At 55.7% G+C, this 68402-nt stretch overlaps 5 protein-coding genes across 7 annotated transcripts in view; 2 read left to right on the forward strand and 3 right to left on the reverse strand.

Annotated features, from left to right (window-relative positions):
• Positions 1 to 1576: 1576 nt before the first annotated feature.
• CDK5RAP3 (CDK5 regulatory subunit associated protein 3) lies at positions 1577 to 10947 on the reverse strand. The gene is made up of 14 exons (XM_075561702.1): positions 10825 to 10947; positions 10561 to 10606; positions 8142 to 8273; positions 7769 to 7869; positions 7424 to 7472; positions 6704 to 6882; positions 6456 to 6592; positions 6090 to 6234; positions 5662 to 5772; positions 4981 to 5056; positions 4176 to 4264; positions 2453 to 2658; positions 1986 to 2157; positions 1577 to 1886 (listed from the first exon to the last, which is right to left on the reverse strand). Exons 1-14 carry the CDS (start codon positions 10834 to 10836, stop codon positions 1821 to 1823), a joined length of 1521 nt encoding a protein of 506 aa, XP_075417817.1. The 5' UTR covers positions 10837 to 10947; the 3' UTR covers positions 1577 to 1820.
• A 10608-nt stretch (positions 10948 to 21555) lies between these two features.
• LOC142458720 (ferritin light chain-like) lies at positions 21556 to 22086 on the forward strand. Its single transcript, XM_075559642.1, has one exon. It carries the CDS (start codon positions 21556 to 21558, stop codon positions 22084 to 22086), a length of 531 nt encoding a protein of 176 aa, XP_075415757.1.
• Positions 22087 to 32042: 9956 nt separating this feature from the next.
• PRR15L (proline rich 15 like) lies at positions 32043 to 32345 on the forward strand. The gene has a single exon (XM_075559383.1). The coding sequence runs from the start codon at positions 32043 to 32045 to the stop codon at positions 32343 to 32345; it is 303 nt and encodes a 100-aa protein (XP_075415498.1).
• A 3177-nt stretch (positions 32346 to 35522) lies between these two features.
• Positions 35523 to 41535, reverse strand: PNPO (pyridoxamine 5'-phosphate oxidase). Its single transcript, XM_075561704.1, has 7 exons — positions 41284 to 41535; positions 40256 to 40380; positions 39559 to 39658; positions 38738 to 38791; positions 38204 to 38332; positions 38023 to 38093; positions 35523 to 37806 (listed from the first exon to the last, which is right to left on the reverse strand). The coding sequence occupies exons 1-7, from the start codon at positions 41404 to 41406 to the stop codon at positions 37641 to 37643; spliced, it is 768 nt and encodes a 255-aa protein (XP_075417819.1). The 5' UTR covers positions 41407 to 41535; the 3' UTR covers positions 35523 to 37640.
• Positions 41536 to 49993: 8458 nt separating this feature from the next.
• Positions 49994 to 68402, reverse strand: part of SP2 (Sp2 transcription factor) — a 28101-nt gene continuing 9692 nt past the window's right edge. The window contains exons 2-8 of one of the 3 annotated variants that reach the window (XM_075561705.1): positions 62139 to 62294; positions 59320 to 59396; positions 57677 to 58651; positions 53026 to 53338; positions 51820 to 51994; positions 51461 to 51654; positions 49994 to 51145 (exon numbers count right to left, since the gene is read on the reverse strand). In XM_075561705.1, coding sequence (XP_075417820.1) covers positions 51045 to 51145; positions 51461 to 51654; positions 51820 to 51994; positions 53026 to 53338; positions 57677 to 58651; positions 59320 to 59396; positions 62139 to 62160 — 1857 coding nt within the window. In that variant the 5' untranslated portion in view covers positions 62161 to 62294 and the 3' untranslated portion in view covers positions 49994 to 51044. Of the gene's footprint in view, positions 51146 to 51460; positions 51655 to 51819; positions 51995 to 53025; positions 53339 to 57676; positions 58652 to 59319; positions 59400 to 62138; positions 62295 to 68402 lie in introns of all 3 variants that reach the window. The other 2 variants (XM_075561707.1, XM_075561706.1) reach the window with 2 other exon arrangements.

Raw genomic sequence — 68402 nt, forward strand, 5'->3', positions numbered from 1 at the left:
CAGGCAGGGCTCTACGTACGCACATTAGCTCACTGAGTTGTCTGGAGCTTAGATGCCATCAGGCGGAAACCGGGAAACAGATCTGCCAGGCCAGGAAGGACCCTGCTTTTGTTAGGTGACTGACACAGCCGGGCAGGCATCTCTGGCATCTGAAGAGAGGTCAGGGAGGCCTAGGGGGCAAACGAGGCCAAATGTTTTGAAGAACCACCACCCCTGGCTGGCTGCGGGGTGAAATACTGTGGGGCAACCTTTTGCGTCAGCGTGGGGTCAAGGCAGGCCTTGACTCAGCAGAGAAGCAGGAGTGCAGGCCCCAGAGAACAGTCCCCGAACCCACATCTCTTCCCGCTGGAAGCCTGGAATGGGGCCAACCCCTCCAGGAGTCTGAGCCACTTCCCCTCCGCCTGCTGCCGGGCACTGATGGGAAGGAGGGGCAGCAGGGAGGGCAGGCTGCCGCCTGAAGCCAGCCTGCCTGCCTGCCTGGGTCACGTGGCCCACCCGATTTCTCCCTGAGCTCAGTTCCTAAAGTGATGAGTGGAACAGCTGGGGGAGAGCGAGGGGAAGGGTGGCATGCCTTAGGGGGCTGGCCAAGCTGTGGGAGACGGTGGCTGAACAGGTGGGGCTGAAGGGGGCACACATTGTCCCTGAGGGAAAGGGACCCAGAGGAGCAGCAGCTCCTGGGCCAGCACAGCAACTCACTCAGGCCCGTCCACTCGGGAGCTTTAACTCGACAATGACGTTCAATACTGGGGGTTTTCCTTTCCCTACTCCTAGACCTCATGTTTCAGGCCGCAATTCCCTAAAAGGAGGTGACCAGGCAAGGACTCGGAGAAGCGATGGGCTGACAAGAATTGATAGGAGCGGCTTTGAGCAGTTCATGCTGCCTTATCTCCCTCTCCTTCGGACAGCGTGTGTCCGCCGGAGTCCGCGGGGTCGGTGATTAATAGGGGCCATCACTCACTGTCCGGGACGGCTGAAAGGCAGCGGGGAGGGGGCGGCCCTCCCCAGAACTGAGATAACAAGCAGCAGGAATAATGAGTGGTGTCACTCCACTTTTCATTTTGATGGAAAGTCATTACGGGAGTCAACGCCAGCGACAAAGAGCCATGAATCAACTGCTCTCCTATGAAATTAAAATCGAATTGCCGGCCACCCCCAGCCCCTGCCCTTCCTGGGAAATGGGGGTGGGTAGGTGGCTTGGGAGAGGGGTGCTGCCCTGGGGTGGGCTAGACCCCGTCACGGAGTGGGCGGCTATGGGTCGGAAGTGGACAGGCAGCGAGGGAAGGTGACCACCTTGTTGATCCAGACCCACCCCTCCCCGCCCCCGCCCGGAGATAAGCTGTGATTATGGGGAAAAGGCAGCTTTGCTGGCTCCCAACGAGGCTGGCTGCCCACTAGACGGCCTCCCCTGGGGATGCTGGCCTGAGTGGACCCGTCTAGGCCTGGCTGTGCTGACGACCTTCTGTAGAGACAAGGCCCAAGGCAAGGCGGCAGAGTATGGGAGGAGCCCAGCCGGATCAAGGACCCCACGAAGATACAGCCTCAGCCCCGTGCAGGACAAGTCATGGTCAGTCGTGAAGCCAGCCGCCAACTCTTTATTAAGCCCGACTAGTTTCTGGGTGGTTTCAAGACAGCTTGTCCCAGTGAGTGCTGAGGTGACAGGCTCCACGTCTTCCTCCTGGGGGACAACTGTCCTTTCACATGGCTCTGCACCCTCCAGTCAGCCCCCTCTCTTGCCACGAAGGGTCCCGCCACAGTCGGTCACCCCGAGGAGGCTGGGAAGACTGGTAGGCAAGCAGCAGCAGCAGCGGAAGGAGCGGGCGTTAGAGAGAGGTGCCCATCAGGTTCACAGGGCGGCCGCTGTACCTCTTGGAGATGTCTGCTTCGATCTGAAAGCAGCGCCAAGCGGGTGGGACCGGATGGCTATGGGCCTCCTCCTGCAGAACCCTGGCTCACCCCCACTTGACAGAGCCCCCCGCCCGTCTCACCAGCTTCTGCAGCTCCCTGGTCTTCTGGAGCAGTAGGTCCAGCTTGGGCTCCAGGGCCGCCCGCTCCTGGAGCGCTTCCTGCTGCTTCTGCACCATCAGCTCCTTCTTCAGGGACAGCAGCTGGGACTGCTTCAGCTTCTGCTGGAGCAGCTCTGTCACCCGGTCCACATACCTGTGCGGGGCGCTCAGGTTAGGGCGACCTAAGCACGCCCACCCAATTGCCTCTCAGCCACCACTTCCTTTAAGCCTTGTTTTCTACAGCACACACACCCCGGCTTCCCATCCTGTTTTGAGAAATGACAGTCTGCCTGCATGCATGAAAACACCCTGCCTGAAAGCGAACCCTCCCCTCAGAACGGAGAGAGAGACACGCGGGGCCCCGAGCCAGGGAGAGGGGCACAGGGGAGCCAGAGCTGCTAAAGACGGCGATGTTCCCAGCCGGCCCAATGTGCAGGGGAAAGTCGCACCTGGGCGAGGCTAGGATCATAAACAGGTGCTGCATTCGAAGACTGGTGAGCCGGCCAATCAGATCCTGCAGCACGGACACCATGGAAACCATCTTGTCCTTGGTCTGGCCCTGCAGGATGGCAGGAGCCAGCTGGAACTGGCTCACCGACAGGATGTCCGCCTCCTCGCTCATCTCCGCTGCTCTCTGGGACAGGAAGAGCTCGAGCTGAGGAAGGCAGAGGATGGAGTGCAAACTGAAATGAAGCCGCTCAGGCAGCAGGCATGTCGGGACGGGGGTGTTAGGATCCCGCTCAGGCAGCAGGCATGCCGGGACGGGGGTGTTAGGATCCTGGCTGAGGAGCCGTTGCTTCCTCAGAATCACTGCTCAAACCCCCTCAGCTGCAGAGTGGGAGGAGCTTGGGGTGTCTCTTGCTCCCTGGGTCCTGGCTGAGGCCGTGCAGGTCTGTGGATCAGAGCACCGAGAAAGCAGAGCTTGGCCCCAGGGGAGGTCCCTGGGAAGGTCTTTTCTTTCCATGGGATGAAGTGGGAGACGGGATGAGGAGCCCGGGTTTGAAGAATCTTGGATTAAGGCTGAGAAGAGCTGGACCAGCTGCCGAGCGTGTCTACGTGACTCTGCCATAAAAACGCCACGCCCCTCATCTTCCTCTCCTTGAGGCCGGTGGGACCGCTCTCAGGTGGCTGAGAACTTTCAGGGGACCCTTCCCACCAGCAGATGACTGGGAAGGGAGCTGACCCAAGGGCCGCCCGGCTTCACAACCACGACCCTGCCTAGGCAGCTCAGCGTCTTTGCCACAGGGTGGCCTTTAAACACGAAGCAGAGGGAGGGGCTGCTGCTCCACAGTCCCCATCAGCTCGCCGCAGGTGCTCTGCAATCCGAGCACCTCTCCAGCCTCTGCCCGGGACACACGTAGGGTTTCTGAGACTACCTCTGTGGGCGCAGACAGCCTCCCCTTCCTCCTGAGGAGCCACGGCTGGGTCTGAACCACCAACCCCGAGGTGAGCAGCCCAATGCCAGACTCATTGCGCTGCCAGGGCTCCTTCTGAACTCCTGCTTTCCCACAGCGCCAACCCCACGGGCCTCCTCTCCCCCAGCGGGCAGGGTACACCCGGCCTGGAGGTCGCTCTCCGTAGAGCAGTGGTTCTTAGCCTTTCTAATACAGTTCGTGTGGTGGTGACCCCCAGCCATAAAATTATTTTCCTTGCTACTTCATAACTGTAATTTTGCTACTGTTGTAAATCGTCATATAAATATCTGATATGCAGATGTATTTTTATTGTTACAAATTGAACATAATTAAACATAATTAAAGCACAGTGATTAACCATAAAACATTATGTAATTATATATTCTGAAATATTTGTGTTTTCCGGTAGTCTTAGGTGACTCCTGTGAAAGGGTCGTTGGACCCCCACAGGGGTCCAGACTCACAGGTTGAGAATGGCTGCCTGACCGCAGCCCTTCCCACCTCCTCCCCTGCCTGGGGGCAGTCTGATTTACTGAATGATCCTATGGCCGCCTCCCCAGGAGACCAGAAGCTCCAGGAAGGGAAGGGCTTTGCACTGTTCACAGCTGACCTTGCTGCCCAGGCCAGCCAAGCACCCTAGTAGCTGCCCAATGAGCATCTGTTGGGGGGGAGGGGAGAAGGATGAAGGGGCACCCTCCCTTGCTCCAGAGTGCTGCCAGCCTGGGTGCACTTCAGCCCTACCAGGGGACGGCAGTACCTCCATGAGCTCATCGATGAACTGATTCCGGGTCTCGGGGTACTCGAGGAGAGTCAAGGCGTCCGAGCCCCGGGCGACACCTTCTGGAGCTGCCAGGAAGAGAGGGAGAAGCAGTAAGGCATCGGCTCTCGGGCCAGAGAGGGAAGGCAGACGTCACGTTTGAGGAGCCCTGGTAGCAAAGTGGGTTACACACTGGGCTGCTAAGCACAAGGTCAGCAGTTCAAAGCCACCCACCACGCGAGGCTTTCTCGTCCTGTGGAGAATGGCAGCCTTGGAAACCCAAAGGGGCAGTGCTACCCTGTCCCACAGGGACACCATGGGTCAGAATTGACCAGGTGGCAGGGAGTTTGACTTTCCATTTGGGGGTTTAATAAGGGCTCAGGCCCGCTGCACTAAAGCCACGTCGTATCCAGAGCAAAAGGGGAGGGGTTCCCCCTGGCCTGTCTCAGCTCAGATCAGATCACTGCTGCCAACCCTCAGGACCGCAGGCAGAGAAGGGCCGGGAGTGGGAAGGGTGGCTTTCCCCTCTGCTTGGAGGTGAAGTCTCATCCTGCACTGCCCTCTAGTGGCTCAAATCACCCTGTGCTGGTGAACAGCGGGTTCTGGCCCAGGCAGTGGGGAACCCTGCCCAGAGGGAGGCCCCACATTCGGAGACTTGATGTGCAAAACCTCGCCATGGCCTCCTTTGCTCACATTCCCATCGAAACGTGAAGAAGGCACAGCTCGATGTCCACGAAGCTGCACCTGGGCCCTGCGCTGCGCTTGGCTGACAGTGCCAAGGCTCCGGGTCGTGCACCTCACTCACCCTCCGTCCCGGCCTCCAGCACCGTGATCTCCAGAGCAGCATCGTCGCCCCAGTCGATCCCACCGCTCTCAGCTTCCTGGGTGGAGAGCAAAGAAGTGATGGGAACTTTTTCCCAGCAGAGGGCTTGCTCCGATAAGCCGGAGCCCCTGAGAGGTTCCACGGCTTCGGCTCCAACAGCCTGCGGACCTGCTGAGGCTCTGCTGGCAGTGGCCAAGAGGGAGGCGTGGGCCCACACAAGTATAGGCACCCCCCAGCCACTCTCTGCAGAGCTGTCACTTGCCTAGGGAACTCTGGTGGCATAGTGGTTCTGTGTGGGGCTGCGAGCCGGAAGGCCAGCAGTTCAAAACCACCAGTGTCTCAGTGGGAGAAAACTGAGGCTTTCTGCTTCCATAATGAGTGACAGTCTCAGAAACTCCCGGGGGGCAGTTCTACCACATCCTACAGGGTCGCCATGGGTCAGCAGCGACTGGATGGCGGGAGTGTGTGAGATCACAGGACCCCTGCGGTGCCCCAAACACAGGAGAAAAGAGGTCAACGTTCAGAGATGTCCCTTTTAAAACTCTGGCTACACCTGGTTTTAGAGCTACGAACGAACTTCAAATAACGCCCTTCCAGACACCTGCTTCTCACTGTAGCCGTTACAGAGAGCTCTCAGAGAAATGGCTGCAGGCCAAGCCTCACCTTTGTGTCTGCGTCTAGTGAGATGCCCCAGTCGACACCAGCGGCCTCGGCAGGGATGCCAAAGTCGGTCCCTTTGGGAGTGGCCTCTGCCCCAAAGTCGCCCCAGTCAATCTGCAAGGGAGAAATGTGTTGGTCTGTGTAGGAGGTAGATGGGACGGGGGCAGGGGTAGGGGGCAGTTCTCTGCCTGCTGGGACTGTGTTCAAAGGCAGTGGTCTCCTAGTTCCCCCCAGAAGGGTAGCTGGCTGACCAGAGCTCAGGTGACTGAAGGAAGGTCGCAGAGCTCCGGGAAGGTCACAAAGGATAACAGGGACACAGCCTGCTGGGTCCTGTCACCCAGTCTCTCCCACCCCCTCCCCCCTCTCTCCCTCGGGGAATCGGAATCCAGGAATGGGTGTGTGTTCGGGACTCCCGACAAGGCTCATCTTACCGCATCTTCTTCCACCTGTTCTGGAGGTGCCTCCAGTTGGGGCCGCTCGACCACGGAGGGCTCTGTCCCCGTCCGCCATTCGTACACGGTCGAGTTGCCTCGCGTCTGCACATATCGCAGCATTGGCAGCTCGTGCTCCGTGGGGCTTCATGAAGTCCGTGGGAAAATGGAATGAAAAGTTCATGGGATCTGCACCCCCACACACACACGTTTTTGAAGCCTGCTTGTGTGGTTGAACTTATAGGCGCCCAGAGTTGAAGCGTGTAAAATAAAGCTCAGATGTCCACATGGAGGAAAACCCAGGGGGGAGAGGGGAAAGCAGCTAACCCGCCTCCCCCCACACGTGAGTCACTGCGGGCTCCTCACCTCTCACACACAAAGGCCACGCAGGCCTGGTACAAGTCAATGGCTTCGCCCAGGCTCCGAGTTGCTGCCCCAACGTCCGCCAGCTGACTTGGTAGGTCCTTCACCAGGGCCAGCAGCTCTCTCCGGACATTGTCTCCCTAGAAAGGGTAGGAGGGGCGGGCTGCGAGGAGGGAGGTGGACAGCGGGGTCCGACGGATGGGAGAGGACAGCGGCCAGGCCTCAGCCCGAGGAGGGCCCGCGCCTCTCACCGTGATGCCGTACTGCTTGCAGGAGTGGAAGAACTGCTCCCGCTGCCCGGCGGCCCCCGCCTGGCCCTCCTCCTCCTTGCGGCTGTACTCTTGCTGCAGCTGCTGGCACTTGGCGATCCGTTTCTTCAGCGACGGGATCTCGTAGTTGACGTTCCGCGCCAGAAGGCTTGCAAGCTCCACTGAGGAAGGCCAACCGACCCCAGTCCGCAGGCCGGCCTCAGCACACACAGTTGCCCGCTAGTGGTGCCCCTGGCCTATCCCGGTCACTTCGCGCCTATTCCAGTAACACGCAGGGCCTGGGATGCCTCCACGAGGGGCAAGGGAGGGAAGGATCCCACAGCTCGGAGCACAGCTGCTTCCGCAGCGCCAGAGCTTGGTGCAGGAGCCCTGGTGGAACTGAGGGTTAAGCTGGTGGCTGGGGCGCCATGCTAGTTAGGGTTTCCACTAGTGGGCAACGCGAGTCTGACGACCACCAGGCAGCCCTTCCAGGGGCTGAGAGTGGGCCCAGGAAGACCCACACCTCTTTGGGCGACGGAATGGGGGTGGGGTGCTACACTGCACTGCCTATACGTACGCAGACCTACCTCTCGCCTCTCCCTCCCGCCCTCCCCTCGGCCCTGCGCTCTTGGTAGGCATGAGTGACTCTCCCCAACGGGCAACCTCTGCGCTCCAGCCTGTCTCTGGCTCCCATGAGCCTGGGGCCCGAGCTTCCCTCTTTACCTAGGTAGGTGTTGTCCTTCTCATACAGGGTGACGATCTCCTGCCAGTCCTAAGCCAGGACGGAAACAGGAAGTGAGCCGGAAAGGAACGCAGCACCCCAGCTCAGCCCCTACCAGGAGCCACTCCCAACTGCTCCTCACACCCAAGGACCCTCCTTGCGTCCTTCTGCAGCCCAGGATGCTGGGTCTACTTGTGGCATCAATGGTGTCTGGAGGGGTGTGTGGGCAAGTCTGGGAAACCGTCTCTGTAGGGCATCTCCCACAGGGTCCTCAGAGACCAGCAAGGCTCTGCCCTCGCAGGCTGGCTCTCACCAGCTGCCTCTCCCAGCCCACAGCCCCCACTCGCCTTCATTCGCTGGGAAGAGTATCGGCCGAAAATATTCTTTGTGGAGGCCTCGGTGCCCTTGAGCAGGTCCACAATCCTTAGGCAGTGGAAGTAGTGAATGTCTGGGGCGCAAACGAGAGGGACAGCTTTGAGAATCCGAACGCGAGGGGCCCCGCCTGCTCTGGTCACCATCCGAGGGTCGGTCGTGGGGGACTTGTGTGAACTAGCTGTCCGTTATTAGTAGTAAACTCTGCTAGTGCGGATCGGAAGACACCCCAGTGTGTATACCGCAAAACACCATCTCTGTCAGGCGGCAACCCCGGTGGCAAAGCAACAGGGGAGCAGCTAACACCGAAACCGGGGCTCCAGCAACACAGCCCCAGAGGGCACTCACAGGACCCCGAGAGCAGCCGGGCGATCTCTTCGTTCTCCGGCATGTCCTGGATGGCCGCATTGATCTTCTCGCGGATCGCCAGCACCAGACTCTGCCATTTCAGGTTGCAGTGCCTTCTGTCCACCAGCCAGTCTGCACACCGACAGCCCCATCTCAGCACCCTGCTTCCCAGCGTCCAAATCCGGCACTCATCCACGAGCAGTCGGCTGAGACCGGGGCTGGGAAGCCTGCTTAATGAAGGTGTGAGGGTCATGGGGAGAAAGCCGTGTCCTCCTGTCACGGCTGAGCCTCACAAACCTGCGGAGCCATTTCTTACTTGCCCCAGAGGGCAGGCAGGAGTGTCTAGGGGCTCCGTGGCCATGGGGGGGGGTTGTTTTAAGTGGGGCTCATGAAGATGGTAGGCAAGACCAACCCAAGGGGAAGCTTGAGATCAACGGACTTCAGCAACCCGGATAACTTCCTCCTCGGGTTTGTGTGTGGAGCAACGGCCTTGACACGGGGATTAAAACCTCAAAACCCGCACCTTAAATCGGTCCCGACATGAAAGTGCCACTTTTGACACCAAAGTCTCCATAACATTGTTGCTGCTGTGGGTAATAATTATATCTTTCTTGCTGACAGAGGATGCCTTGCAAGTTTCACTTCCTCAGGGCTGGGATTACCCAAGACAATGGGAAATGCAAGCTGGTTAGGCTAAGCACCGGATGACCAACATCCATCCGTAAAGCCCCTAATGCCTCCAGCGCCCCGAGGACGGGATAGCACCGGTATGGGCTTAACTGTGAAGTGCCACGTGGCACAGGAGAGTATCAGGGTGACTGGTCTCCCAGAGGCGGGGCTCTGGCGTGTGTTTTCAGTAGGTGGTCTGGGAGGACCAAGGAGTCCCGTGGGTGTAGCCGGTAAGCACTTAGCTGCAAATCAAAAGGCTGGCGGGGGTCCAAACCCACCTGCCCACCTGCTTCCGGAGGTTCTAGCTGAGGAAGTCCTCTGGGGGGTCGTTTTACTCTGTCCCACAGGGTCACAACTCAACAGCGCCTACTGGAAGCCTGGGTGGACCGAGAGCCATGCACACAGCTCCTTGGTGGGAGACAGTTAAGTGCTGGGCTTTGGGCCCAATGGTTCTGGGTTCTAATTCTCTAAGTTTCTTGGGTAAGCCTCTCAGCTGCTCTCTGCCTCTGTTTCCCTACATGTAAAACGGAGATAGGAAGATACTGGGTGCACGGTGCAATGCAGGTAGCACGCTTGCCAGTGTGCCTAGCACATGGTGAGGGCTCCAGAAAGCGCAGTGATCCTTGTCATCACTGCCAAGCGCCGAACAGTGCCTGACAGCAACCACCCTCACTGAATGGCGGTTGTGACTGGTCCTTTTCACAGCCAATTGTGAGCCCACGCGGGAGGATGCACCCTCGACGAGCTGGGGACACGTGAAATGACACACACGATGCTTCACTGGCAGTCGGTGCACAGGGCGGACCATAAGGCCACACACCGTGCTGAATTCCAACTGGATCCCTCGGCCCTAGTTCACTTAGTCTGCCCACCAGTCAAAACAGCACAGGGTCTCACCCTAGTGTCAGTTACATATCCTCCCCTGTACTTCCCACGTTTCCAGAAAGAACATTTCCATAGAAACCAGAGGACTAGAAACAAAAGGTAGAGACAGCCAGACCCCATCGTTAGGACGAGATTGGCATCAAATTAATCAAGCCAGTGAACATTTAAAAACGGCAGCAGGTGTGTACACACCGGTAAGTCGAGGAGCATGCCCCCTTCTCTGTACTTTGAGGTGTATCTCAAGATACACCTGGGAGAGGGCCTGCTTGCCCATGGTCTTCCCTTCCACCTGGGCCAGCGGTTCTCAACCTGTGGGTCTCGACCCCTTTGGGAGGGTCACACCATCCTTTCTCAGGCATCGCTCGATTCATAACAGTAGCAAAATGACAGTGATGAAGTAGCAATGAAAATGTTATGGTTGGCGGGGGTCACCACCACATGAGGAACTGTATTACAGGGTCGCGGCATAGGAAGGTGGAGAACCCCTGAGCTGGGCTTATATCCCTGTTGCTCAGAACATCAAGAGGAGACACGAGCTTGTAATGAGAAAGCAGGGAATGTTTTCTTCTGGCATAAGACAGACACTGGGGCCAGCCTGATTTGGATCCCCGCTGTGTGTCTGCCACTTAGATGTCCGTCCAGCAAGCTGTTTACCCTCTCTCTACCGGGGCGACACGGTTTGATGGCACAAGTTTTGCTTCACAGAAATGCAAGGCAAATCCACCTTGGTCCCTTCCCTCCTCCTAGCGAGGCAGATCGGATCACGAGTGCGGGCCTGGCTAGTGGTCAGGACCCCCCAGCTGTTGGTGTGACAGGGGGCAAAGAACCAGGCCTCCCCCCGACAGCGCGGGGGCACCCCTCCTACCGAGCAGCTTGCTGGTCTGGATGTCGATGGGCACGTGCTGATGGTCCTAACGGGAGACAGAGGGGAGAGGGGAGGGGCGTGAGCGCGGCGCGGAGACGCGCCCCTCGCGTACTGGTTTCCGCCCCAACCGCCTCCCTGCGGGCCTGTAACGGTGGGTGGGGAGGAGCCGCCCGCAGCAAGGCCGAGGAAACGGGGGTGGGGGGCGCAGGTTGGACACCGCCTGGGGGGTCCCAGACCAGCCCCGGGTTTACCCAGCCACCGTACCGCCACCTGCATCTCGCTTCCGCTTCCGCTTCCACACGGGACCCCAGTGCGCCCCGCCTCGGCCGCCTACCACCAATCCCGTGCGGACGTGGCCGGAGTCACGCCGCCGCACCAACAGGCCACGTCACCGCTTGCCGCCCAGCCAATCGGGGCGCACGCTCCACCCCTGGCGCAAGCCCCTCCCCTCGGCAAGCGCCAAATGGCTGAGCCCGAGGGGCGGGAGGAAGGGAGACAGCCAATGGGAGGAGGGAGGCGGGCTCAGGACGGAGCCCTGCAGTGGCGGCGCGGCCACGACAGGCGGCGCCCGAGACCTGAGCGCCTCTACCCTCCCGGGCGCGGAGGCGTCTCCGCAGGCTCCAATGAGTCTCCATTAGGGTCCTCCCGCTGGACCCGCGTTTTCCCTCCCCCTCCTGGCCTTGCTTTCCTAGCTACAGTAGTTTGGACACCTCTTGTGTCACTTGTCGCACGTCCGGCAAAGGGTGACGTGTTGAACACGTGCTGTTGGATGTTGAGGACTGAGAAGAAGGAGAGCAGGGAGGCAGCCCAAAGACTAGCAGTTAAACAGGTTTACAGAGGGAGCTGCAGAATAGGAGGTGATGGCGTGGTGGTGGGGATTGTCCAGAGGGAGGATGCTACACAAAGCTACAAGTGAGGTTCAAGCAACAACGCCCAGCCACGACCACCCCGTACTTGTGGGACCACTGCAAAGCCCCTGGTTAGACAGGAGAGCGCAGCAGAGCATTCCACCGAGGGGGGACGACGGGGCTGTCCACTCCTGAAAGAGTTACAGCCTCGGAAACTCGTGGGCGTCCTATCACAAGGAACCATATGGGAACTGGGCTTCCCCTCTGGCAGAGAGGGAGCAGCCACTGGAGGAGTTTAAGGGCTCCAGGCAGAGACTCATGCGGATTTGCATCCGTGCTAGAATGCGCCCATGGCTGCTAGGAGGTAAGTCAGGAGAGAGAGACTGAGAGGAGGTGGTTAGCTAGAGGTCAGGGCCTGGACTGGGCCCACGCCACGGGGAGGCAGAGAAGGGATGGATTTGAGAGACGTTTAGGAGGAAAGCAAAGTGACTTGGCACCTGATAGGTGAGGGCTGGGGTGAGGGAAGGAGACACCAAGAAGCCTCCTGCGGTGGGAGGGCAGAGCGGCCTTGTGGGGTTGCTGGAAAGTATGCAGAAGGCAAGTAGGAGTTAGAGCTCTGGAATCATGGATCCTGGAGAGGCACAGGTGGTGCTGAAGCTGAAGGTGGGAACGAGGTCACCAAGAGGTCTCAGGGACCTGGGCCCTCGTCCCTTCCAGGTCCTCAGTTCCTCCGTCCCTGACGCTCCCGTTGCTTCTCCCTAACCCCAGGCCGGTGGTGTGATGCACCTAGCTTCCTGTCCAGGGAGATACTGGGTCACTTTCAGAACGTCTCTGATAGCTGCCGTCTCCTCTCCTGCCTATTTCTGCCTATGGGTTTAGAGAAAGAAGCCCATTAGGTGTACATAGCTCTTTGTTCTTTACAATATGCTTTAGATATAGTTTCTCGTGATTTGTAAACTAAACGTGTATGTAGGAGTATGGGGGGTGATGTCATACATATGCTTGTTACGGCATCAGAACTCCTTTTATGTTTGTAAGAAGCTTTAGTAGTGAGTCAACAGTGGGCCGCTAACCACAAGGTTCACAGTTCGAAACCACCAGCCGCTCCTCAGGACAAACATGAGACTTTCTACTCCCACAAAGAGTTACAGTCTTGGAAAGTCATAGGGGAAGTTCTGCTCTGTCCTGTAGGGTTGCTATGAGTCAGCATGGACTTGAGGGCAGTGAGTGAGTGAGATGGTGCCGTGGGTCAGCAGTGGGCTGCAAGGTCGACAGTTCCCACCCAGGTGCTGCTCTCCTGGAGAAAGCAAAGGCTGTCTGCTCCCAGCAAAATGCCCAGTCTCAGAAGCCCTGCGTAGATAAGACAAGATCCCTGTGAGATGGGATCGGCTGGATGGGCTGGGTTGTTGTGTTGGTGCCACAAAATGAGCTGACCGTAACTCCGTCTCCCCAGCTTCCCTGAAGAGCGTCCACAAGGCAGCAGAAAGGCCTCTTCGGGGTCCTCTCATGGGAATCGGGCCTCCTCTCAGAGTTCTGACTCAGGCCCCAGGAATGGCTCAGGTTCCTCCGTGATTCAAAAAACCCACACTTGGCTCCAACTCTGTGCTCAGGGCTCCTGGAACAACCCAGAGGCGTGACACAGCCCCACCCCGCAGGTGCTGCATCTCTCCTCCCTAAACTCACAGACTGGGCAGAGCAAGGCAGGGTGGGCCGGGGAGAGAGACCTCTGGCACCTCTTCCCCACCCACAGCAGCCCTGGTGACTCACACGGGGCAGGAGAATGTTCAGGAACAATGCTGCCCAGGCACCAGTTCCAGAGAGCATGAGAGCAGGGACTTGGGGCAGCATTTTTGCATTGCTTGTTCTTTGCCAAGGAGCAGCGTGGCAGAGTGGTTTCCTCTTGGACTGTGATCTGAAAGGTCAGCAGTGTAAAACCACCAGCTGCTCTGGGGGAGAAAGGTGGGACTTTTTGTTCCCGTAGAGTTAGTCTCGGGAACCCACAGGGACAGTTCTGCCCTGTCCTACAGGGTCACTGTGAGTTGGCATCGACTCGATGGTAGGGAGTTTGGCTTTGTTTTTACGCCACCGGTCTTGGAGGGGAAACCCCGAGCCCCAGGCTCCCGTGGGCGCAGACTGGCGTGCCATCTTTGTTTCTGTTAGCTTGCTTATTAAGCGATCACCACGTGCTGGTGTGGAGCTAACTGTTTTTACAAGCCTTATCTAATCTGATCCTTCCAACAACCTTAGAATGTGGATACTATTATTAGGAAGCCAGCGCTTGGCTAGTTAAGTAATTTGTCCGATGTCATGTTGCTGGTAATTGGTGGGTCTGGGAGTCAAACCCAGGCCTGACTCCACGGCCTGCATTCTTAGTCTTTGTTTGTTTTTTACTATTTATGATGATTATTATTGTTCTTTGAACAGTGAGCCATGTTTTCTTCTGTCTCCTCCCTGTTCCATTCACTCTGCTCCCTACAACAGGCCAGCTCGTCCCCAGGCTCCCACTTGCTCCCCGAGGATACCAGACACTTAGGACACCCACCCCTGCAGCTCCCGCCCCTTCCCAAAGTCAATCCTTAGCAACCCTGATAATGGGCCCAGAGAAGGCTCATTGCTTTCTTGAAGCAAGAATAACCACAGAGAGAGGGCTTACCTTTGACTTCCAGAGAAGCCATGTCTTTGTATCCACCTCGGGTATATTATTATGGCAGCCCTGCCTGGTGGCATAACGGTTAGCCATTGGGTTGCTATCCATAAGGTCTGCGGTTCAAAACCACTGAACGCTCTTCAGGGAACGAACTCCGAAACGTACAGGGGCAGTTTTACTTTGTCCGATGGAGGGGCTGTGGGCTGCGATGGACTTGGCAGCAGTGAGTTTGGTTTTGGGTAGGGACACCGACGCCGTCCATCTTGACCCGGGCAGATGCCGTCATCTAAAAGTACGTCTACGGAGGTGGAGATTCATTTTAAGGAAAGAGTTTGTGCGATGACGGGGAGGCTGGCAAGTTCACAATGTGTAGGGCAGGTCAGAAGGCTGGAAACGCACTCCACTCCGGAGTTGGTGATCCAGTTTGGGGGGGAAGAACTTCTCCCAGAAACCTCCGTTTTTTGCTCTTCCTTCATCTTCTTTTTAAATCGTGATGTGGATGAAGCTTGACAGTGAATTAGCTTTCCATTCCACAAATCAGCTCATTCACGCGTTGTTTGCAGTCCCCACGAGGTACCAATAGCCTCCTGCTCAGATCCTCCCTGTGTTCCCCCCTCCTCCATCCTTACCCTTCCCGCCTGTATCCCTGGGGGAGGGCTGCCCTTTCCGTGCTGTGTGGTTGTTTGTTTTAAGGTGTGCTCACCTCCCTGTGCGATTGCACACCTTGTTGTCCTAGCAATTGTTTGACTAACAGTTGAGCCTCGGACGGGGGTGAGTTGACTTCTCCCAGCGTGAAGGGTGTCCACAGGCCAAGGTTCAGTTGGTTTGCACTCAAGGACTGCCACCTGATTGGATGAAGTCCTCCCAGAACACCTTGACAGCGACACTGTGATTTGTGCTTGATTAGAGCACCAGGCTCTAGAGCCTAGCCAAGTGGACACATAAAACTCACTGTCCCCGAGAGGCTGGCCAGAGGAGCGCGTGACGAGCCCTCGAGACTGAGATCAAGGGTTCATGTGTAGCCCTGTAGACCGGTGTCCTCGATCAGTGGGTAACTGGCCCTTGGAAGGCTGTGGGATTACAAAAGGGCCTGGGAATCCATCAGGCATTAGTGGTTTTTTTGGTCGGTGGACAGAAGGGCAACTCTTAGGGGGAGGTAGAGATGTTTCTCGTTTTCTTGTGAACGAGGTGGTGGTTCAGAGAGCAGATCACCGGGCTTCTAGTCCACAGCTCAGGTCGTCCATTGTGATCCTTTCTCTTCCATCCCTGGTGTCTGGTTTCCATCCTTCTTTCTTACCCTCCGTACCTTTTCCTTGGACAAGTGCTGCCCTGTGGGATACAGGAAGATTTCTCCCAGGTTGTCCCCCCAAAATATATGCCACACCTAAGACACTGCTTGCTACACGTGGTAAATGACTGCACACTGGAGGTCACCGAAAGCAGGTCAGAGGTTATTCTCCCTGAGGGTCATCAGCCATCTAGAGCAATCAGACTGTATGTCTGTCCCACCCTAAGTAGGGACCACTCCCTTCTGATAAAGATCATAGATTGTTTCCTTGAAGAAGAGTCTAGAGGCAAGGTGGAGCCCACTCAAGGATGACCAAAGTTAGGCTGTCATCTTGAGTCTAGGATCCACCCATCTTGTCACATGTGTACCCCTAGTCCCTCCCCTTCCTGTTATGTGTCACCCCTAGCTCATCCCCTTCCAGTGACGTGTATGCCTATATAAAGCACCTCCCGGTGACATGTGTGGTTACCTGTAATCATGTCCCTAAGTATATGCAGGCCTTGGTCAGAAATAAAGAGTCGCTCTCTCCTCCGACCTGGCTGCTGGGATCATGGCCGGGCCGGAGGTGAGCATGCTGCCATAGAATGTGTCTGACTCCTTGACTGTACTCTCTTTTCTAGCTCTCTTATTCTCTGTGACCTTACTGTACTCTTTAGATCTTATAACGTACAATTGCTCTTCGAACCCTGTGATACTTGTGAGAGGCTGGCTACTCTAACGCTGCCCTTTTTGATCTGAAAGAGACGCTGGCTGTAGCACGATGTAAATTCAGTTCTGAACCTGAAGGGGGGCTTGAGGCTTCCTCCAGACTCTACCCAACCTGTACATCTGGTCTCCGTTATGATTGGGGGGTTGTTACACATTTTTCTCCCACTCTATCCAGGATCTTCTGTGGGATCCTTTTCAGAGCAGCTGGTAGTGGCAGCTGGGCACCATCTAGTTCTTTGGGTCTCAGGATCGTAGGGTGGGCATGGCTTTCTACAGTGGACATTTGGTGCTACTTCCGGGAGATGGCACCAAGTTAACACCTCTTCTCCTCCTCCCTCTCCCGGCTCTCCGGACAAGACCATGACTTTTCCTAGATGTCTCCAAACTCTACTGGCCCAATTAGCAAGAAATGTACAGTATCTTGTAAGACCTTGAACTACTACCGGCAGCGGTGCTGTTCCCCCCTGAACCCCGTGTTACTCTCCCAACCTGATGAGAATGTGGCTGCTAGTCGGAGATCAGGAGCAGGCTGGAGATCCACATGCAGGCCGGAGATCAGGAGCAGGCTGGAGATCAGGAGCAGGTCGGAGATCCACTTGCAGACTGGAGATCAGCAGCAGGTTGGAGATCCACATGCAGGCCGGAGATCAGGAGCAGGCTGGAGATCAGGAGCAGGCTGGAGATCAGGAGCAGGCTGGAGATCAGGAGCAGAGCTCTGTCCTCCCTGGGCTGTGGATGCCGAGCTAAGTCAGTTTCAGAGGACAGCCTCAGCTGATGGTGACAGAGTGGACAAACTGCCTGCCCTCCCCTCCCAACCCCAAACATCAGAAATACTGCCAGTGTGACCCCAAAGGAAAAGGGAAAAAAAAGAATATGTATGAAAGTAATTGAATATTTTTTTAGGTAAGCAGATTGAAATCTCAAAAGGAAAGGACAACAGCGTGGCGTCCATCTGAGTGCGCGTGAGCGCGAATGGCCGACAGTAAAGGGGCGCGCGCGCATGCGCGACACGAGCAGGGACCACTTCACGCAGCCTGCTCGCTGCAGATTAGCATGCCTGTGCCGTGGGCAGCCTTCTCTAGAAGCGGACGGCCCGTGAGGGGCACGGTGTTTGTGAGGGACTGGCACCTGAGCGAAGAACCTGAAGGAAGTAAGATCGGGCAAAGGCGGAGCCCAGGGGCCGTCAACTTGGTAAGGAGCTGTGGCATGAATACTGCCCCACAGAGTGTCCCTCCAGGCCTGAAATGTCCTCGTGAGGTGACCCTCTGCCACTGAGGCAGACCATGAAGGAGCCGGCAGCTGCAGACCCACGGCTGACCCTCCCATGGCTGGGCAGGAGTTCCTTCCTGGAAGGGGACGGGGCAGCATAGACTGTCATCGACCGTCTGACCATGCGGAGAAGTAGTGCAATTGAGGAGTGTGGGAAACTGAAAGCTGTCCCTCCCCCCACAAGATATCCCTGTCAAATCCCTGGACCTTCTGATCCTTGCCTCATTCGACAAAGAGTCTTTGCAGATGTGGCTAGATTAAGAATCTTGAGATGAGTTGATCTGGATTGTCCAGGCAGGCCCTAAATGCGATTGTAAACAACTTTATCAAAGAAAGGGAGAGTACCCTGGCTCCCACATGGTGGCTGTGGCCTTGGATGCCCCATGCATTCTACCAGGATGCCCACCACCTCATGGGGCTTCAAAGGGGGTCAGCTCCCCATATCGCAAAGAACATGGTTTGAAGGAAAAAAGGAAGAAGAAGAAAGCAGATGAAGATTGGATGTGCAGAAGAAGAAAAGACCGGAATAGATAGTACACGCTGAGGTCTCCTCAAGCAGCATCTGCCCTGCCTGACCTTGCCCCCAGGAGACTCCATTTGACCTTGCCTGCTTATCCCTTCAGTCAGGCTGGGAACCCTCAGAATCCAGTCTCCGGGCCTCCCTGAGCTGGGAGATTTACCTCAGCCTTGTGTGTGGCATGTGCTGAGGAGGCGCCTCCCTCCGGAGCTGCTACGTTCTCAGGGAGCCCAGACTGTGGGGTGCAGCTCAGGCCCAGAAGGCACTAGAAAAGTCTCCAAGCTCTTCCCAGGCCAGATCCTGGGGAAAGCCCGAAGGAGGTTCCCTGAGCCTGAAGGGGTAAGGACAGAGGGGTGGGCCCTTGTTCAGGTAGCTCTTCTTTCTTCCCCGTGCTGGGAGAGAATATCCCGGGGGCCTAGATCTACTCCCTGGCGAAACCCCCAAAGGCCAGCCTGAGTGGGTCCTGCTGCCTGGGCCCCTAGGGGTCACAGGGCAGGCCTGCTCCATTCCCCCAGCAGCTTTATTAGCATGTCCCATGGGACACCATTCCATAGTTCAGTCACAAGGAGGAGAGCTGCACAATGGGCAGGGTCTTCTCCACGGGCACCTTGATGAAGCAGATGGGCAGGCTGAGTTGGAGCATCTGCTTCAGGTGGGTCGGTGCCTGCACAGTATTTGCATAGCCTAAGGTCCTTTCACTCCCTGGGCAGGGAAGGGTCAGGAGACAGACAGAAACAGTAGGTTGGTTCCCTTGGTAGTCCAGTACCCTCCTACCCCCACCCCACTCCTGCTCTGTGCACCCTAAGAAGTCCCGGGGCCAGGTCCTCCGCCGGCCGGAGAGGTCTTTCAACTTGCTCCACTCAACAAGGGCAGGTTTCTGAAAGCTTGCAAACGGGACAGCACCCTTAACCTGGTTGCAGGAAGGCGCACCCAAGGGCGAAAATAATGTTATAAAGCAATAAAAGAAATGCTGTAAAGCAGTGTGTGGGTGATCTGCTCAATTCCCCTCCATGCCCTGCTCCTCCCAGAAATAAGTCCCTGAAAGCCAAGGGTTGGGACTGGCTTCCCCACGTGGATCCTTCCCAGAGAAGTGGCCTGCTGGAGGCGTTGGGCGGGGGAGCAGGTCTGGTAGTGACCCCGGCAGGGCAGGTCACAGTGAGCATCCTGGCAATGCTTATGGGGACAGTTCCTTGCTCCTAAGAGAAAAAGAAACCCCTGTCAGACATCAGTACAGCCTGGATTTCTGAGACAGAAATCTCTGAATAAATACTATAAACCCCTGCCTGTTCCAACTGGGAAACCAGGCCTTCTCTCAGTGCCCACGTATCTCCTTCCGATCTTTCTGATGCCTGCACTGGGACCAGCTCGGGAGCCTCCTGGGCCGACCTCCACTGCGAGCAGGCTGTGCTTGCAGAGAAAGCAGCAGATTCGGACGTTTCCCACTGGATGGGGTGGGGGGGGGGCAAGGAGGGTCTAGCAAAGTAGTATTCTCTGGTTTATATAAACCAAGTTGGGATGATAACATCACAGCAGTCGACAGTTACCGTCAATTAATATGGCCCCCTGGTCATAACTCCCTCCTTATGGGTATAAGTCTGTTCTCTGCATCTCTGGCCACAGTCCACTTGGGGGGGGGGGGCGGTTCTCTGCTAATGGACAGGAATAGGGTGGGGTTAAGACCCCACTCTTGGGTTCTTTGGGACATCTCTGACCCTATCTTGGTGGAAGATGTGACTTCAGGCACCATCCTGGATCTCTATAGGGCACAGTGGCGGCCCCCGTCGTGCTAACGCACGTCCAGGCCTTTGGAAAACCTCACGTCTGCCTCTCTGTGCAGTGAGCTTCGGCAGAAGCAAGAAGCCCTGGTGTGACTTTCCTACCTTTGTGGTTTGTGTGAACGAACTTGTACGTCACTGAAGAATCCCAGTCCGCTCAGTTTCACTTTTCCTCCGTGTACATCCACTCAGATGGGGATGGAACTGGGAGGGCTTTTGAGACTGAACCTTCTCTCTCTGTAAAAATTGTCATTTTTAAAGAGAAACTGTCTGTGTGGCCGCACAGCCCATCCCATCAAGTCAGTCAGAGTCCCGTTAAACCCTCCTAAGTGGTTTTCCTCCTACCTTCCCTCCCTCCTTAAATTCCTCCCCTCCCCCCCAGTCTTCGACGTCTCATCCTTTGGTGTGAAACTCACCACTTTTCTTTTTCTCTCTGTTCCTTATAATAACGGGGTCGTTAAATATGTGTCTTTATAAAATGCATTAATTCGCTAAGCAAAATGTCCACTCTCTGCATCTGTGTCTTCAGGTGTTTACCAGCTGTCAGTCTTTTTACGGGTACGTCATATCCCACTGTATGAATGCTCCAGAGTTTGTCTAGCCATTCCTCTATGGTTGGAGTTTTTTACAGTTCCCATATTTTTTCAATTATGGAAATTGCCACAATGAACATAGGTGTGCCTGAGTCTGTTTGAGTTGTGTTCTTCATTTCTGTAGGGTATGCTGTGTTCTTCATTCCTGTAGGGTGTGCTGTGCTCTTCATTTCTGTAGGGTGTGCTGTGCTCTTCATTTCTGTAGGGTGTGCTGTGCTCTTCATTTCTGTAGGGTATGCTGTGCTCTTCATTTCTGTAGGGTATGCTGTGCTCTTCATTTCTGTAGGGTATGCTGTGCTCTTCATTTCTGTAGGATATGCTGTGTTCTTAGTTTCTGTAGGATATGATGTGTTCTTCATTTCTGTAGGGTGTGCTGTGTTCTTCATTTCTGTAGGGTATGCTGTGTTCTTCATTTCTGTAGGGTGTGCTGTGTTCTTCATTTCTGTAGGGTGTGCTGTGTTCTTCATTCCTGTAGGGTGTGCTGTGTTCTTCATTCCTGTAGGGTATGCTGTGCTCTTCATTCCTGTAGGGTGTGCTGTGTTCTTCATTCCTGTAGGGTATGCTGTGCTCTTCATTCCTGTAGGGTATGCTGTGTTATTCATTCCTGTAGGGTATGCCGTGTTCTTAGTTTCTGTAGGGTATGCTGTGTCCTTCGTTTCTGTAGGGTGTGCTGTGTTCTTCATTTCTGTAGGGTATGCTGTGCTCTTCATTCCTGTAGGGTATGCTGTGTCCTTCGTTTCTGTAGGGTATGCTGTGCTCTTCGTTTCTGTGGAGTGCAGCCCAGTCGAGAGCTTGCAGGATCACAGTGGTTGTATCTGCAGTGGTCTGGGGAGTGACACAGTGGTTGTACAAGTCCACGGGCCACCAACAGAGCAGGTGGGCTGCAGTTGCTCCACAGCCTCATCAGCATTTGTTCTTTCTTTTTTCTTGTTAAAATTTTGCGAAGAGGGCTGGCGAGGTAGCAGCTCTTTCATGTTTTAATGTGTATGTCTTTGCTAATGGACGTGAACATTTCTTCATATGGTTGTTGGCACCTGGATGCCAACTTTAGTAAATCGTTTATTCATGTCTTGTGTCCATTTGTTAATTGTTTCTTTCTTTCTTCTTCTTTTTGTATTTGTTTTAATAGAGAATTGCAGTTCCAAAGCTCCCCCTGTGCGCCCGTGGAGCTGTGTCTGCTGCCACAGTGTGTGAATGGAACAGACCGGGGACTCCCCTCCTCCAGCCTTCAGCCACTTTCCCGTTTCCCTTCCAGGCACCCACTCTGGGACCATCTTCTTGGCCACCCGCTCCTCTTGGGACCAGCGAACACTTTCATTTTGTGTGTGGTGACCTCCAAACCCACCCATCATGAGCTTTCAGATCCGTCAGGATTGTTCCGCTGGAGCTGAGGCCGGCGTCCACCGTCTGCTCAGCCTGCACCTGCTGGCCTCCTACACCTACCTCTCTCTGGGCTGCTTTTTTGACTGTGATAATGTGGCCGTGGGGGGCAGGGGACCCTTCTTCAGAGAGCTGGCGAGGGAGCAGCATGAGGGGGACCGGCCGAACGTCTCTGGAAGCTGCAGAACCAGCACGGCGGCCACACCCTCTTCCTGGATGTGCAGAAGCCACCCCAAGATGAGTGGGGCAGAACCTGGACGCCATGGAGCTGCCCTGGCCCTGGAGAAGACCCTCAACCAGGCCCTTCCGGACCTGCATGCCATGGGGTCTGCTCACCCAGACCCCCATCTCGGTGACTTTCTGGAGAAACACTTTCTGGGTGAGGAGGTGAAACTCCTCACGGAGATGGGCGACCACCAGACCAACCTCAGCAGGCGGCCAGCCCCCGAGCCGGGTGGGGCGAGGATTCCATTGAGAGCCCCCCCCCCACCTCAGACATAGGAGCCTGTGGTGCCCACCCACCGGTGAGGGTCCCTCTGCCTTCCCTGCCGGCCTTAGCCCTCTGTCCCAACCTGCACCGCCAGCCGCAGCACCATGGCCCTGCAGCCCCTCTGCAAGCTGGAGACCAAATGGAAACAATAAAGCTTCCTTTTGCTGCAAAAAAAAACAACAAAAACCGTTACAGTTTGAGGTAATTGGTTTATTGTGCCAATCTGGCCAATAAACACAGGTCTCTTGCTTTCTGATGGTCGGACCAGGGTGCAGCTGCCTTAGCCAGTTCCCTGCTTTCGCTGGCAAGGCTCACTTCCTGCAAGACATCCCTGAGGAGAAGCCACATGGACCTACTCTGATGCAGCCCTGGGTGCTGGAGCAGCCGTGTGGAGACCCCTATCAGCACCGAGATGTTTACACATTCACTGACTCAGCTTTCCTCCTGCAGTCGGCATCATTGATCTGTTTTGTCAGATGGAGGAGGACTTTGTGGATTGGTTTTGGACATGGGTTAATGTTGGACTTGTGGGCTTGGGCAGCACTGGGTTGGGATATTTTCTTGATGTGCACTTAACCTTTACATAAAACCCTCTCTTATACATGAGTTTCTGTGCATTTGTTTCTCTAAAGTACCCAGACTGACACAGTTAGTGTAAGATATGAAAGTAATAATAATTTACAATTCATCAGGGGCTCACGAGGGCGGGATGGAGGGTAAGAAGAGGAGCTGAGCAGAAAGAAAATGTTTTGAAAATGAGGGTGGCAACATATGTACAAATGTGTTTGGTACAATGGATGGGTGGATAGTTATAAGAGCTGTCAGAGCCCCCTGTAAAATGATTTTTTTTTAAAAAAGAATTATAGTCTCAGGAAGCACAGGGTCAGTTCAACTTGATTTTATGGGGTAACTGCGAGTCTGAATCACTTTGGAATTCACTCAATTGACTTGATGACTCACCAGCCTGGAAGGAAGAGGACAGGGGACAGGAATGTCACGTGGTGCCTTGTGGCACAATGGTACAGCGCTCACCCCAGCCGGTCAGCAGTTAGGACTCGGGAGAAAAGAGCTCCATAAAGGCAACAGGCTGGGACACCTTATGGGGCAGTTCTACCCAGTAGGGCGGCTGAGTCAGGATCTACTCACCAGCGCATGCGCGCGCGCGCACGCACACACACACACACACACACACACACACACACTGTTGTCAGGGGTCAGCGTGTGCGTTCTAACTCACAGTGACCTAGGTCTACTGCTACTCCTCACCAGAGAGTCCCAATAGAACCGTCCCGGGGGTTCCGAGACCCTAACTCTTCACAGGAGTAGAAAGCCTCAGCTTTTTCTTGAGAGCAGCTGGTGGTTTTGAACTGCTGACCCGTGGTTGGCAGCCTGACACATCACCACTAGGCCGACAGGGCTCTTACGACCCTGTGTATCACAGAAGAACACATTGTCTGCAGGTCCTATGGCAGCCTCACAACCGTTGCTGTGTCATGTACATATCTGGTACATATCTGTCAGCACCTCATGTGGTATCTCTTCCCATCCAGGATACGTTCTAATTGATATGAACGTCGTCGCCTCTCCCTGAAGCATCCTGAACAAGCGTGGTGCCTTCGCAGCGGTGGTCACTGTGCAGAGAGCGCTTGCCTTGGGTGTCTGGTCACCCTTCTCCTTGGCCTCTTGCTGTTGCTGCCACTGGGTCTGGTTTTGCTGCCTTTGCATTTGGCGGTGGTCTTTCTGGGAGGAAATTAACCGGGGCACCAACGCTGCCACCCCTGAGGGCCATGTAGGTACACAAGGCTGGGTGCCGCAGCCCAGAGCCGACGTGCACGATTGACAGCGATTTTCTTAGCTAGGAAGCACAGGACGGGACATCATAAGCCAATAACCTGGGCGTTTTATTATGGCTATCAACAGGCTCCACATGGACTGCACCACCCCACGCCTGGCAACGCAATCTCACTCTGTACACAGAGACACACGCTACGTGTTCGGGACACAGTTGGTTTTGCTCCCTCCTGTCCTCTGATCTGGATTTCTGAACTCTATTATAACTGTCAGGAGCCCTGGTAACATAGTGGGCTATGCACTGGGCTGCTAATGACAAGGTCAGCGGTTCGAAACCACCTGCTGCTTCAAGGACACAAAAGGAGGCTTTCCACTCCCATCAAAGGTGAAAGTCTCAGAAAGGCACAGAGACAGTCCCACCCTGTCCCATAGGGCCACTCCAAGTCGGAACCAACTGGATCCTGGCCATGAGGTGGTTTTGTTTTTGTTTTTGAAAATAATTTTCTTGGGAGCTCTTACAGCTATTATAACAATCCATAACTCATTCAGATCTAGCATAAATGTACAATTACTGCCACCACCATTTTCAAAACATTCCTTTGTTGATATCAGCTCCCCTTTATCCCTCCCTACTCTCCAGGGACCCTTCTTACTTATACTATCAATCGTTATTAGAATGATTAATTTGGGGGCCATGTCTTACACCATGTGTGTTTTTTCAAATGATAACCATATGGGGCCACAGATGCCATCCAAAGGGGGCATCATACAGTGGGCGACTGCACCCTGGAAGGCATCCTGTGAAGCAGAAGCGGGTGAGAAGCTCGGTGGGAATTCAGGGGGACAAGAAACTGCCTGGGAGGGGGTCCATGGGAGGCATTATAATCAATGCTGTCTTGAGACATGAATGAGGGAGTGTGCTAGGAGTTACCAAAACCACTGTCGCAGCGAGCACAGCCTGTCGGCACACTCATCTCTCCCGGCTGGGCAGCCTCTGCACCAGGAGGACAGGCAGAGAAGGGCTGGGCAGGAGAGGAGGCTCCAGCAGAGTCAGCCTAGAAGAGCCAGACCACCGGGGCGGCGGGAAGGCCTTTGAAGGACTGTCCATGGGAGCCATCTGACGGGGACAACTGAGGAAGAAGGGAAAGACTGCGCAGAGCGCCTGGGAGGCAGGGGTGGAGTTGGCGGGGGATGGGTTGTGGAGCCGGTGAGGACTGAAAATGTGGCGTGGCATCTGGGGTCTGAAAGGCTTGAAGACAAACAAGCAGCCATCTAGCTGGGAAGCAACAAAGCCCACATGGAAGAAGCACATCAGCCTGTGTGATCATGAGGTGTTGAAGGGATCAGTTATCAGGCATCAGAAGACCCAGAACAAATGAGGGGGAGGGCGGAGAGGAGACCCAAAGCCCATCTGTAGACAATTGGACATCTCCTTAGAGAAGGGTCACAAGAAAGGGAGGAGCCAGCCAGGGTGCAGTGTAGCACCGATGAAACACCACTTTTCTCTAGTTCTTTAATGCTTCCTCCCCTCCACTATCATGACCCCAATTCTACCTTACAAATCAGACTAGACCAGAGCATATGCACTGGTAACCGATAAGAACTAAAAACACAGGAATCCAGGACAGATAAACCCCTCAGGACCAATAATGAGAGTAGTGATACCAGGAGGGGAAGGGGAAGGTGGAAAGGGGGAACCGATTACAATGATCTACATATAACCTCCTCCCATGGGAACAGACACCAGAAAAGTGGGTGAAGGGAGACATTGATCAGTGTAAGACAGGAAAAAACGAATAATTTATCAATTATCAAGGGCTCATGAGGGAGGGTGGGGGAAGGAGGGAGGGAAATGAGCTGATACCAAGGGCTCAAGTAGAAAGAAAATGTTTTGAGAATGATGATGGCAACAAATGGACAAATGTGCTTGACACAACGGATGGATGGGTGGATTGTGATAAGAGCTGTGTGTGCCTCCAATAAAATGATTTAAAAAATAAAATGAAAATGTAGCTGGGAGGGAGCACCAGTGCCATGCCCTCACTCGGTGCCTGACACACCAGGGGCGCTCAGCACGTGGCGAAAGCCAGTGGGTTGATGGACTGAGCGTCTGAGCTGGGCTGCCCCGGACACTGAGTGTCAGAGGAGGCTGCCCACCCTCCTGAGGAGCAGAGAAGGAATGCAGGTGCAGTCTGCTCACCCAGTCCTCCACGGCTGGCAGCAGGCTCCAGAGGTGCTGGCAGGTGTGTCAGGGGAGCGGTGAGGACACACCCCCTTGGTGCCCACTCTGCCCCTGGTCCCCAACCTCGCTCGCTGGCTCTTTTCTCCTAGGACAGGCTGCACCCACCAACCCCCCACCACCACCCCCAGCCCGCCTTGCCCTGCAAACTTGCTCTGGGTTTTGCCAACTTCCTAAGCTCAGTCCGGCCCTTCCTGGGGGCTGCTCGGAGTCTGTGGCAGTGGCAGTGGCAGGCAGTGGTCCTTGGTGTGAGAGGCAGTTCCTGTCCTCCGGGAGTGTTTGCAGAAAGGGCCCTGGCCCTGGGTCTTCAGTTGTGCAGTGTTGCATGTGGCCTGAGGCCCCAGGGTGACTGAGAGCTTGATGGATCAAAGAAGTGCCACCTCTCTCTCACCCCAGGGAGACCTTGAGGTGGGGCCTTCAGGGAAGGCCTTCAGGCCAGGAGCTTGCCCCGCCCACTTCAGGCAGGGGAGCAGACGTCTGGGAACCGGTCTGCCAACCAGTTTAACCAGGGACTGGTTTCGACTCAGGAAGTTCAAAGGCGGCTGGGGTGCACCCAGTCCTGCCCGCTCACAGGGTGCACCTCCACACCTCTGTGCAGTGCAGCGGCCCTTAACCCTTTCCAGGTTGTGCCCCAGGCAACGGCCAGTTGGAAGGGTGGGGTGGGGTCATGCTGATGAAGAGCCTGAGCTGATGTTGGCGATGGGACCATTGGGGGTGACCTTGGCTATAGTTGGGGGACACCACCAGGTGGCCCCAGGGTGGGTAAGCTGAGCAGAGAGGCCCCTGCCTGCACCTGAACTCCCCTTGGGGCTCCCTCCTGCAGTTAGGTGGGTCCCTGGAGGACCCTGGGTGCTGGGTGAGTGCAGGGGCCCTGGGGTTGGGTTTCTGGTATGATGCATATTCATCACCTGAACTGCTCTGCTTCTGTTTACTTAGCCGGGAGGGGCTGGGTTTCAGGTTCACCTTGACTCCTGGAGCCGCAGCGGGGCACTGGGCCTCGCTCTGACACCTGTTTCTCCTGCACCTGACCTGCAGCTGCTCCTGCCTGCCTCTCTGGCTGGGGCCCTGCCCAGCGCGGCACCCTGGAGACACCCCCACCTTGCTCCGACTCAGCCTCCCAGGCAGCTCCTACGCTCGCACCTTCTCCAGGGAAGGTCTCGCCTCCAACCCGGAGCAGTCAGAATTACAGGTACAGGGAGAGGGCAGGTGGGTGGGGAATCCACAGCCCAGCCCCCAGCCAAGGCACCCAGCTCTGCCTCTGTGGCTGACAAGCCCACTGGGTGAGAGAACCCAGCCCTGTGGCCCCCCACCTCTGTAGGTGGGAAGCAGGACCCACCCCACTGGCTTCTTGGAGTCCCTCCAGGCCCCCCTTGGGACTCCTCCTGGGAAAGTTTCACTCCTGAGCCCGTTCTATGAAGTCCTGCTGAACTGGAGACGCCCTGAACCCCCCAAGCCTGGAGGGTGTTTCTGTCTGCTGAATGAGAGCAGCTTCTTGTTCCTGTCCAGAGGACCCTAACCTCATCCAGGGAGGAGAGGAGCCACCGGGGGGGGGGGGGGCGGCCGAGGACGAGGGTGCTCGGTTGGATCTTTTCTATCAACCGAGAAGTTGGCTTTGCCCTCTCTCCCCTAGTCAATGGTTAACCCATCCTGACTTAGGAAAGGGCCAGGCCCCGTCTGGGAAAAACCCTTCAAGAAGTTCACGGGGGAGGTAGGGGCCTGCCTGCTAAGGTGCTGGCTGCCAAAGGTGAGGGGCAGAGGGACAGACATCCCTCCAGGTGATGGGTGGTGGTGGCATCCTCAGGGGCCCATTCCAGCACCCTGTGGATTGTGGGGCCCCAGGGCAAGGGCCCAGTGCTCACTCAGTCAGTTCAGGGCCCTGCAGCCTGCAGCCCTGACCTTTTGGGACAGGGCCGGACGTGCAGCTGTCGGTGTCTTGGGTAGGTGGGTAGCTGCAGGTGGAAATCTCCAGAGAGATTTCTGGGAAGCTTGGTTCTCCTAGCACTTTTTTTTAAGATCACCTTTTATCCTACCTTCAGGGAGTTCTCACTCAAAAGTTCCTCTGTAAAGCACACAGAGTCCCCTCCTTTGTTTTGCAAATGCAGATTTCCCTAGGTCAGGCAAGCCTGACCACCTGCCCCCTGGGGCTCCCATGTCTGTTCCAGACAAAAGAGACTGGGCAGCCTGGCAAATGCCCTCCCAGAGAGACCAACCTGCAGGACCAGGGCATGAAGGCCCCAACGGCAGGCCTTGGTGGGCACCCCGGTGGCAGGGTCCTGTCCCTTAGGCTTTCGGACAGGGGGTTCCTTGGGGCCTGCTGCTCCCTCTTCTCCAAGGAGGGCTAAACCTCATCTCGTGGGTGAAATGCCCATGAACATGGCTCTCTATCTATCAGCGGGCACCTCCTCTGACAGAGCTGGGCAGCCTGGAGGTTAAGATGAGCTCAAGGGCCTGATGGGGGGTTGGGGGGGACGGTGGACCTTGACCCCAACAAGGCAGCGGCTGGGACACAGACCAACCGACCGCCCCAGCAAGTGCCCCTGTCCTTCCTGTCTTCGTGGCCCTCCCCCAACTCCTTCCAGAAACCCAGTCTGGAACACAGAGGCCTGTGGGAGCCATGCTGAGCCAGGGTGGGTGGTGAAGGGCTTCCAGCCAAAACCAGCTCCTCAGGCTGACCCCCCAGCGCTTGCCTCTCCAAGGTGTCCTGAGAGTCGGAGGTGGTCCCTCTCACCTGCACTTTCACTTTCTAGGGAGGCCCAACGTTCCCCTGGGCTTCGCTAGCTAAGCAGCAGGGCCGGAGCTGGCCCGTGGGGTTTGGGGTTTGCTTCCTGGACAGTGAGGCGGGAGGAGGTACACTGAGAATGTGCCCTGGGATGGGGGTGGGTGGGGTGGGTGGAGGGGCATGTGGGGAGGCAGCAGGGGTGATGGGTGCCTGCCTGCAGCTCATCCCGAGGCTCAGCCAGCAGCCTGTTTCCTTTTCCCCTAATCTTATGGGCTCCTCCCTTCAAAACCGAGTTTGGTGTTTCAGTCCCTTTGAGAGTTCAGCCCCGGAGGTGTAGTGGGTGATGTCTTGGACCAGGAATCAAAGTCAGCAGTTCGAACTCCCCTGCCCCTCAGGGGGATCAAGATGAGGCTTCCTCTTCCCTCAGAGATGTCCGGTATCTGAGATCCAAGGGGGCAGCAAGCTGCCCTGTCCTCCAGGGACACGCTAGATCAGTCTTGAGTGGACGGCGGTGAGTGTGTTGGTTTGTCTCCCTTTTAAAACGGTCTAGATGCATCATAGAAAATCTGGAAATCAGGAAAACAGAGGGAGGAAACATCTAGTTCTTCTCTCTAAAAAAATTAATCTCCCACCATGAATCCTTGGAGATATTTTTAATCATCTTAGAAAAGGTGGCTAAGACCATCTGTTCTTGAAAGGACGTCAGCTGACGTCTGGTCTTCTCCCTGGCTCCCGCCCATAAGGAGCCCTGGGGGCGTGGTGGTGATGCATTGGGCTGCTGACCTCAAGGTCAGTGGTTCAAGACCACCAGCCTCTCTGAGGGAGAAAGAGGAGGCTTCCTACTCCTATCAGGAGTTACAGTCTTGGAGCCCCCCACCCCCAGGGGCAGTTCTCCCCTGTCCTAGAGGGGCACTAGGAGTTGGCATCGACTCGATGGCGCTGAGTTTGGGTAGATGTGTTTTTACCGCGGAGAGGGCGGGGGGGGGGCGGTGGTTCAGTGGTAGAATTCTCGCCTTCCACACGGAAGACTCGAGTTTGATTCTGGCTCAGGGCACCTCAAGCACCATCACCACCTGTTGGTCAGCGGAGGCAGAGGTGCAGGTGTTGCTATGACGCTGAACTGCTTGGCTAGGACCACTTCAGTCTGCTTGTGGAAACCAGCCCCTGCAGCCCCTGCGATGCCAGCAGTCTGCTTGTGGGATGCCAGCAGTCTTCCCCCGAGGTGCCCGCATCGCCTTGGTCAGGAGCTGACGCCACAGCAGCTAACAGCCCAGGGCTGCTCTAGCCGTGGGGCCTTTCTCAGCCAGATCACCAGCCTCGCCAGGCCCAGAGAGGTCTGTATTTCTCACCATCGGCCTGCGCCTTCATGAATCTCCATTCCGCTTGTCCCCTTCTCCCATTCTACATGCCCCTAATAGTCACGAGTTCCAGCATCTTCGTCTCTCAGAACTTTGGCTAGCTCAGGCAGCAGCTTAGGGCTCACTCATAAAAGGTGAGGCCCAGGGAGGGCAGCTCTGTGGAAGGGGGCACAGCGTGCGCGTGGCGGGGCCTGGGGTCCTGCCTTCACGCCTCACCTTCGTGGGAGCCTGGTGGGGCGGGCGTCGAGTCTCTGCTGCTCACCTCTCACATGTACCCCTTGGCACCAAACCTTCTGAACTCTTCACGGATCCTGTCTCGTGGCAGCTGGCTGGAGAAAGGTTGCCATCCCTTGGGAATGACTTGACCTAGTCTACGTGCCCTCTCTGCTACGCGGCAACTTCTGACACAGAGACGATTCACGCCAGAACCAAGGAGCAGGGCTGCAAGAGACGGATGGGGAAACTGAGGCCCAGAGTGAGAACTTGCTAGAGGGCATGAAGCTAGGACAGGCCCAGGGCTCCCCACTCCCCACGGCCTGAGGGTCTCCCCACCTTGGACACACAACAAGTCAGCTGCTTTTTCATCCTGTCGGTCACCAGCAGGAGGCTGCATGAGTCATAACAGTGCAAGCTCTATTTGGCTTTGTCATGAATTGATGAGGAACCCCAGACAGAGTGCACACGGGGCGTTGCAGCCCATGGGAGACCTGCCGCCCGCCCGCCTGCCCACCTCCTGGCAGAGGGCTGGCCTGAGTGGGGCGTGCAGGGGGAGGGGACAAATGTCTGGCTGCTGAGTGAATCAAGCCCCAGAGCAAACCCCTTGCAGCGGGGGCCTTCTGACGTGCGGTGTCCCCGTGAGTCACAGAGGAGAACTGAGCACCACAGAGGCCTTTCCTCCCCTGCTGGGGGAGGGGAGAAGGGGGTTCCAAAGGACCAGTCTTGAGGTTCAGCTCAACCCACTGCTGTCATGTGGAGACCAACTGGGAGAGTCTCCACGGGACTCACCCAGTGGACCTCCCCTGAGGGGTCCGACACGGCCACTGCTCCTGGGAGACGAAAGCCTCCGTGTTCCCCTGTGGGGCAGCTAGAGCAAGGGTTCTCCACCTTCCTTGCGCCACGACCCTTCACACAGTTCCTCATGTGGTGGTGATGCCCCAACCCTCATATGATTTCCCTTGCTACTTCATCACTGTCATTTTGCTACTGTTATGAATCATCATGTCAATAGCTGATAGGGCAGGAAGTCTCCATTGTTACAATTGGAACATAAATATAATTAAAGCATAGTGAGTCATCCCCAAACAATATATCACTATATATTGTGAAATATTTGTGTGTTTTCCGATGGTCTTAGGCGACCCCTATGAAAGGGTCGTTCGACCACCCCCAAAGGGGTCACGACCCCCAGGTTGAGAACTGCTGAGCTAGTGGATTCGAACTCAGCAGCCCACGGTGCATGTAACCCAGGACGGCACCAGGGCTCCCCTGCTTGAGGTCAAACCGTTTGCTCTGCTGAGAGGCCAGGCATTGGGTGCTCTGAAAGCGCCTTCACCCTGCCTGGCAGCACCCTGTCACTCGAGACCCCCTGTCCCCTGCCCGGCTTCCCTCACTTCCCTGTCTGTGCTTACTTTGTCTCCTGGCCCTTGTCTTGCATCTTCTCCAAAACTGTCCACCGGGCCGCTGCCTTGGCTCCCGGTTCATCCCACTCCATCCTCCAGTCTCCCGGGGCCCCAGCTATTCGAGTCACCCTGAGTGGGAGCCTGCAGGACGAACGGGGGCCGGGCAGCCCTGCATGCCCACTGACACACATGCCCTTCTTCCGCCCGCCCCGCCCCAGCAGAGTCCGGCTCCGTGCACACCATGACCGAGGTCGGCTGGTGGAAGCTGACGTTCCTTCGGAAAAAGAAATCCACCCCCAAGGTGCTGTATGAGATTCCAGACTCCTACGCCCAGACCGAGGGGGGTGCCGAGCTCCCGAGGCCCGAGGGCGGGCCCCCCAACAGTGACTACAGCGCCCGCCTTGAGAAGATCGTGGACAGGAGCACCAAGGGCAAGCATGTCAAAGTCTCCAACTCTGGCCGCTTCAAGGAGAAGAAGAAAGTCCGTGCCTCGCTGGCCGAGAACCCCACCCTCTTTGATGACAGGGAGGGGAAAGAACAGTGAAGGGGGCCATGGAGGGGGCTAGTGCCCACCCCACCCCCGCCGCTCCCTGACATCGGCCAGCCCTGGGGCAGGAAGGAGCAGGCCGTGCGGGTCTGGGCAGCTGCGTCCGCTTACTGATGTGCCGGGCAGTGGCAGGACCCAACACCCTCTCGCGGTCACAGGAAACCCTCTGCTTCGGACAGAAGCGTCCATGCTGGAAAGCCGGGGCGCCCTGGGGGCCCGTTGGCGGCAGCAGTTCAAGGAGTGGAGAGAGGAGCTAGGGCTCCTCGGGCCTGGGGTCAAGTGTGAGTGTGGCCCCTGGACCGAGGCTGAGGAGGACACCTTTACCAGAAGCCACGTGACTGGAGGCTGGTTTCCTCTGAGCCAGAGGCAGACGCGAAGCACCCAACTTGATCACCCTGCACATCCGGCTGCCGCCAGGGGAGGGGGGCCTGGCACCCCAAGGCTCAAAGCTCACTGCCCCCGCCCCCCCCCCAAGTTCCTGTTTTGGCCACTACTTGTGTGGGTGCCAAGCCACCTCCCCACCCAGAGAAAGTCCACATGAACCCAGGGGTCCTGGAGGGGTGGGGGGCAAGCATGGGGCGCGCTCAGAGACGCTGATTTTCTCCTCTCAGACCCCAAGCAGCCCCAAAGACAGGCCTGGAGCCCAGAATTTGGCCTTAAAAAAGAATTCTAGGTTCTCTTTGTAATAAACAATGCTGCTTTTAATAGCGGAGAGGCTCCGTGTGCTCGTCCCACATTGACCGAGGCGAGGATTCTTCATGTTTTTACCCCCCTTCCCATAGATACAGGGGAGCCCATGCCAGCACCAGGATGGTGTGCAGGTGCCCACACAGGGGGACCGGCTGACTGGCCCCCCCCTCCAGCCGGCGTTGGCCCCTGGTGGCGGGGCTGGTAGGAAAAAGAGTCAGGAGCAGAGGTTTGGGGTCAGGACTCAAATTCTGTGTCTGGCAATCTTGGGGATATTGAAAAACTCGTCACCTCTGAGCTCCAGTTTCTTGTTCCCTTCAAAGGGAGATGTCACGCAGGCACGGACTCCTGGGGAGGGGTCCACCGTCCGTGGCTGGCCCATAGTCAGTGCTCTGTTCACAGATTCACAGAGCTCCTTTCTCCGGCCCTGGTCTTTCACCAAGGACCTCCACCACACCCCATCTGCGACCTCAGCTTAAGCCGAGACCGTGCTTTCTGTGGATGCTGTCACCTACCGTGGGGCCAGCACCCACCCTCCCCACTCAGCCCCCTCGCAAGGTGCTGGCGGCCCAGGGCACTTTGCAGCCAGAGCCGCTGATTCTGCTCCACACCCACCGTCTTGTTCTGAAAAGACAGCTGTGAACCATGAGATTTCCAGGCTCCCGGGCTCCATGCAGGCCTTTCCCCCTCAGCCCAGCTTTTCCCTGGGACTTGGGGTGCGGGGAGGCCACCTCTGCAGTTTGCAGCAGGACCCAGGAGACCAGAGTGGCCAGGTAGCCATGTAGTTTCCTGGTTTGCTCCTTGCCCGCTGCTGGGCCACCCCACCCTGGGGAGCTGTTGCCAGGACATTTATGCCAGAAACAAACAGAGTGGCTCTGGACAAGGGCCCTTTGTCAGGCAGCCTCGCCCAGGCCAAGGAGAACTCTGAGGATGAGTGAGGGAGCCCAGACCTGGGGCAGGGGGCAAGATGAGGTGTGCTGCCTTCCCCAAGGCCTCTGCCCTTGTGCGCCCCATGCCTACCCGCCCCAGGGAGCATTCTAGGGACCCACCCATAGAGCAGCTGTTCTCAACCTGTGGGTCGTGACCCCTTTCGGGGCCAAACGACCCTTTCACAGGGGTCACTTGATTCACAGCAGTAGCAAAATTACAGGTATGAAGTAGCAACGGAAATTATTTTATGATTGGGGGGGGTCACCACAAGGAACTGCATGGAAGGGTCACATTAGGAAGGTTGGAAACCACTGTCCTAGAGGCCCCCGAGAGCAGACCTCCCCCGCCCTGCAGCCCTGGCCAGAGCGAACAGCTAACATGCGGAGCCACTCACAAGGGGCCAGCCCTCTGGCAGGTGCTTTGTAAAGTTCCTCCTTTAATCCTCTCACCAGATGGGCGGGGCCATTCCTGCATCTTCCACATATGCCCCGAACCCACTGCCAACCAGTCAATTCTAACCCATCAGGACCCTCCGGCTCAGAGGAGCCCTGCCTGGGGGTGTCCGAGGCTGCACCCCTTTAATGGAGTCGAAAGTCTCATCTTCCCTGGAGTAGCCGGTGGTTTCGAACGGCTGACCCTGCAGTTAGCAGCCCAAGTGTAAGCACCAGGCCACTGGGGCTCCTGCTCCCAGACTGGATCCCTGCCAGCGCCACACACCACACATGGCGAGTACCGGAAGGTCTGGAGGGCGGCCCAGGAACCTACAGCGTCCCCACTTCCTTCAGGAATTAGCCGAGGCTCACCACAGTCAGGTGCGCTGTGACACCTGTAGCCTAGGCATGTATCCACTGCACAGAGAGGTCTTCATCCGCTCAGGGGGAGACACTGAGGCTCAGACAAGGGAGCAGTGGTCTTCTGCAGGGGGAGGTGGGAATGCGAGGGCCCGTCTGGGTCACTGGAGGATGCTCTGCGTGGAGTCAGGTGTCGGTTCCCAGACTCCAGCCTCCTGGAGCTCCCTGCTCCAGCCCATCTTCTTGGGGTTCTCTGAGGCGGCGGGGAGTTGGGGGGCAGAATAAGCCCTGGGCCACCTGCCCCAATGACATCACTGACACCGCTCTTCCTCCTAGGTGACAGTCCTGGGCCCCTCTACCTGGTCTGCAGGTCCAGAGTTCCACATAGGAGTCTCCCAGGGACATGTGCTGAAGAGGCTGGGGGAGGTTGTCTGTCAGTGATGGGGGCACTAAAAGCTAGGGGGGGGCACATTTGGCCACCCCGGGTGGGGGAGTCTGAGGCAGCGGGCAAAGTTTCAGGAGGAGGAACCGAGAGTGCAGCTATGTGTGGGCGCCGGGAGAGGCTACGGGTTATTGACCAGTTTCACTGGGACGCGACCCAAGGTGGGGGAAGGGAGCCGCAGAGGCATCCTGAACTGGCCGGTGCAGCCCAGGAGAGCCAACCGTGGGCAGCTGGCTCCCCCTGCTGGAGGCCCAGCCTCGCTGAGTGGAGACTGGGTCCCAGGCCCCTCTCTCCCCCAAGAGTCCCAGACCACAGTCCACTCTCTTCCCAGGTCAGCTGACAGATGTTTATTACCACCTTGGCACAGTCACTGAAGGAAGGGGACATACAGACAAGGCAGGCAAGGGCACCTGGCCCCCCCACCCGCAGGGTGCTTGCACTCAGGCTGAGTGGGGGTGGGGACTCACAGGAGGGGCCGCCCTCTGAGGGACCCAATCAACCAACGAAGTTGCTGGCAGGGTCAGAACACCCACACAGTCAGGTGAGGCGCAGTTTACAGAGCAGCAAGTTCAATGCCAACCAGTGCAAAGAGGAGTCCCTCTCTGATCCTGGCTTCGTCACCACAAACATTTGCCGGCCAGGCGCCTCTCCACACAGCGGTGGCAGCGGCTCGCCTCGCTTCCAGACTGTCCCTGGCCACCAGGTGTGGCTCAAGAACTGAGGCCTCGGCCAGCGGGGGTAGGACAGTCTCACAGCAGGTGACCGGGCAGGTCACCTGGGGGCCTTGTGGAAGTGGAGAGTTGAACTTGGTCTGCACCCTCACAGACTCCCGGGTGTTGGCCTGTGGATACACTGAGTAGCAAGCACCAAGGTGACAGCACAAGAATTCCCTGGGGGCTTGGGGGGTGTGGACATCGCAGCACTAGGGAATATCCCAGGCCAGCTGTCATCTCAGGAGCAGGTGAAGTGGGGGAGGGGAAGGGGACCAGCCGTCAGGGCTCTTGCTGGACCAGGGGATCTGATGTAGGATGAACCACTGCCGTCGGTGGCCATCAGAGGCAGGCAGAGGGAGCTGGAGGTGCCAATCGTCTGAGAGGCCCTAATCTAATCGCTATGACAATTTAATTCTCTACCAGAAGAGGGGCTCTGTGGTGAAGCGTTTGGCTACCAACCAAAAGGGGGCTGGCTGGAGCCCACCCAGTGGCAATCAGCTTCCATAAAGATTTGAGCCAAGAAAACCCTAGGGGGCAACTCTGTCCCAAGGGGCCACTAGGGGTCAGAATCGTCTGGACAGCATCTAAGAACAGGAACACAATGGACAGGGGTGTACGTGCATGTTAATTCCTATAAACGAAGAGGAAACAGAAAAGCTTGATGAACACCTTCCTGGCCTGTAGAGCACCCAGCATGACATCCTTTCAACAAAACTCTACCTGCGATGACTGAGTATCCCTAGTAATGTCTCTTGACGGGCAGCCCCGCCCTCTTGGGCAGCTCTGAGGGTTTATAGCTTCTCCCCTTGAGATGGTACCCACTTCCCTACAGCTTGCATCTGTGGGTGCTCTGCGACAAAGCAGTCTAATCTGTGCACCCAACCAATAATGGAAGGCGATCACGGGCAGGGCACGGGCCAATTAAATAGCCTATCAGCCAATGAATCAATTAAGGTCTTTTCACTTGCAATCAAACAGAAATTGATTCCAGCTAGCCTGAGCCAAGATGAGAACTTGTGGGAGGACAGGGGCGTTCTGAGGCAGCAGGAGGGGTAGGGGGGCACTGGGGTGGGCGAGGGATCACCCCCCACAGCAGCCAGTGGGTACATGTGGCTTCTTGGCTGTCCTCACGGAGACTGCAAAGCCACAGTCCCAAGTCCCAAATGGTCGACAGGAAGACCTGATTGGCCAGGTTGACGCCGGTGCCTAGGCTGGGACCAATGCACTTTGGCTAGCCTGACCAGGCACAGGTGTCACCAGAGAAGCCGCTCACACCAGCTGCTGCCCCCGGGGGCACTATTCCAGCCAGTGGAAGCTGGGTCAGGCTTCCTTCTTTCCTCACTGCCTGGGGACCAGGGCAGGCGCCCAGGGACCCTGTGTGGGGAACAGAGCAGAACTGGCCCCGTGAGATTCTGAGACTGTAACTCTGGCTGCGAGTAGGAAGCCCCCCTCTTTCTCCCACTGAACAGGCGGTGATTTTGAACCGCTGACCTTTAGGAGAGCAGCCCAACGTGTCACCACTAGGCCACCAGGCCTCCCTCTCACCAGGCAGAGGAACGTAATTACCGGATTCTTTCCTGTCACCCTGCACTAGGGCAGCTGACTGAGAGCGGCAACGGGTGAGGAGGGAAAAGATGGACTTCAGGGGGTCCTGACATCCCATCTCTTAGCCTTCTGTGGCCGTGCCCTGCCCTGCCCTCCGTCCGGACCCCTGGCTTTGCGTCCAGAGTCAAGGTGCCAGTCTCTCGTAGAGCCAGCCTGCCTCCCCGAGGTGGCTCATGGGCCCCAGAGGGGCCTCTCCCACCAGACGCCGTCGGAAGACAATCCGGTCGTGCAGGCGGTTGGTTTGACCTTGCCAGAACTCCATCACCTGTGGGCACAGGACGTAGCCGCCCCTAGGAGGGGGGAGCCGGTGTCACTCTCTGGGTTGCCCAGTCAGGCACACCCCTCCACCCCAACTCCCAGGGTCCACCCTTCAGGACAGTGCTGGATGGCCTCTGCCCCGGGTTGCAGGGTGGGGGTCTGGCCTGATCTGTCATCCAGTCCATGTGGCGGGGGGGTGGGGGGGTTGGTGCTGGGGTCCCTTCTGGACGAGGCCAAGGTACACTCACCAGTGCTTGGGCTTCGGCACCTCTTGCTCCTGGTAGCGGCATTCCAGCTCCTCATTCCTCTTTCTCAGATACTGTCCAGGGGAAGGGCCAGCCCAGTCAATGACTTTTACCCCGCTCCCTCACTGCCTTCCCGGGGGAGTCAGGCGGCAGACACTGGGGGTGGGGGGAAGGCCCCTCGTACCTCCCGATTGAGGATCACGGAGCTCTGGTGGCTGACCAGGGCCCCAATCTGGCTGCTCTTGGGGCGGGAGTGGAAGTATCGCTCGGACTCCTCTTCAGGCAGCTTCTTCACGGGCCCTTCCACGCGTACCTGCTCAGGGGCAGCCCTGACTAGACGTGGTTCGGGGTCACACATCCCTCCCTGCCCAGCCCTGCCACCCCACGCTCCACTCCTCTCTGCTCTTATCTGCCTTCCACTCCTGGTGCCAGCAGGCCGGTGCATGGAGAGCTGCTTTGGAGGCAGGGCGTCGCTAGGTGAGGCGCGTGGTTAATGCGCGCACTCAGCTGCTAACAGAAGGGACTGCAGTTTGGGCTCACTCAGAGACGCCTCTGAATAAAGGCCTGGCGACCTACTTCCCCCAACCAGCCCCCGAGAGCCACGTGGAGCCGGGTTCTTCTCTGACATGCCTGGGACAGTCATGAGGCCCCTCCCTGAGCTGGGCCAGGAACCCAGGCCCCTCTTCCCTCCCAGCCCACCGCAGGCTGGGTCACTCACCTGGCGGTTGAGAGGCTCCCAGTAGAAGACCAGGGACGCAAAGGGGTTAGAGTCCTGGGTACAGGAGAGAAGCCATCGTGAGCCACCAGGCCAGGAGGAAGGCACCTGTCTGGCAGGCAGGCACCCACAGGGTACAGCCCGTCGGGACACTTGCTGTAGCATCTCATTTAGACCCTCAAAGTCAGGCAGGCTTTTGCAGACTCGGAGAGGTTCAGAGAGCTTAGACAAGGTGCCCACGCTTACACAGTAAGTGCAGAGCTGCCCTTGAAAGCCCAGTCAGTCTGACTCCACAGTGAGGCTGGCCCATCACTCCTCATCCAGACCCCCCCTCCCCCCACTGGATACATGAGCCAGGAGAAAGGTCTGTTTGGGCAGCCTGGTCTCAGGGAGGACTTTGGGTGTTGGATTGTCATTGAATGTCTGCTCAGGGCCGGTGCTGGGCCTGATACCAGGACATGTGCTGGGGACACGACAGAGATAAGACCTAGGCAGCCAATCTCAATGCCATATCCCAGGATGTGCAGGAGACTAAGTTCAACAGACAATTACATGTTTGTGGTCACAAGCAAACCAGGGAAATCAAGTCCCCTGAGTGACAATGACAATAAACAGCAGAAGGGGCAGACCAGAGGGTGGATTAGGTCAACAGGTAAAAGAGGAAGAGGGAGCATTCCTTTGGGCAAAGCCAACTGCCAAGGCAAAGGCCTTGAGGCAGGGAGGAATGTGAAGCACCAGAAGCCAGTGGGTGTGGGAGGGATGGTGGAGGTGGATGGGGGGGGGGCAGGTTGGACCATGCGATAGGCCCAGGGCCAGGACTTTACCAGCTCTTTTCCTTTCCGACTCTCAAAGTTAGTGAAGAAGCGGAAGCCGTCCTCGCCGAAGCCCTTCAGCAGCAGCATGCGGGCAGAGGGCTTCCCGTCCCTAGAGGCACACAGAAAAGCGCCCTTTCAATGCGCTCGCTTGGCTTTGGCCAGGAGGTCCAGGCGGGTGGCACTGTGGTTAAGTGCTTTGAACTGAACCAAAAGGTCGGTGATTGGTCCCAAGAAGAAAGACCAATGATGTGCCGGTGATCTGCTCCCTGTTTAGCTTCAACCAAACCAACCATCGGGTTGACCTTGACTCATGGCGACCTTGTGGTTAGCAGGCTGGTGAGTGTAGGAGGGAGCAGAACTGCTCCCGGAGGCGGCCGAGGCCGCCCATCTTTATGGGGAGAGCCTGCCTCATCTGTGTCCCCTAGAAAGCCCCATGCTGATGGCTCTCAGTGACACCTCACAGTGGCCCTATGTGCAACAGCACCAGATGCTGCCCTGTGCCGCACCACCCCACAGATATCTGAGCCCCTCGGTGCAGCCCCGGGGTCCATCCATCTTGTCGAAGGCCTTCCTCTTTCGCTGCCCCGCTAACTGAGAGCTACGAACCAAGTGCAAAGAGGGCAAGTGTCCTGTCTGAGGCCACAAAGCCTGTAACAACAGAGCTGGAAACACAAAGCCCGTCCCGACCAGCCTGGAGCAGGCTTACCTGGTGCAGGTGGCTAGACACATGGCATTGGCTTCTCCTATGTCAGGACACTGGACGGCCTCTTCGAACCAGGCAGCAAACTGCTTTATGGGATCCAGGGAAGCCAGGTGGGACTCCTCAAACGCCTGAGATGAGTTTTCTTTTTATTTCAAACACACACACCACTTAGCCGGCACTCATTTAGCCCTCTTCACAGAAACCGCTCCCCGATAGCCCATCTCACAGTAAGGTGACAGCGGAGAGAACGCAATGCAACTAGTGAGGGGCCGGTCACAGAGCTGGTGGGGGGGCAGGGCTACATGTCATGGGCATCAACACCCTCTGTATCAGATACATTCGGGGAGGCTTGAAAACAGAAAATTAGGTTCCTGGGCTCCCCACCCACCCACAGAGCCCCACGCAGCAGGTTTGAGGTTTCTGGGACAACTGCATTTTTATCAAGCCTTGCAGGTCTGAGCAGTGTGGTCCAGTTTTGCTCCCAAGGTTCTAGGGTCCAAACCCCATAAGAGTTCTCTTGGGCTTTATCCAGAGTAAGGAACCGGAAAATAATTTCTCCACACGTTATACAAACGGGGCTTTAAAAGCCTGTGGCTCGCCTGGCAGGTGCGCTGAAGGCCCTGCCCTACAGTCTATGTATGAAACTGTTTCCGTCAAGTTCTTATCCCTGCTCCAAGCCCTTTGCACACACCTAAGGTCTTAACACCTCCACGAGATACGTCTCATTTTACAGACAAGGAAACTGAGCCCCAGACACGTGCAGTAAATTGTTCAAGGTGACCCAATCAATAGATGACAACATTCCAACCCAGGCAGGTTCGGAGGTCGCATCCTGATCTTTATGCCACGCTGCCTTGCGCACCCTCCCCCGTGTGTAAACCCACATGTTCCAGGGGGGGTACCCTCAAATGCCCTTGCCCCAAACGGGGAACCTCGGAACCCCCCTGGAATTTCTCCAGCTCCCCCGTGCCTCCCCCCCAGATGACTGACACCCTTCATGCCCTGCGGGATGCCCTGCTCGGATGGCCAACCTCTCGGTCCCCGCGGTAACTCTTGCGCATCGGCCCCAGGTCCATGGCAGCACGGCGACCGCTCAGGTGGTGTAGGTAGCCCCGCAGGCACGTCACGGTGACGCCCCGCAGGCCGCACGTCATGGGAGCCGCCGGCCACGTGACCCGGCGTCGCCCCGCGCCGGGTTCCGTTAGACTGGGAACCAGCGTCCCTGCGCGGTCGCGCGCCCCGGGCCAGGTGCACTCCGCCGGTTGCCGAACCCCGGAACAGGGCCTAAGTGTCCGGAGCCAATCGGAGGCCAGGATCGGGGGAGGGAGGCGGGCGCGGAGAGGCCACTGGCTGGGGCTTTTCGGGTACGCGGGCAGTCAGAACCAGAGGAGGCGCCCAGCAGCCAATGGGCAGCGGCTCCGGGGGCGGGCGCAGAGCGACTCGGAAGTGCGGTCGCCGCCGTTGTCCCGCACGTGCGCTAGGCGCGGGGGCTGCGGAGCCCAGGCCGGGGGCGGGGGCTGGGCAGTGGCTCAGGGAAATTGCCTGGAGGCACGTTTGGGGACGCTAGCGCCCGGGGAGACACTGAGGAAGGTTGGGAGAGGCTCCGATGGCCGTGACTTGAGGGGCGCACTAGATGAGTGCTGTTTAGTTAGTAGGGGGAGGAGCAGATTCTCGGGGGACCTGGAGAGGCTGGCATGAGAAGAGAGCGGAGTGGGGAGCTGGGAGAGGGAGATTTGGGCGCAAGACCCCCCTCCAGCTCCGAGCCCTCTCGGAGCCTCACCATGATGGGGTCGGGCCATGCTTGGCCCCTCCTTTCACTGCGCGCTGCAGTTGACACTAACCCCAAACACCCAGTCATTGAGTCGCGTTCGACTCATTGGATGTCCCCTACATTGTAAAACTTCACCGGAGCAGACAGCCTGAGCTTTCTCCTGCAGAGCGGCTGATGGGTTTGACCCCAAGACCTTGCAGTTACCACCCAATGCCTACCAGACAGGGCCACCTGGGCTCTTGGACAGACTTTGGGAAATGTTTGGATAAGTTACCATCACCATCGCCCCCTCCTCCGGCAGGTCTCCCCTGCCTGTGCTGAGTTTCCCTTCAGGAAGGTCCAGCCATCCCAGCCAGGGTTGAGGGTGTAGGGGAGCAGGTGGCTGCACCAAGCCATTTCTGGGCTGTGGACGCAGGGCTGAGATGGGACACCTGCCAGCATCCATTCCAGCTTTGCCTTGGCTGGACCTTCTGTAGCCTCAGTTTCCACCAAAACCAGGAAGGGGAGCTGCCAGAGCCATCTAAGCAGGCACCCCAGGACTGTGCCAGGTAAGGGGAACTTCCTGCCCTGCCCACGTGTTTGCATCCCAACTAAGCTTTGTAAAGCCTCACATTAGACACCTATCATCCTTCATTATGTGTGCAAAGCTTGAGCCAACTAGAACCTGGGAAACAAATTTGCTGCGAGGAAACAAGCCAGATCTCAAAGCTTAATGATGCTGATCCGCTGGTTGGCGCTTTCTGGGGTGCCATCGTCAGCATGATTGAGGGAGAGTTGGCTTCACCATTCTTTTTGAGGGTGATTTGCCTTCTCCACTCGTGTGCTCACGAAGCAGCACCCTCTAACGCAGACAGTTTTGTCCAGGGAGGGTGCTCTCTGAGCATTGCTGGACTACTGTTGACCCAGACCCTGGATTCTGGGGCACCAGGGCAGCGGCCATTAGACCAAGAGTCCAAGGTTTGCTGAAAATGCAAGAGCGCAGTCTAGTGACATAGGTTTCTATTCGATGGCTTTATTATTATTATTTATAGTTTGATAAAGTCATTTTTTTAACTTTGGTGCGTGAACTAGGCGAGTTTACATTTCTACAGTTTTACATGTAACAGTTCATGCATGCTGTTTCAAATGTCCATTGCAACCCTTTTGCTTATTCTACATCGATTCCATTCTTCATGGGTTTTTTTTTTCATGCTTTCTTAACCCCCTGGCCTTTGTCCTTTTTGATCTTAAATGAGGGATTAGTCGAATGCAGGTTGAGTTCAGTTCCAGGCTCCAGGCGGTGACTAAGGGCCATAGTCTTGGGGATCCCACTCGTCTCTTATCTGACCAGTAAGCCTGGCCTCTTTGATAATCTTTTGGTAAAACTGTTAAAGCTTTCTTACGGACTGGGCAATGCACTGAGTTTGGGAATACTGGACGAAGATGACATCGTTTCTGCTCGGGGCCGGGCTTTTGGGGGAGGCACATCTGCAAGCCAAAGAGTTGCAGGTACTGGGATGTGGTCTCTGGGGTCGAACAAGGAAGGCTTTGTAAAGAGAGTGGGGGTTCTGTGAAGCAGGAACAAGACGAGGCCAGGCCGGGGTCCTGGGAAGCGGGAGGGTCGGGGCAGGGTGGTGAGGAAACTGGTTGCACTAGTAGGCAGAAGCCTGTGGTCCCTGACTGAAGATACCAGGCAGGTGGTCGGGGGCGGACTTCTCAACGCAGATTCTGTTCAGCTGTGGGTCACATTGCGGAGCTTATTGAGCCGTAGGGTCCCTGAAACCCTGTGATCAACTGCTGACCTCAACTGCTGAGCCCCAAACCAGTCCGACCCACTGCCTCCATCACTCTGACCCGCAGTGGCTAGTGCCCCCCCCCACACCTGGGCAAAGAATCCCCCCTGTGGAGCAGTGCTGCGCTGCACCCCACGGCTCGCCAGGAGTGGGGATTGACCCTGTGGCAGCAGGTTAGCTTGGTTGTCTTGATGGTCGGCCAGAGCGTGGTGCAGGCGCTGGTCTGTTAAAGACCTCGGTGGTGGAGAACAGGCCTGGGTTCCTTCGCTCGGTTGGCCAATAGTGAGGACTGGTTGCCGTTTTGTAGTCCCCACTTTGTCTTGAGGACAGTAACTGGGCTGGTGATGTTCTGCTCTGCCCAGTCCGTTTGGGTGCCTGGATCACAGAACTGCCTGCAGTGTAAAACAGCGGGGGGACAGGCCCCTGGCTGCTGCTGCCGCCTCTGCTGCAGCACCCCACCGGAGAAAGGCAGTTTCTGCGTCTGATTTTCCTGGAGCCTTTGGCCACCTCCGCTCATCTCTGTGAAATTACATTTTTGTGAGCACGTACCCCGAGTGAATGCATATACCGCTTGCACCATGTGGGACAGACAGACTGTGTGTGGGGTCAGGGATGACACCTTACCTGCTTCCTTCCGATGGGTTGGCACCTATGATCTTAAGGCACCTTTTATCCAGTTATTTAATTCAGCGATTCTGTGATGTGTTTTAGAGATTAGACTTGGGTTTGGGTCCCGGCGAGGGACACAGACTAGACTGGTTGGGAAGGGTGGTGGCAGGTATAGGGCCACTGTCCTGTTTGTGTGGAAACTGGGTAGGGCTGGTGGGCTGGGTGAGGAGGTCTGGGGAGGTGGCAGTTGGCTTCCTCAAGGCTGGCTTTAGGTGGCTCAGATGGTGCTGGGCACTGAAGTGGGGCGGGTTGGAGGAGTAGGTTTGGAGAACGAGCTGGATTCATGATCAGACTTCCTGTGGGGGGGGACCAGCCTCCCCACAACAGAATGGGTCCAAGGGGGTGGTTGTATAATCGAAGGGTAAATTAAAAGACCATCAGACAAGGCATGCAAAGGCTCCCCTCTTCCGTGGTGACCGGAACCAGAATGAGTCAGGAATGTCTTCTCTTATGAGCTTATATAATCTCCGGCCTGCAAGCCCCAGTAAGCACGTATGTAACAGGAAGCGGAAGTACTAGAGCAGTGGTTCTCAACCTTCCTAGTGCCGGACCTTTGAATATAGTTCCTCATGTGGCGGTGACCCCCCAACCATAAAATTATTTTCGTTGCTACTTCATCACTGTAATTTTGCTACTGTGATGAACCGGGCGACCCCTGGGAAAGGCTCGTCCGACCCCAAAGGGTGGAGACTCACAGGTTAACTGCTGTGCTAGAAGCATACCCGTGACAGGAAGGTATTTTCTTTCGTAACAAGGTTAGGATGGTGGCCTAACCTTAGTCTGCTCTGAGCTGGCTTGATCTTGGGTGTCTGAGCTTTTCTCCAGGGAAATAATCTATGACCCTGATCAGCAGGGAGGGGCCCTCCCTAGGGTGGGACAGACAATGGGCCTGATGGCTCTTGGTGGCAGATAACCTTTGGCAAGTAGCCTTCAAACAGTTGCCCTTCACCTAGTAACCAAGTGATTGGCACTATTACTGGGGACATCCTGGGGAATAACTTTTACTTAGGAGAAGGGGAGAGGGACGCATCTCCAACCCACGAACTTGAAGGTTCCCTCCACGGGAGCCCCGCCTCTCAGACTCCTTAATGTATGAGTGTAGAGAATTTATCCACATACACCCTCTTCCTGGTTCTGTTTCCCACACTCCTGAGGGTGGTTTATGGGACACCCACCTTTGGTCAGGATGGAGTCTGGGGCACAGTGGGTAGGTCTGGCCTGGGGATAGCAGTTTAGGTCTCTGGTGCCTGCCCTGGTGGAAGAGAATGACTGCGGGGCCTTAAGGAGAGGGGGAGTGGCAGTACTACGGCTGAGACCCTGGGACCAGTGCCCACGCAGGACGGCCCCGTGGGTGCTCCAGAAGGTTGTGAAGAGCTAGGTTTTCAGGAGATCTCCAAGCCTTTCTCCCAAGACACCTCTAGGTGGATTTGAATCTCCAACCTTTGGTAAGCTGCTGAGTGCTTACCTGTTTGCATCACCAAGGGCCTCCAGTGGCTTGGAAGCTGGTGGCCCGTGTAGGTGTCATACATTGCTGGCCTGGCCCAAGGGCGGAGGAAGGCCCTGCTGTGATTTGAATCAGCAAAGGGGAGGAATATTTCCCATAAAATTCCACATCTTCAGTTTCCCACACAACTCAGGTCTGGCAGCCTTGCTCGGCACCAGCTGGCTAAAGCTGAGTGGGGACACTCTTCTGATGGGGATGTGGACCCCAATTTGGCAGTCCCACACTCCTTCTTCATTCTTGGTCCTAACAGTCCTCATGGTTGAAAATGGTTGCCCTCCAGGCCCTGAGTTTGCAGTGGGCTAGGGTTTCACCCGAGGGTGAGAGCTGGCAAGGACCCGGGGGCAGGGGGGCAGAGCTGGCAGGGGGCCTGGAGGCAGGGAGAGCAGAGCGAGCCCAGCGAGCCCAGCCCACTGATGAAGCCCTGAGAACGGACCAGGGTGAGGAGGCAGACAGGCGGCAGCAGCAGTCTCCAGAATCACAATAATCCCCTGATCAATGTTCAAGTCCAAGGTCTCGGTCCTTTAGGCCAGAGCTACACTGGCTCAGGGACCATGCCACTCAGCCCAGGGCTCTGACGTGCTGTCTGAGCCAGGCATTTCTGCAGTGTGTGTGGCTGGCTGTAACCTCAGCACGCTAGGCAGCCTTAGGGGGAGCCTGGTAAAGGCAATCAAAGGACGAAGATGGACGAGTGTCTTGAAGAGAGGCTGAATTCTGCTTGGGGGGGTGGTGGGGGAAGGGGTGTGTGTGTGTGTTAAGGTACTTAGCTTGGATATGCAGTGGGGGGAGGGGTGTATGTGTGGGGTGTGTGTGTGTGTGTGTGTGTGTGTGCAGTCAGGAGGGGGATCCTCCCCAGCTCTCAAGATTACTGCAGCGAGCTCAGTGCTTGGCATTAGTTGGGCAGAAAGGAGGGGGGGGGAGGGGTGACCCTTGGAGCTGATGGTCCTGGGTGGGAAGGGGAAACTACCCTTACACGCCCAGGCTGCTACAGGCACTACCCCAGATTTTCAACCACATGCCCTTTAAATGACGGCTGGAAGGACTAAGCCCCAGCCAGGTGTCCTACAGAGGCCCGTTACCTATGGCAAGCTTGGCCTGCATCCTAACCAACAGCCTCCCCACCTCCTTCTGTCCCCACCCCCGACCCCAACGTCCTTGCAATTCTGAGACAAAGGTGGGTTAAAGAGAAGGGCCAATTTGCTCCGCGGTGTTGAGGTGCTTCCATCTGTTCCTGGTGCCTTCAAGCTGGGCAGACCATGTTCTCACGGCCCTTTCTGGCTCAGCCTCCCTCCAAGGGGTAGCACCGTCTCTTTGAGCTCATGAGTCCCCCTGGAGAAGAGAGATCCTGGTGTGCCAGCAGACCCTGTCTGACCAGCTGGCTGCTGGACCTCCATTCACTTCCGGCTGATCCTGAGGTCAGCTTCCACACTGGGAGCATGAAGCACGTGACTTGGAATCAGCTCCCAGGAAAGGATGATCCTTGGAGCCGAAGAGCAGAGCCAAGGGGAAAGAGGTCAGCTTGTAAACATGTCCCTTTCCTCCGATTAGGAACTGCCTGGTCAACCACTACTGGACCTTAGGATTAAACATTCTAAAAAAGACCCCTGATCCAAGGGGACAGGGCGGGGGTGGGTGTGGGTAAGGCACAACAAAAACGAAAATTCCAGGGAAAGTTTGGAGTCATGGAGGTTGGCTAGACTCCCCAAATGATCATCTTTAACCCCAAAGACTTCTGAGTCTTACCACTGAACGATAGTTTTAACTCGTAAGAAATACCTGGCTTGAGCATTATTCTTTTACTGATAGCGGCAACTGGAAAGATTCCTTAAGAGCCTCGGAGGGCCATGAATTTATCAAGGAGGGAGGAACCACTCGGAAAAGGAAGCCGAGGACCAACTGGAAGAATGTCGTCAACGTCGCTGAAATGTACAGGGAGAAACAAATCTGAGTTGGGTGTGTCTTTGTGGTAAAACAAGACATGGCCAGGCGGTGTTCCAGTCCTGCCACTGTGCCCAGGGAATAGAGCGGGGTCCCTGCCTCCCTGCCCATGGAGAGATGAAGCGCCAGTGAGCCTGGCTGAAGGGAAGCTCGGACACCGCACCTGCCGACAAGGAAGAGGACTCTAAGCACTTGCTGAAGAAGACCCAGACCGACAGCCTCCGCTTACACTTTCAACATAAAGAAACGGAAAATCTTCACGCTGGAGCAAGCAGCAGCGTCATGATATGCATGCAAGATTGACTTTGTCAAGGAGTCCCTTTTGCCCGGATCCACCACCAACGCCCACAGAAGCAACCGCCAGGAAGTCAAACGACGTCCTGCATCGGACAAGTCTTTAAAGCCTCATGTGCATGTGGAAGCTGGAAGCTGAATAGGGGAGTCCCCAGAAGAACTAATGTCTCCCCGTTACGTGGCGACAGAGATCAAATAGACCCCGGACTGCCAGGAGAACGGACCAAGCTGCCCTGGAAGCACAGCCAGGGCAGGGTGATCCTTGGAAGCATGGATGACGAGACTTCATTGCATGGACTTGGACGTGTAACCAGGAGGGATCGGTCCCTAAGGAAGGATGGCACGCTTGGTAGAGTGTCAGCAGAAAATAAAAAAAGGATTCTTAACAAGACGCTGACACAGCGGCTTCAGCAATGGGCTCAGATAGAGCCGCCATGGTGAGGCCAGCAGGACTGGTCTGAGCAGGGCTCCGTCCAGTTGTACTTGGGCTCGCTGTGGGCTGGCACCTCCTAGCGGGTCTGCAACACCACCACCCACTGGGACGACACGCCTCTCCCTGTCGCACGGTCAGTCTCATTTCTGTCCACGTGGCAGGCATGTGAAGGGCCGTCCTCTTTTTCACTGTTCCTCCACTTGACCACGCATGAGGTCCTCCTCCAGAGGCTGGGCTCTCCTGACACGTCCAATGTCCATGAGCCAACGTGTTGCCAGATAAGGGCACTGCACTAGCATGAACTAGTGAACTAGTGTGAACCAGCATGAACTTGCACTAGTAATCACCGCAGAACAGGACAACCCCTCAAGACTCACAGCTCTGGGATGGCCTGTGGTCCCTTCTCTCGCACGTCACGTCGCTATGAGTGGGAGCTACTGGACACAACCTACCAGCAGCAGCGCCCCATGGTCAGCAAATGGGGGCTAGCACCTGGTTCCCGGTGCCCAGCCCAAGGCTTCGGGGCTGTGACCGTCCGGCAGCAGACTGCCAAGCCTGTCTCTGGACTCCCTTCCAGGCAGCTTCAAACCACCCACCTCTTGCTTCGTCCTCAAGCACTCGGCCATCCGTGCCACCCAGGACCCCTCACTTCTCAAAACCAAGCTCACTGCCATTGAGGCGCCCCTCTAGGAGTGGGCAGAACTGCCCTTGTGGGTTTCTGAAACGTAACTTTCCAGAGTCCAAAGCCTCATCTTTCTGCCTCGGAGCGGCTGGTAGTGTCCAGCCGGCCTGGTGGTGAGCAGCCCGACAGCTAGGCACTAAGCAGCCAGGGCTCCCACTTCCTACGAGACCCTGGCAGAGCGAGAAGAAAGAATCCCCACCGAGACTGGAGATGCGTGCGCAACACTTAACTGAAGCCACCCCCCACTGCCCTCCTCCTCAGGACCTCCGCCCAGAACAGCCTTTTCCTGCAGTGGCCAGGAAGTGATGGAGCCAAGGCTCTGCGGCTCCTTTGCCCCGTTCCTGCCTGAAGGGCCATGAGTGGAGGGATTCACTTACTGGCAGAGGAAGTCACTGTGCCCTTGCCTCTGTGGTCTCTAGTCAGCTCCGGGCAAAACGAGCCAAAGCAGAGACCATGTGGGTGGGCCCTGCCCCTGAAGGTGCCAACAGGAGCTCTGGGGGGTTCAGCCATGCCAGGCAGTCCGGGGTGCTATGGCTCCTCCCAGGCTGGGGCCTGGCCACTGTGGGAGTGTTGCCAGCTGGCTCTGCGAGACCAAGTGGCCCTTTACGGAGCCCCAGGTGGCTCTCCGGGGAAGACAAAGGGAGCCAAGGGAGCCGCACTGCCAGCTTGCAGACTTGCCTCAGGCAACTACATTTATTAGCAAGAAAAAAATTTTTTTGTCAGCTCAGTGCTGACCAACAAAGTACATCATTAAGAAAAGGATGACAAATCCGTCACTGAATTCATAAAACATACCTCAGGCAGTTACAACTAAAAATAAAGTTGGATTTTTGTTTAATTTAAAAGCCTCAAAAATAACAAGCAATATGTTTTTTAAAACATGTAGTAGACACAAATGCCTATTATACAATATACACTGTACACAGTAGAGCTGGGGCAAGGGAGGAGGGTCAGTGTGTGAGAGCGTTTTGATCAGAATCTGGAGTCGAAATGCTGAGTCGCTGACAAATGAGAATTGCTAGTGAGGAAGTACAGAGCAGGCCCCAGCCCTCAGCTGGGAGCCTGCAGTGGCAGGAGCCACGCGGAGGAGGCGGAGCGTTAAATAAACGTCTGTCAAGCGCACACAGTACACAGTGTTCATCATCAAAGAGAGTATAAGGCAACGTTCTCCGTAGAAAAACGGGAGGAGTCCATGGGGGGCTTTATGTTTTAAATAGAAAGTTGGAATGTGCTGGAGAAGTTGTGGCAGGGGCTGGGGACATGTGAGTGGGGGCGGCCTCCGGAGCCTCCCCAGAGGGGGGTGCCAGGGGGAACCGGGGGTGCAGGGCCCGGGGTGACCACCTTGTCTGGTGAGGCCAGGGAGGCACAGGGGAGGGGCCGGGCGGGGCATGGCACGGGGCGACTCAGGCTCCAGGTCACCCAGACAGTGTGGGAAAGGGAGGGGTGGGGCGGCGGGGCTCACTTTGCTCCTCGAGGGAGTGAAATTCACGGTTTTTCCTTTGGAAATAAGGGGTCCCACTCGTCCTGGTTTAGAACGTCTCATTGGGCACGGCCAGGGGCCGGGAGCTTGTGGTGGGGAGGGCAGGGCTGGGCCGGAGGCAGGGGGCTTCAGGAGGAGGGGATGGGGGCAGCAGAGCCCTTCCTGTGGGCCACAGTCGCAGGCTGGAGGGAGGGCTGATCGAGGGCCGGGGCCCAGACAGGATGCTGACTGGGGGCTGTGCTGCAGCCAGCCTTATAAGCCCTTTGTGACCAGGTGCGTCTTGTAATGCTTGGTGAGGTGGTCACTCCGCATGAAGCGCTTCTGACACTGGGCGCACTCGAAGCGTTTGTCCCCTGAAAGAGGAGGAGCCGATCACCCAGGGCTGGAGCACAGCCCTGCTCTGGGCTCTGACTGGTGGCTGCCACCCTTTCCCCCACCCTGCCTGCGCCCCATTGTTCCCTCTGACCAGTCCTCCCTGCTCTGCCCCTCTGACGGCTCTCCTCCACTTGGGTGCAGTTCCCTTCCTTTGCCCAATACCCGTGTACGTTTGCCTCTGCCTGGCGGGGAACACCTGCTGCTTGCTTCAGACCTCTGTCCCCTCCTAGAAGACTGCAGGCTCCCTGCGGCTGTTCTGCTGCGGGCTGGGGGTCCCGGGGGCGGGTACAGACCTGTGTGCGTGCGGGCGTGCCTCTGCAGCTCGTCGCTCCGAGTGAACCTCTTCCCACAGAAGAACCAGTTGCAGACGAAGGGCCGCTCGCCGGTGTGCAGGCGCACGTGCGCACGCAGCAGAGACGTCTTGCGGAAGGTTTTGCCGCAGTCGGGGATGTGGCACACGTGCTTCTTCTTGCCCTGCTCGCCAGACCTGGCCGGGGGAGGGAGGGTGGAGGAGGAACGGATGAGGGACAAGGAGGGAAGGGGACAGGCCCAGGAGGGAGGGAGGCTGGGAGGCTAGGTCAGGGAGCAAGGGGAGGTGGCAGGAGGGTCTGCACTGGCAGCTGGCCCAGGAAGGGGCCATCCGCCCACCCACCTCTTCTCCCCGTCCTTGCAGTTGGGGCACGTGCAGGCCATGCGGCGGCGCTTCTCCCCGGGGGGAGCCTCCCCAGCCAGGGCCTGCTCCATCTGCAGCTGGATCTGGGTGGGGCTCAGCCCACTGATGGTCAAGTTGTTCCCAGAGACGTTCTGCACGGTCAGCTGCTGCTGCCCTGTGGGGGACGGCGGGGCTCAGTCAGAGGAAGCCCAGAGGGAACCCGGCGCTGCAGACGACCCCTCTCTCTTGCAGCGCATGACAGGACGATACAGGATGAGACGGACCATTCAGGCTTTGAACAGCCCCACCAGAGAGTGAGAGAGGGGAGCTCTTCTCCCCAAGGCTCACAGCCAGCAAGTGGGAGGACTGGGCTCTAGAGCAGAGCAGGCTCTGGACCAGAGGCAACGCCCTGCCCCCTAAAGGCGGCCGGCAGAAGTGGCCTCCCAAGGGCAGGCTAGTGGGTTGTCTTCAGTCTGTGGGAGATACCCACTCTACTCTCTGGAAGGTCTCTGGGGATTTTTTTTGGGGGGGAGGGGGAGCAAAAATAAAGTGTTCTAGGCTTTGGCGTGAAAAATACAGGGACCTGTATCCTCTGGGTGACACCTATGTGTCAGGTCATTCAACGCAAGGGGCGCACCCCTGACCTGGCACTGTGTCCCTCTGGGTGGACCCTTTAAGCCGTGAGTCCCTTGAGCTCCTCACAAAAGAGGAGCCTGTCCTGGCTGAGGGGCGTGATGTCACCTCAGCGGAAACAGCAGAAGGAAGGGCAGTGAGTTCACTCAAGATGGAGGAAGGATGCCCCGGGAACCACCATCAGGACAGCACCCTTCACCCAGGGGAAGAGGGCAGGAGCCAGAGTGCTGAGGGAGGGAGGGAAGAGCATGCCTTCTCTTCCCGCAGGGCTGCCGTCAGTGTGACTCCACTGAACTGGGTGCGGCACAGGCCCCCGGCTGCGAGGGCTCACTCCTCTTCGCAGGAAGTCCTCCTGAGAGCGGTGGACACCGTGGGCCCTGACCGTGTGCCTGTCCATGTGGACACGTGCTGGAGCCCAGCCTTCTGCTGGGAGATGGGAGCAGCACTTGCCTGGCACTGCCCCTACAAGGCTGCCGTCGGGACCAAAGGGATGGGAAGGGGAGGGCCAGCGAGAGTGGGAGCTGTGGGAGCTGGGCACGGGGCCGACGCTTGGTGGCAAGAATGTCTCCTCACCGCCGGTATTGGTGATGGTGACAGGCACACCCTGCACCTGGACACCGTTGATGTTGATGGTCTGCATGGCCTGGGCGGCGGCTGCCAGCTGGGCTGCGTTCAGGCTGATGATGCTCCCGGCAGGGGCAATCTTTGGCAGGGGGCGCTCTTTTCGGAGGATGGCAGCTGAATGCTTTTTGCTGGTCCCGCTGACGTGGGCAGCCCGGGCCGTGGGGCTGTTACTGGTGGTGGTGGAGGTGGTCACAGCTGTTGCTGGGGGGCTGTCCTGGACAAGGACCGTCTGTAGCTCACCGGACGGTGTGCGGATGTAGACCTGGAAGGAGCCAGAGAGAACAGTCAGAGCCCGGCCCCAGACCTTCTGGAAACTGGGGACCTCTGTCAGCCCAAGTCTCTTTGTCAATGAGCCTAACCCTGTATTCACACCCTGCCCGGCCGATGTTCAACACAGGACTGGCGGCAATCCCACACTATGCTGGCAAATGTTGACTGCTGATTTGAAACCAAACATTTAATTTACACAGCGTGGAAAAGAGAACTTTCTGACGACCAGCAAACGACAACTGGTTCAGCTCTGTTCGTCCTTCAAGAGCCACTCGTGCACGAGAAATAAAATGTCCCCATTCAGAGTGGCAGAGCGTACAGGTGAGGAGCGAAGGCAGTGACACTGCAGGAGGAAACAGAGCTGTCGATCTTGAAGGCTTTGTCTTTGGATCTGGCAGGAATTCTTAGTCACGGCACCAAAAGCACAAGCCACACAAGCAAGCCATGAGACTCCATCAAACGGAAGACTCGGGCTGCAACCAGGAGGGGGACAGCCCATAGAGGAGGGGCAGCCCACAGAATGGGAGAAAGAACTTACCACTCACCCTGTCTATGGCGAGCCCCTAAAGCATTCTCACGGCTCAGCAGTAAAATCAAGACATCTAACTTGCTAAAAGGAAGAGAAAACGAGTATGTGTGGATTGTGGTAAGAGTTGTATGAGTCCCTAATAAAATATAAAAGAAGAAAAGAGAAAAAAATGATTAGGGCAAAGACTGTACAGATGTGCTTTATACAATTGATGTATGTATATATATGAACTGTGAAAAGAATTGTATGAGCCCCAATAAATTGTTAAAATTAAAAAAAAAAAAAAAAGAGAAAACGAGTAATGGGTCTGAGCAGGAGTTTCTCAAAAGAGGTACCGGTGGCTGAAGGCAGGGGAGTCCGCGGACAAGACGAGCCAGCCTGGAAGACAAACCTCAGTGGCCAGAGCTAGAATCTCTTAAGCAGCAAAATAAACACTGTACCATCACTCCCTACTGCTAGAAAGAAATGAATGAAAAAGTACATCAATGGGGCGGGGGCACATCTTCCCTACAGAAGAATCCCAACATCTGCAGCTGCTCAGCCTTGCAGGGCCTGGGGCTTACTTCCCACCCTGCCCCTGAAGGTGGGCTAGACCTGGTGACGCACAGTAAGAAAGGGGAGAGCAGTCATTTTCCAGTGGGAGAACCCATGGCTCGGTGATAAAGATGAACCTCACAGGGGTATCGCGTATTCCAACACCGACATCGAGAAAAGGGCATTTGCCTCCAGCCTGGCAAGGTGTGAAAAGGCATGACTGAGCAAAGACCACACACCAAGGATATGGAGGGAGACTTGATACCGTGGTCCCGGGACTGGATGGGCTCCAAAACGGGCCATAAATGGGGAAGCAGGTCAAGTCCAAATGCAGTCTGGAATTCCGTCCAGAACAATGAATGCACCAGTGTGCATTTTTCTTTCGGATACATGTACCACGGTCATGTAAGAGGTACAGGACCATCAAGAATTACTCTCAGACACAGAGGTCATTTGAAAAGCCACACTCATAGTAAAGTCCCCAGTTGCCCACTCATTGTGGGCCCCTGTTTCAGAGGAGAACTGCACTCCACAGGGTCTGTCCTGCCCCCCCCTCCACCTCCACCCCACCCCATCCTTTCCTCTGGGGCTTCATCTCTGCAGGGATCGGAGCTGTTAACAGCTGAGTGATACTATGATAAAAAGATACTAAAACAAGCCTGTGAGGAACGGGATGTTTACCTCCTCTCAAAGTATCTCTCCACGAAACAAATACTTATTAACCACAAAGAGAAATAAAGTGACTTGGTGCTGCAGAACCCTGTCAGGCACTTTCCTCCTGACCAGTCAGGCACAGCCGGAAGTCATGGCCCTCGCTTTAGGTCTCAGAACACAGCATCACTTTGTGATGTTTCTGCCAAAAAACAAAACCATGGATCCCTGCACCGAATGCCAAGGAAACATGACACAAACCCCAAGTACAGAACACACCGCAGAACCGCAGGCCTGAGCTTCCAGTGTCACGTCTGAGCCACTGTCCCAGACCCAAGAAGAAAGGACAGCCAAGTGCATCCGGTGAGCGAGGTCAGCGCCTTTGGCGCTACTGGGGTCCTGGGATAAGGGGGGCACCTGAGCCAGGTCTTTGGAATCCGATGAAGCTTCCTCACTCACCCTCACCTGGCTGGGAGGATGGCTGTGGCTCTAGAGCATGCCCGCCCTCGTGTGTGGGAACGAGGTACTTTCGGGAAAGCATTTGCAGACACTGAAGTGATTCGGGGGGACAGATTCCTGTAAACCCCCACCCCAAAGGCTTGCTGTGCTGTTGATTGGGGTTAGATTTAAGTCTTGGATTATTTAGACCTGTTTCTAGAAATCAAACAAAGCTCATGTCACCTCTTAGTAAATAGACCAATCTCCTCCTTAGTTTTCTAGCATGTGCCCCTTCTACAAATCCTTGTTATTTTCTCTATTGGAAGCTTCTGCTCCTAGAACTTCCTTTGTTCTCAGGGACTGCTGGCAAGCTTTGGTAAAGGGCGGGAGAGTAAATATTTCAGGCTTTATTGTAACTGCTCAATTCTGCCATTGTGTCAGGAAAGTAGCCGTGGCTGGACAGCACACAAACAAATGTGGCAGGGCAGTGTTCAGACACAACGTTACCTCAGACATGGATTGGACCTGTGAGCTGTAGCACACTAACCTGGAACACAGATACTTTTTTAAAAGTATGCACAGTCTGGCTCACTCTGGGGAATTTATTGAGTTGGAAGACTGGAAGCAGCCTAACCATCCGGTGAATAAGGTCCTAGCTGTATAATTAATAACACCCACAGAGAGCGGAGGTGGCGGTCCAGCCTGCCACTCTTCAAGACAGATGAGGCCATCTTGCTTCTGTGAAGATGCAGCGTTGAGGACCCATGAAGCACGTCCACTCTGCCAGGAAGGGTTTCCAGGAGTCAGAAGGGACTCACTCACTGGCAATGGGGGGTTGGGGTGGTGGTGGCGGCGGTGGTGTGTGTGTGTGTAAGGACAACATACTTCAAAAACAAAATGGGTAGCCTACTCTAGTTGTTGAAAAATAGTGCTTAACTGTGTCTGCACATCTATGCTTACTTCCTTGGGAGGACCCAGGCTCAGCCCTGCCCCCACCAACCAACCTCAGGAGCTGGGAGCTCAGGGAAGGAAGGTGCTGCCCCCTGAAGATAGGCCTGGTAAGAGAGCTCACAGATACTGGGACAAGAAATGATATGCAGAACATCACTTGGTAATACATGTCTCTCTCTCTCTCTCTCTCTCTCTCTCTCTCTCACACACACACACACACACACACACACAGCCATCAAGTCGACTCCTACTCACATCGACCCTCTATAGAGGGTAGAATAGAACTCCATAGCATTTCAGAGGCTGTAAATCCTGACATGAGCAGACAGCCTCGTCTTTCTCCCACAGAGGAGCTAGTGGATTTGAACTGCTGACTTTGAATCTAGCAGCCCACCACATAACCACTACACCCCTAGGGCAATGAAAGGCTCAAGACTTCCTCCCGTCTGACTTCCACTCCTGCAGCCCAAATTCAAAGGCCCATCTTCACCCAGGGGACATACAACTTCCCGCCCTCACTCACTACAGAGCTTCTCTATCTAGACAGCTGGGCCCTCGCTATACAGCTAGATGATGAACTCAATTTTATGTATCTATACATGCATACATATACATACACACATATCTATTTAGCCTCTCTCTCTCTGATCCGTTTACAATACCCACTGTATCTCCAGCCACACCTCAGACACAGAGTTAAGGTGGGAAAATGAGCACAGTGTGAGGTTTGACGTCAGAATGTGAGTTGAATCCTGGTATTTGTCATTCAGATCCAAAGACTCTGTGCAGACTCTGGGGTTTCCACCTGCCCCCAGCGCACAGCCCAACAGGCAGGCGCAAAGGAATGCAACCTGCCTCTCAGAGCCAGAGGGATGCCAGAGGGTTGGAGCACTTCATTAAGAAGCCAGAATGAAAATGATCCATCTAAATGGCTGCAGTAATGCTAGGCTGCCTTGTCTTATTCTTACCATCGATCAGTATCTCTGTCTCATTACGTTTCTTACTTTACATCAATCCCATGCTTCTGACTTGTACTGCTTTTGCTCTTGCAATGATGGTGAAAAGGACTGGTATGTATCTGCCCACCCCCCAACTAAAGGCTTGTATAAAGAAAAAGTCAACCCGGATAGACCTGCTTGTTGATCAAAAGTCAAGTAGGGACTCAAGCACGGAAGCCATGCACGGGTGCTGAGGGGAGTAGGGAAGGTGCGGAGGGCGGTGTGGTACCTGAGTAGGTGTCTGCTCAGCCGCCTGGATCTGAAAGTTCTGGGAGGGCTTCTGGGGCACGGTGGGGAGGGTGGCGGAAGCGGCCTGCACCACCCGCAGGGCCTGCTGGGGGATCTGCACCACCTGCTGCTGCTCAGCCTTGGGGGGAACCACCTGGACCTGCTGGACCACGGCCGGCTGGCCGGCCCCAGGGCTCTGCACGATGAGCAGGTTGTTTCCGGCCTGGATGATGTTGTCTGCTGTGGTCTCGATCAGCACCGTCTCCACCTGCTCCGCCACGGCCACGGGGGCCTGGGAGGCTGAGAGGCTCTTCTTCCGAGCTCTCTTGTTTGTCTTGGACAGTGGGGTGGGGGGGCTCTCTGTGAGGAGCTGACCCGTGGCTCCAGGGTCGCTGGTGTTCACAAGGTTGTTGACTGGCAGAGTCAGTGTCACGTTGCCGCCCCCACCCGTCAGCTTCACCACGTTGGCTCCACTCGGCACGGGGGTGGCGGCCGTGCTGGACTTCTGGACGGGGGCTGGCTTGATGGGGACGGGCTTGTGGCTGGACGGTGAGGGGGTGATGATGGCTTGGTTGGTACCAGGGATGATCTGGATCTGGTTGGTGAGACTGGGCTGCACTTGGATGGTCGGGGAACTGCTCGCCTGGATCTGGGGGACAGCCTGGTACTGGATGCTGGCACTGGACCGGCTCCCCTTGTTGAGCATGCCGGGGTTCTGGATTGCAAACACCAGCTGCCCTCCGGGATAGGACGTGCTCAGCTGGGACCCCTGAATCTGAAGTATGTTTCCTTTGGAAGACAAGATTCCAAAGCTATTCTTGCCAAGACTGAGCGGGAAAGGGGCAGGTTTGATAGGGACGAGCTTCCGAGGTGTGGGCTGGGGCGGAGTGGGCGGGGTCACAGCAGCTTCAACAGCTGGGGGGCCAATTTTGCTACATGTTGCTGCAAGCAGGGCTAGAGGAGAAGGCTGAGAGTCCTGCAAACCGAGCAGAGGCAAGGAGTGAGACCACCACAAGGCCTGCCCCCACCCCCCTGCCCCTCTTGGCTATCCCCACTCGGCTCCAGTCCCCGACTCCTTGCTGGCTTTTCCAGGGAGAAAGGGTGGGGAATGCCCTTGATCTGGAAGGAACTCTAGTGTGAAATGACCACTGACTTGACAGCGATCAGGTTCCTGACAGGAGCACAGAATCGTCCTTGCTGGGCTTTGAGCTTTCTTGGAAGGAATTCCGTCAGCCCACCCCAGACTAAGGTGGGGGTGGGGGGTGGCGGGAAATAGGAGAATCCAACACTTCGGGAAAGTGGTTTTCCAGTGCTTTGTCCATGAGTTTATGGACTGTAGAGGGCTGTTTCTGGCAGGAGCTCCGGGGTCTGGGCATACTGCCTCTCTTTTTAAATGGCTTTGTTATGGACAGTGGGCTGTGGTGGCAGGAACCTGGAGCTTAATCGTGGTTTATCCTCTGACTCAACCAGGACTGCTCAAGTAAATGGTCAGGATGTCTTAGACAGCTGCGCCTTCCCTGGGCTCATATCTGAGGGTCTTCAGCCAGGAGGGCAGGGTGAAGAAAGTTTTTTTTTCAGTTTAAGCCCTTACGAGTCCCTCTGGGTGGGCACAGCTCCCAGCCCTCATGCCTCCTCCCTACTCACCTGGGTGGTAGGGGCAGCGGGCTGCAGGTAGTCACTGGGGCTGACAGCAGCAGTGGCAGCCATACTGGTCTGTGGATCTGCTGGAAACAGAAATGGAATAAGCCCCAAGCCACTGACAGAACAGAGCCCCGTGCCGCCGAGTTTCTTCTCCGAGGGGCTAACAGCCCGTTTCCCACATAAGCCCAGTCTAGTTCAGCCACAGGCCTCGTTCGCTCAGCAGGTCCCCTCCTACCACCCAAACATCTGTGATGAGATGGAGCTACCACGGCTGTCTTCTGTAACAAAGCCATGCCACCCCACTAAGTCCTGTCTGCTGGCCACTGCCGACTCTCCCTAGCTAGACTGAGCCGCATCTTCTAGCTCAAACTCATTGTCCTGTGCTCTCCCTCTGCAGCCAGCTGCCCGGGGCCAGAGAGAGGCAGCGCTCAGCCCTGCAGGATTCCTGATGAGGCCCATCTGCTCCAGTCAGAGGTGCTGGGGGCATTGTGCTCAGTCTCCTGCAGAGGCCCGTGGATAATCTCTGTAAGTGAATTTACACTTGTACATGGGGTAAAAAGTATGGCCTCAGTGCAGCGCCCAGACTAGCTAGGGCCAATGGCCCAACAGAACTGAAAGGACACCCAGCCAAGGCTTTGCAATGTGCCTGTATTTCCATGCATGACTTTAGGTGAGGGCAGGAACTGGGTTGGTGCCCAGAGGATCACCCACGTCCCTGCAAGGGTAAGTGAGGCTCTCCTTTAGGGACCCTCGCCCTGGGACCTGGCCTCTGACAAGAGGCAGCTCAACCCAGCAGGGGGCGTGGAGTGCCCAAGGTTCAAGGGTTGAACCCAAAGGCACCTCCCTGGAGGTGCCCACCCCCCATGGAGATTTACAATAAAGGCTGAATGTATCAACCTAACCCCCCTCCCCACCAAAAACAACATATATATCGTTGAGGAGGGGAAGAACAGAAATATATTTTGATATTTACTAAGTTTGAAATAAAAAGCATCTATTGCACAGGGTCCGTCAACCTTCCATAATTATTTTGCATGAGATCTGTCATTGCATTATTAACCTTATGGTATACATTCCTAAAACTGGTAGCTGATAAGGAATTTTCATCTTTTTAACTCAAGCAAATTTTTCCTTTTTTAAAAATCATGTTATTGGGGGCTCTTATAGCTCTCATAACAAATTATACATCAATTTTGTCAAGCACATTTGTACATATGTTGCCACTATCATTTTCAAAATGAGCAAATTTTTCAAAGGATTAAAATCTGTTTATGAGAAGAATGTTTTAATCTGTTTGTTAAACTATCTAAATCATGAGCTCTTTTGAGCTCATGTATCAAATTTACATTGTTATATATGAAAAAACTACTCTAGCTGAGTAGGAAAAAGAAGAAAAACATTAAAAGCCATTACCTCTGGGTGAGAGAACACTAGTATACTTTTATTTTCCAATAACGGGAACTAAGAGGCGGCGGCGATGGAGGGAGTTTCTACTCGACACTTCAGCCTGAGCCCAAAGAAAGAGCTGAGTGAGTACAACAGGGGTGCCGAGACGCAGGGGGCAAGCAGCCGCGACAGCCTCCTGACCGTGAATTTCTGGGAAGTAGACTTGAGGACGTATGGAGAAGAGGCAAGACCTCATCCCCTCAGAGACGCAAAGGGGACTTCCAGCACGATGGTCCACTGGGTTGACAGGCCACACAGCCCTCCACAGGGACGACACAATGATGATAATCCTGGAGCCCTGAGCTCCGGAGAAAGGGGCAGAGGAGTGGACCAAATACAGCCTAGACAAGGAGGCTGAGCTAGAGAGATGAGAGGAGGCAGGCGGTGGACTGCCGGCTGGCCTCATGCAGGGGAGCCTTCTTCAACTGTGGTCAGCAGCATGTGCCCAAGGCGGCAGCGGTGGCCGAACAAACACACACACACACACACACACACACACACACACACACACACACACACACACACCGGTGGCTGTCTAAGAGAAAGGTGGGACCTGCCCTTGTACCCCTCCCCACTCCACTCTCCTGGTGACCCTGACCTCACTCCCCCAGTGGTGCGTGACCCTCCCTGTCACACAGCCCCTACAAGGCCTGCGGTTGGGGCTGTGCCCTTGCGAATTGGGCTCCTGGTTACACCCCCACATCTGGAGGCATGTCAACTCTGTCTCATCAGACCAGTAGAACACACAGTGCTGGGGCCCTGGCCACCACCGGGTAGGCAAGAATGCCCTATCCACCTACCTTACTCTGTACTCCCCCGCCCTACCCACCTTGCCTCTGGGCCCTGAACTCAGTCACCATCTGAGCCCGCACAAACAGGACCAGGTACATGACCCCTGACAACAGCGGGGCCAGCAGGCAGTGCGGGTCCTCACCCTCCACTTCAGCGGTTTGGTTTCCTTTCCCTTTTTATCTTCTCCTTTCCTTTCATCTGTTTTTCTCTTCCTTCTTCCTCTTTTTCTTTTCTTAGTTTTTCTTTATTCTTTCTTCCCCCCTTCCAGGTTTATTATACTTTTAAATTTTCCTTTCGAGTATAAACATCTTTTTTTGCTTGCTGCTGTTTGCCTATCCCCCACATTTTTATTATTTTGTTCGTTTTGAATTTGTCTCATTTTCCCCTATCCCACCTGACCCATAGCAACAGACATGCTAACTGACCTGGGCCCTCCATAACGACTGCTGGGAGGCCACGGTTGCAGCCACTGCGCTGGAGGGGTTTCCTCTTTCCCTGACCCTCCACTTCACTCCGTGTGCTGTCCTTGTGCAGGGACTGCTCCCTCTGACCGTATGTTCAAAGTACCTGAAAGGAAGTCTCACCATCTTTGCTTCCAAGGAGCATTCTGACTGACTTCCCAAGACAGAGTTGTCTGTTCCTCTGGCAGTCCACGGTACTTTCAGCATTCTCTGACAGCACCGTCAAGTCAAAGCATCAATTGTCCTGCCGTCTTCCTTATTCATTGGCCTATGAGGTGACTGAGAATATCATGGCGTGGGTCAGGCAGACGTTTCCAGATAAACAAATTAAAGGAATCTGTAAAAGCCAGACCAACCTAACCAAAAACAAACAAACAAACCTAACAGGAGCTCTGTGGACACAGAACCAACAGCAGACACAGACCCCACCACCCAGAAATGAGCAGATCCAACAGTGTCCAAAGTAAAACAGACACACAAGACTGAAAATAGGGAACCAGAAATGTCTTTGTAATGACGACGACAGTAACAAAATAAAAAGAGGTAATAGTGTGGTTGCAGAACCTCTACATGAAGAGGAAGTTGATGTCAAGAGTAAAGAAATGCGGCAGAAAGAGTTTTGTTGTTAAAACTGAAGACGTGCACCGACCTAAATGGAGGCGATGCTGAGAAACGTCAGCATCACATTTTGATATTTTGGTTTAATAATGGGGTCCATGATTTTGTAGGCAGAAAAAAAAAGGCAAAAGGACTCAGGAGGAAGACCCCCTAAGTAAAGATCACGGGTCATTCCTGTTGGATATGAGGAAGCAGCAACCACACGCACAAACGAGCCCGATGTCCATCATTTCCAGTGGGAAGCTTCTGTTTCGCTGGGCGTTGGGCTGGGGGAGGCGGTGTCGCCTGGGACTTGTTAGATGCCGCCCAGTCGATTCCAACTCACCTCCCAGTCCTGCACCATCTTCACAACCGTTCCGATGCGTAAGCCCACCAGTGCTGCAGGGTGTCACTCCGCATGTCCAGGGCCTTCCTCTGTCGCCGCCCCACTACTTTAGCAAGCCTGCTGTCCTTCTCCAGGGACTAGTCGCTCCTGACAGCACGTCCAAAGGCCGTGAGACAACATCTTGCTGTACTGCCTCCAAGACAGACTTGTTGGGGCCGGAAACTCGATTTTTAATAGGTCCCGTGTTAAAGCGCCACAGAGGTCCAGGCATTTAAGCACGAAGAGTTTCACCGAAAGGGCCTCCAATGCAGAAACCAAGCTCAACAAGAGCCAGGGAGGGTGAGCTGGGCATCAGGGAGAAGAGAGAGAAGCCAGAAAAATCTGAGCCACCTCCATTCGGTTTCTGGCCTCCCCGGGAAAATGATTCTTCTGTGGGCTAAGGGAAAGAGAAGGTAATTCAGGGGGCACTGAAGTCAGGATAGGCAATGGGCTGGTAAGAGGGCATGCCAATGCCTTACTGGTCTCAGGCTCTGAGCCCCAGCAAACCACATCCCGGATAGGAGTGACTTCAGGGACATGTCATGTCCTGCCAATGCTTGAGACGACAGCGGGCAACTCAGGCCAGATCTCTTATGTAGATCCTGAACTATCACAGTGCTGATCCACAGCAAGACCCAACAGCATGGCAATTGCTTAGGGAAGGAAAGAGGACGGGGTAAGCTTCAGTCTTCTTTACAGGGGCTCACAGACAGACAATGGCATGCGCTAGGCATGTTTACTCAGTATGGCACCTGAGAATTTTCTACTGATCCTGTGAACAAGAAGTCAGGCAAAAGGGGGGCTGAGTTGAGTGCATCTTCCCTAAGTGGCACGAGGTCCACTGGCCAGGAGTCCCCGCTGCAGTGACAGCCAGAATGCGTCACCCATGAATGGGCGCCAGGGCCCCTGCGTCCATAGGCTTCTCCTGGGGTCTGAAGCTTTCTCCAACAGGATTTCCATCTCATTTTGATGATCAACTTTTAAAGTGAACTTTATACTCTCTGGTCATGGGGTGACTGCTGCCTAACAGGTCCTGTTTTCGTCTCCAGGCCCCATCTGCTGACCCTGACCAGCTCACTCGGTATTAGGTGTGGTAAAGTGGGAGGTGAGGACAAAAGAGGACGACCCTCAGGGAGACGGACTAGCACAATGGGTGCACTGATGGGCGGGACCCGGCAATGACCATGAGCTGGCACAGCACTGGGCGGTGTTTCCTTCTGCTGCATGCAGGGCGCTATGAGTTAGGACCGACTCCATGGCCTCACAACAACTCAGACACAGGACATCTGCAGAGTGACGGCCTAATGACGCAGAGTCAGAAGTCCTGTGAGGACGCAGCATCGGGCGGGCCGCACACACTGCAGGGTGGGCTTGTGGGACTCAACACCCCAGGTGTCCGTCAGCCACTCACGCTGAAAGCGGCGATCTGGGTTTGGTAAAGCATCTTCTTTCCTACAGCAGTGATGCAGGCTGGGATTTTACTGGCTTTCTGGTCTTTCTTTAACTTATTCATTTCACAGGCACAGTGGCTATGACATTTATGAAGTACGAAATCAAATACATAGACTTGTTTGCACACAATTAGGTAAAATGGTACTATAATGAAAATAATGCAAGACAGCCCAAAATCACTTCTCGGTTACAGCAGTGGCATTCAGATGACTTTGAATGTGAGCCAGTGATAAAAATATTACAGCAATAGGGAAGGTCCCTGCCCTGTGCTATGTGAGAAGTTTTCTGAAACAACATTTACCCTCACACGTGAGATTCACATTTCAATATTGTTCTAGTCTACTTCATTTTATGAATGTTGACCCACCACACAGATCTTAGAGGAACCTGGAGAGCCCTGGAGGCGTGGTGGTTATGGCTTGGGCCCCTAATGCCCAGGTTAGCAGTTTGAAACTACCAGCCGTCCCCCTGGGGGCGAGACCCCCGCCTTCTACTCCCATAAAGAGTTCTAGTCTCAGAAACTAACAAGGGGCAGTGCTCTCCGGTCCTATAGGGTCAGTGAATTTGGGGTGCAGGAGCCTGGGTGGTGTAGTGGTGAGCAAGCCCCCAGCTGCTCCAGGGGAGACACAGACGTTCTACTCTCCCAGGGGCACTGTGAGCAGCCCTCGGCTCAACAGCCGTGCGTCTGGGTTTGATCTGGTGACAGTAGCTCCACTCCTCATACTTGGGAGACAGTTCAAAGACCGGGAAGGCAAAGGTAATTTGCAGCATACCGTGGGTGTGGCTTTTTAAGAGTTCAGAGCTCTGCAAACACAGGTAGGTGTGGTGTTCAAGCGCATGGGGCTCCAGCCCTGACCAGGAATGCTGAAGGTGAAGGCCATCAGCCTCCTCTCACTAGCTGAAAACAGGCAGGGCCTCCAGGATTTCTGTGATGCCGCAACAGTTCATACCAAAAGCATCCAGCTTTTTAACCGCGCGGTTCCACATTAGTGCGATTCCAAGTTCTTTTGCTCAGAGTCTTGCAGCGCGTCCAAGATTGCGGTAGCTTTCTGCCATCCACCTCCTAAGAGGCGCCCACTGACCGAGTCAGACAACCACGGGGGCTTTATTTTCCTTCCCACGAGAACCAGTATTAGGCCCTGTCTTCTGTTCTGTGCGCACAGGCGCTTCTGGTGGTAGCAGCTTATTTGTTTTAATGTAAGTGCCGGATGTACTAAACGGCAGTTTAAACCACCATCTACCAGTTACTGCCTGCCAGGGCGCATGCTGCAAGACGCTGATCCAAAGGACTTTGGAACCCACTAATATGGAACCTTACGTTGAAAATACGGGACAGCGAGTAGAATAAGGATCTGCGGGACTGCTTTGGTGGTGGTGGTGGTGGTGGTGGTGAGGGGGTGGTGAGGGGGTGGTGGTGAGGGGGTGGTGGTGAGGGGGTGGTGGTGAGGGGGTGGTGGTGAGGGGGTGGTGGTGAGGGGGTGGGGGAAAGGGAGACTATGTCAAAGACTGTTTGGAAACTGGTTGTGGTAGTGTATGTACACTACTGCTTGGCGTGATTGCACTATGGAATGATATATGCATTAACTCCCAATCAATCATACATTTAAATAAATAAAAGGCACAGTTAGGGTATGGGCTGCGCTTCCCGCCTCCATTCAAAGAGAGGCTAGCTCATGTGTGCAGGTTACCAAGGGCACCTTGGGCACCCGTGCTGAGGTTGTTCCTGACTACTCCCGCCATTCTAAGTGCAGTTTGCTTTTACCAAACTTTTTTTTTTTAAACTCCTCTCGGCTCGCCTCTGGCACTTGTTGCTGCCACCACCGCTGATGCGCCCCACTCCTGGCTCCCGCTTTTACCAAACTTACAGCCAGCCATCGGCTCCTACATTTACCACCACCAAGTCAGTGGGATTGCTACGGATGCCTGAGAGACGTTGGATTTCTTTCTTTCCAAGGCCCATCCTTCCGATTTGTCAGGCATCGGTTGTTGGTGTTGGTAGCCATCGAGTCGATTCCGACTCATAGTGATCCCAGGCCCACTGCCCACTCCTGCGCCATCCTCACAATGGTCTTGCGCGCAAACCCCTGTGGCAACCACTGGGCCAATCCCTTTTGTCCAGGGACTTCCTCGATTTTACCCAGCAGGATGTCCCTCTCCAGGGACTGGTCCCTCCTGAGAATGTGTCCAAAGTACATGGGATAGATGCCGTCTCCCCATCCAGGCCTCCCAGGAGCACTCTGGCTGTACTTCTTCCAAGACGAATCTGTTTGGTATTTCGGCAGCCGGGGGGACTTTCAAAATTCTTCACTGGCTCCATGGCTCAAACACATTGATTTGTCTTTAGTCTTCCTTATTCCATACCCAACTTTCACATGCACGAGGTGACTGAAACTAGCATGGCTTGGGTCAGGCACGCCTAGTCTTGTGCAGATTTACCCAGTACAAATGTATCCTTTGATCTCTTGATGGCTGCTTCCATGAGCACTGACTGTGGATCCAAACAAGATGAAATCTTTGACAACTTCAATCCTTTCTCTGTTTATCATGATGTCATCTATTTGTCGGTCCAGTTGTGAGGAATTTTGTTTTCTTTATACTGACTTATATTCTTTACTGAAGGCTGCTGTCCTTGATCTTCATCAGCAGCTGCTTCAAGTCCTCCTCACTTTAAGCAAGCCAGGGCAGACTATCTGCCTCTCCGAGTCTTCCGGAATCCAAGCCTGATGCCACCTACTTCTTCATGTGAGCCAGCGTCTCTGGTAATTTGCTTCGCATACAGACTGAATAGGCATGGTGAAAGGATAAGCGTGGTGACGCATGCTTTTCTTGATGTTAAACCTGCAGTGTTCCCTTCTTCTATTCACTCAGCTGTCTCGATCCATGTACAGCTTCTGCATGGACCCAATGAAGTGTTCTGGAATTCCCATTCTTCTCAAAGCTGTACACATAGTGTCTTAAGATCCACACAGTCGAATGCCTTTGCATTGTCACTGAAACACAAATAAACTAAAAGTATTCTCTGCTTTCAGCCAACATCGATCTTATGTACGCAATGATAGCCCTTCTTCCATGTCTTCTTCTGAGTCCGGCCTGAATCTCTGGCAGCTTTCTGTCAATATACTGCTGTAACTGATCTTGGATGATCTTCAGCAAAATTGTACTTGCATGTGAGATTAATGAGCTGTTCTATAACTCAGGCACTCTGTTGGGTCACCTTTCTTTGGAATGGTGCAAATAAGGATCTCTTCTAGTCAGTTGTCCAAATTTTGCAGCACAGAGAAGTGAGTCATTTATCTAGGTTGTTAGCAGTCCCTAAAGCGGCACAAAGGCTGACAGCAGTTTACTGTACAAGCAAGTCTCTCATCCTCCAAAGGATAGCTTCCTAAGGCTTTGCCTGGGCTTTCAAGGCAGCCCTAAAGGTAGGCACGTTCGTGAGCATGTACTTGTATCCTCATGGCTGGGGACAAGCGCCTTAATCCCACAAGCAGTAGCAAAGCACCCCCAGGCTCCCAATTTTGGTGCTCTGGTGGTCCCTGCTACATCCCGCCCCTCAAGTTCCAGCCTTCTCGTCCTCCTTTCCCACTTGTCCCTTCCCAGACAGGACTTGGACCCCTGCACTCTGCTGGAACAGCTCTTGCCAAGGAGCCCCTGGCTTTCTCCCAGGCACTCTCAGGCCGGCGCTGTCCTTCTTCTGTGGAAGCTTTCTGTTCTCTCCACTTTGAACACCCTTCAGCTCCCAGCCTTGTTTCTCCCCAGCAGCATTTACTGAGAGCCGGCTCTGAGGAAGGCTGGTCAGTCCTGAGCACATAGTCACGGTCACGTCATGTCCTGGGTTAACACTCACCACCAGCTGGTTAAGTTATCCTTTCTTCTTGTATTTCCAATTATAATGAACGGCACCATCTTCCAACCCAAAGCAGAAACCTGAGCCATCGCTTATCACCAGACTGCAC

The sequence above is a fragment of the Tenrec ecaudatus genome, chromosome 10 (assembly GCF_050624435.1).
Source record: "Tenrec ecaudatus isolate mTenEca1 chromosome 10, mTenEca1.hap1, whole genome shotgun sequence".
NCBI classification, from domain to species: domain Eukaryota; kingdom Metazoa; phylum Chordata; class Mammalia; order Afrosoricida; family Tenrecidae; genus Tenrec; species Tenrec ecaudatus.

Coding starts and splice junctions, on each gene's coding strand:
- CDK5RAP3 (XM_075561702.1), bottom strand. Junction 6,235..6,455: donor GTGGCCTTTGTGTGTGAGAG/GTGAGGAGCCCG, acceptor GACTTCATGAAG/CCCCACGGAGCACGAGCTGC. Junction 5,057..5,661: donor CACTAGACGCAGACACAAAG/GTGAGGCTTGGC, acceptor CTCTCCACCCAG/GAAGCTGAGAGCGGTGGGAT.
- LOC142458720 (XM_075559642.1), top strand. CDS start 21,556: ATGAGCTTTCAGATCCGTCAGGATTGTTCCGCTGGAGCTGAGGCCGGC.
- PRR15L (XM_075559383.1), top strand. CDS start 32,043: ATGACCGAGGTCGGCTGGTGGAAGCTGACGTTCCTTCGGAAAAAGAAA.
- PNPO (XM_075561704.1), bottom strand. CDS start 41,406: ATGACGTGCGGCCTGCGGGGCGTCACCGTGACGTGCCTGCGGGGCTAC. Junction 40,381..41,283: donor GTTACCGCGGGGACCGAGAG/GTTGGCCATCCG, acceptor AACTCATCTCAG/GCGTTTGAGGAGTCCCACCT. Junction 39,659..40,255: donor TGTCTAGCCACCTGCACCAG/GTAAGCCTGCTC, acceptor GTGTGCCTCTAG/GGACGGGAAGCCCTCTGCCC.